Below are 72,089 nucleotides of genomic sequence, written 5' to 3' on the forward strand. Positions count from 1 at the left end.
AAATGCATTTATTTTATGTTTTTCAATTGTGGATTATACTTATTGTGCTTCCATACCACTAAGTGCCCCTTGATGTCATGGTTACTAAATTTAGAATAGTATAATAGAGGAATTATACATGAGACTAGACTGCCATTATTGTTCACTGTTAATTTTGCTATGTTTGCTCAATACAACCGTCTCTCTAAACTCCCACCAAAAATACAGCTAAACAAACCACACACACAAAATGCATCATACTCAATGACAATATCTTTTATCAAGTAAAACAGTAAGTGCCATCGTCGATTTAACAGTGATATGCCAGTGAAAAATAGAAGTATATCGTTTATCAATGCAAATTATTACACATTCTAACTATAGTTTAAAACCACATATAGAAAAAACCTTGAATGTTAAACTGGCATTACGGTACCTAGTGTAGGAATTATTTTAACAGATAAACATGACAAATTCTCATGCTCAGTCACATTTAAAAGCTTTACTAACTGAACTAGTGCGACGCCTGAGCGTCCCGACACAACTTGTTGAAGTTTGGTTTTGTGGTATTGCTTTCAGTTGTTTTGTTGCATTTTCCCCAAGTATAATTCTGACCATGTCAATTGTAGCAGGCAAGACCAACATTTCTCCAACAGTATGAGGTTTTCTTCACTTAGCAATTTGATAACTCACCTCAAACGAGGCCCTCTGTGACAGCATCGACACAGACAGCGTTTTTGAATTTTAACTTCTGGCAAGTCAATTCTTTTTTATAACGCTAGAAAAACGACCTTGACTTTCCTTCATTTTCCTTGTGTTGTGAAGTCAGGTGATGTTTAAGTTTATTAGGTTTCATGCTGTCCACAGACAACACAGCCTGGCACAAAACACACTGTGGCCTTTCTTCCCCGTTCACTTCAGTACTTGTAAATCCAAACTGAAGGAAGGATTCATCACATTTCTGCTTTCGTGTCTTGCACTACTCATTTCTCGTTCTTATCCTGGTCATTTGCTTCACTGATAGAGGTCGAAGCAGAAAGTTTTCATAGTAAAGCATCCATGTTAGGTTTCTCTCTCTGTCATGTAACGTATTTCAACCAGCCTTTATACACACTGGTTTAACGTCAGCTTCGTGGAACATTGAAGCGTGTGTCACAGTTGCAACTGTCCAGCGTGAAAGTACTGCAATACAAGTTGAAATATGCAGATTAATCATACGCAGTCTTATACGTGGTACTGTACCCTAATAAAAATAAACCGATTAATTAAAAACGTTTGTTGAATAGACTGATGACGCAATCACCCTGCCAGGTGCAAAAAAAAGAAAAGAACTAAAATCACACTGCTGAGTGGCTGTGCGCGACCCCATTTTTTATCGCGGCGACTCCAAGGTTGGGAACCACCATCCTAGACCAAATAGCTGAATTTCACCTTTTCATCACCTGGCTGACTGTCCTCCTGGTAATGCCGACAGCATTGATTACTGATCTCTGTATTCCTAACACCTCTCACTGCATCATTCATGATTGCTGCTCATTATTTCTGCATGTTGAATAATTTGTATTACTCTTAAGCTTACATAGGCTGCAGTGCAAAATAATTGCTTGGCCACTTTTGCAGCTGCAATTGTTTGCACTGTGCCTACCTTACATCATCCCCTTAATGTTCCATAAAATATGTGCAATGTTTTTTTCTTGATAACAGTAATAACCATTATATATATTTGATGTTAGTAAATATATTTTGTTTTAATACCTTATCTGTAACTTTTAACATTAGTAACAGGTATTACTAAGAAACAGTGTTTAGCATACCCATGATAATTACTTGTTGTGTTTTTAAGATACTGTTAAGGTATATTATAGTGCATGCATTGATTTTATATCCATAAAACCTGTCCTTCTCCAAGTGTATTTAGTATTTGCACAAAGCAGACTAAGAACAGAAATGTCACTTTTGAATGCATTTCAAATGACAAAGTAACATTTCGTCTACTTAAGCAGAAACCATTACGTTTGCAAGGCTATGTAAGTTCTAAGTCTTCATTATTTTAGATTTTGATTTCAGCATACAGTATCTTAATGTTTTAGTTTAGTATGCAATTCATTTGCAAAAGTACCTAGTATATATGATATTTGTAATTTTTTTTCTGCTTTGATTATTTCAGTGTCTTTTCTGCTATATTTTGTTTGTAGTTTAAATATAATTTAATTTAGAACAATAAAATATATTAAATACACAGCGTTTTAACGATGCCAGTATCACAGGCAAAATAGTTGACTTATCTTTTTAAGTAGGAATCCATGCACGCTTTTTTATGTAGCTATGTATTAAGCTCCTCAGAAATACATATTTCATTATTAGCAATCTTAAAAAAATAAACTATTATAATATGGATGCTTAACATTTCAATAGATTTAATACAAGTTGACTATTTTGTTCATATTTGTATATAATTGGTTAAATGCATTGACAGAGGATCACCCAATCTTGACCCCTTATTTTTGTGAGAAAAAATAGATGTTTACTGACATTTGTTGTATCCTAATTAACTATAGGGATAGGGCAGTTTTAAATTTTAGAGGCGGTTTAACCTTAACTCAACAATGCATGTTCCTATACTGGACAAATGTAATATTTTGGATTTACGCAGAGATACAATACAATCTCTAAAAATCAGCATAATTAAAGACAACGATAACATACTGAGGCTGTAGCTTTATAAGGCTGAGTTGGAAACAATGGGCAAAGACAATCTTCTGTCTATATCTCATTATAACAGTATTTGTGGTGTATGGTTCTCAGTCTATGATTTAGACATCAAGCTGCATCTTTTATTACTGATCACCATAACAACCTTCTCTGTGTTTTAAAATCCTGTTGAATTTTCATCATCCTCTTGTTTTATTTTTTCTGTGTAGGAGTGTGTGTGTGTGTGTGCATACATACCCCACATAAATCTTTCTGAAACATCACAAAAAATAAATCCACTCTTAAATAAAATGTAAATAAAAAAGCCTAGAACATTTTTAGACAGCAGGTGAAGTTTTGTTCTGAAGACATACAATGTGTAACAAATGTAATATTCTAAATACTCTGTATGGCCAGTGCTTTTAATTAAATAATATGCCTGTTCAGTTTATTGAATGTATCATATACATACATCACTTTGCAGGGCTATGCTTATTCCTCTATTCTTAAAATTGAAATGCTTTCTGGACTGGACCCTTTGCGTGAAATGGAATCAGCATCTGGTTAAGGAATGGGGCAAATGATAGACTTTGGTTATGGTTATTTTGTAAAACTGATGAGATAGCAAATTATATTCTGTCCCATTAAAAACACTGAGCACAGGTTTTATTCTTCCCCTTTCTTACATTCTTTGCATCAGTATTGTGTGATGAGGTTCCCACAATTCAGTGCGAGTAGAAATTACCGAACATCTGCAGTGAAATTGGTTTTCTGTGGAAAACTGATGGATCACTTACTGCCAATGACTGGAAGGAAAAGTACTTGTTTATGCCTTTATATAATGAATTTTTATGAGGTGCAGATTGCTGTTTATAGGAAAATAGACTTTAAGCTACTGTAGATGTAATCTAGAATTCAGCATTCAGGACAATGAATTATTGGACTGAACTAAGAGCTGTAATATCAATCAACTTAAAAAAACTGTATTATTAAAATTACTTTAGTAATGAATATATATATATATATATATATATATATATATATATATATATATATATATATATATATATAGAGAGAGAGAGAGAGAGAGAGAGAGAGAGAGAGAGAGAGAGAGAGAGAGAGAGAGAGCATATAAAATATAGAGCTATATATAAAATACAACAAGGATTATTTTTATTTTTTAGTTGTATCAAACTAACAGAAATGAATCACAGATAACCTTGGGCAGATTGAATCTAACTTCTATGCACCACAGGATGCATGGTGGTATTAAAACTAAAATTCACAATTCAGCTGAATTGCTTGGTATTAAAACTGTAGGGGGTGTGTCATTTTAATATGGTTTAAAAACACATTCATTCAAGCATTGTAGAACCTGCATTAGGTAAGTATTATTATTATTTCTTTATTTAGCAGACACTTTTATCCAAGGCAACTTACAGAGGCTAGAGTGTGTGAACCATGCATCAGCTGCACAGTCACTTACAACAACATCTCACCTGAAACATAGAGCGCAAGGAGGGAAGTGACTTACTTAGGGTCACATAGTGAGTCCAAGAATGAGTTGGGATTTGAAGAGGCAACCTCCTGGGTATAAGCCCTTTTCTTTAACCACTGGACCACACACCCTTCTGATGCAGTCCCTTTTTAAAGGCAGCTTCAAAGCAACATACAGCATGCTTGAACATTCACATTCAAAAAATAATAACAAAACATATAAATTAAATATATCATACCAAAATGCATTAAACATTTTGGTATGATATATTTAATTTACAAACAAAAATCTATAGACTATCATTGTAAAGAAAAAGGTTTATGAAAATAGTAACTTCAGTTCCCTCCCAAAAGGTCAAATATCCCTGCGCTATATCTCTCCTCCCATTTCGCACAGTTTTCACAACTTCTCACAACACATCTCTGCTATATTATTAGATTTAATCTATGCTCTTGTATATCTATCTGATATACGTAGTATTAATGAGTTAAGAAACAAAAACGTGTAGGCAATATTTAGTATAGCCAGTATTTACTGTGTGAAATCTCACAAGAAGATGAAATGCAGTTGCACATTCATGGGTTTGGCTTGTCTTTCCAGTCTCTGTAACCTTTTTTTAAGGATTTTTGTTTAACATTTTAGCTCTTTTTAATTTTAAATGTCAAAGCAAATGTTAGGAAGTGCTTTAAATTACCAGTCACCAGGTCTTGACATAGATCAGTGGTTTTCAACCCAGGGTACTTCTAAGGATATTAGGGGGCATTGGCCTACGCAAGACGACTCAGAAATGCAAAAATGAAATTGAAAGTAAAAGAAAATAATGATTTGGAATGTATTTTTTTTAACAGTATAAATATTTGAACTATTTCAATTTTGTTTAGCGGCTCAAAGTTTACAGTCTGATCATAGTTTCAAAATTATTATCCACCTGTACACATGATTTTGATTGAGTGTGTTTATTACTGTATTTTAGTAACGACGAAAGCTGCTCATTTAACTGTTTTTGATGTTTGAGTACATCCAGATTATCCTGTGTATTGTTTCTCAAGTCAAAAATTGATGAAGTTTATCATTGTTAGTTATAATAGTTTTATCTTGAGGTTAACGTTTGTGATGTTGTAAACATTTTAAAATGGCACACATATGCTAAGATGGGACGCAAATACTACTGTCTTTTGATTCTGCATCCAATGACTTGCAATTAGAAGTTTTAGGAATTACTGCTTGGTATTCTATCTTAAACCAGCAGTTTGTCAGTCCAAAACTGTTGTGACATAGATTATGTATTAAATAAACAGGGATAACTTGTTATTTGTTAATCTGCCTTTTATTGCAACTATGGTACCATTGAGTAGAGTGAAAATTGTAAAGGGCTACTGGAGCTGAAACCTTGAGACACAAGGGGTAGTTTTAAGAAAAGGTAGAAAAGTACTGTATGACATATGTCATATGTGGTGTAATCCTCTAGCAGTATAGATACTATACATAGTTTTAGGAGTTGCATTCCATCTGATCCTATTAGACATGTACCGTAAAGATTAGCGGATATGCTCAGCAATAAGAGAGTGGATAAATACGGCACATATTGTATTGTGCTTTTCCTACTCATATTGTATTCAATGTTTTTCAGGAAGTGGTTGAGTAAACCCAAGACAGAACTATCTCAGATATGGTATCCCCACAGTAAATATTGAAACTCGTTCATTGCAAAAATCTGCTGGATGTTCACATGGGTTTCTTTTATCCAGTGTTTAATGCAGAAACAAATCTAGTGCTTGGAACATCATGAGATCTGCCAGCCAGACACCTTAGAGGATCACTAAGTTTACTTCTGTTGCAGTAGCTCAAAAATGTACTGTATAATCCTTATTTTTACTACTTTTTAAAAGGGCTTTGACAGCCAGTTTGAGGTTCATGACTGATTCTTCTAGCGCAATTAACCTGAAGGATCGTTGTTGTCCCTTTATGAATGAAGGTAATCTAAAACTCTATCTTCTGAACACTGCTCTCCATTTTGGATATTCCCCACATAGACCTGCTAACAAGTTCAAGCCAAAGAGGGATTGACAGAGGTGCACTGCACACTGCTCCACCACTGTACTTCTTTAACAGGACTGCCAGATACTAGCTACAGGGAATCCTGTAATTGTGTATTATTGTCTTCCTAAGAAGTCACTGTAAAGTAACAATATTTCTAATACATTTTATAGGTGAAATAGGCATGAAAATGCATAATGTTAAGTTATTATCATAACCCTGGTTCCCCAAAATAGAAATGTAACCATTACCATGTGGGTATTTAACTCCTGAAGACCCAGAAACCTGAGTAAGATATATCAAAGCTATCGGTAGAGTCTGTGACACAGTCATGGCCCTGCCCCTGAGGACTGCATTCACAGACACACTACCGTATGGGTGAGTTTGTGAATGTAGTCCTCAGGGCACAACTCCCTAGCCCAAGCTACTCCTTGCAGAGGCTTTAATAGGTTCCACTGCCCTGCTCAGAGAGGACGCAGGCCAGTTCCGAACATCCCCTCTGGCAGTGGGTGCAGTTGGCTGTGCCAGTCTTTGAGGCTGCTGGGGCCTAGGGCGCCAGTTTGCTGCTGGTTTACCAACTGGAGGTAGTTGCTTGGAAGCAGACGAACAGGCTCCTAAGTAGATTCCCACATGTGATGTGAGAACTGCAGCATCTCGTCCACCGTGGGACCAAACATATGCCCTGGAGTCTGGACATCCAATAGCGGTGTTTTGTGCCTGTCAAGCACACGTGCCAGGGAAAGCCAAAGCTGCGTTTGTGCAGCAACCAGTTCAGCCAGATATCTATATATAGCCTGTCCATTGAGCTTGGACATATGGAGCAGGTTCTTGTTAGCCAGGCACAGCTAATCCAGCTGTTGTGCTGAGGGCCTGTGGTTCCCAGAAAGGGACAGCAGCAAATGCGACTGGTAGGCTACCAGTATGCTGTTATAATTGCCTAGCCATGTGGCAAACACACTGGCTGAATAAGCTCTCTTGAGGATCCCCTCAGAGACCCAGCACTGTTTGTTAGAGCAGGCAGCGTCCTTATAAATGAGCACTAAATTAGGCACCTGGACCAAGGTGGCAATAAAAGCCTGAAACGGGCCAGACCTACATCAAACAGCGGGATCTGTTGCTGGATGGTCCCAAGAAGACTCTCCCTTGGCACAGAGCCCTGGGGTGAGGACGCAACCAACTCTAAGAAAGACTGAGGGGGAACAGCGCTGAGCTGGAGTAAGGGACTATAACAGGGGGATTTGTTACATGTGTGGGTCTTCACTGAATAATAATGAGGCAGATGCAGAGCGTTGGGTACTGACACGCCGCACAGGCCATCGCCATTTTCTTTGAAAACAGAGGTCACCTGGGAACACGACCATAAAAGGTAATGGTTGTGTCGTCCAATTTGAAGGTGTACCTGGCAGCAATATCAGTGTGCTATGACAAAATTGACTAGGTGTCCCCGGGGGCACATTTCCTGGCAGCGCAATTTTTAAAGGGGCTCGGAGGCTTCGTCCTCCCTTGAAAAGTATGGTCCCCAAGTGGGATTTAGAACTGGTATTGCGGGCCCTTATGGGTTCCCCATTTGAATCCATGGCGTCAGCAGAACTGTGCCCTGTTTCATTAAAAGTGGCATTTTTAATAGCCATTACGTCTGCCAGACGAGTAAGTGAGCTTCATGCACTGTCCATCGATGACACATGCATGGCTTTCACTGGAAGTGACTCGCGGGTAACATTAAGAACAAATCCATCCTTTTTGCCAAAGGTGGTATCCTCATTCCATATTAACCAACCAGTGGCTTTGGAAACTTTCAGACCTCCACGAGTCAAAGGAAGACTCTAGACAACATACGATATTCGGGCTCTGCGCTGTTATTTGGATAGGACAGCTTCCTGGAGAAGGTCCAACCAGCTGTTTGTCTGCTACGGGTCCCACTCTAGAGGTCAGGCGCTATCGAAGCAACGTCTAGAGCACTGGGTGACAGACTCCCCGTTAGCAGTGGACATTACGGCCCATTCTACCAGGGGCCAGGCAACTTCGTGGGCTTTCCTTCATGGCACCTCCTTAGATGAGTTATGCAATGCTGCTACATGGACAGTTAGTCAGACATTTGTGTGTTTTTACCGCCTTGATGTGACAAACCGAACAAGACCCTCTCTGGGCTCTAGAGTTTTGCAGGCGGCATGCCCTTAGGCATCATGTGGGCTCTGTTGCTATCGCTGTGGGGCTGTACAGTCGATAATCTGGAGCCACGACAGCTTTGGTACAGCTTTTCCATTCGGTAATGGTTGTCATTCAAATTGAAAGGGAATGTTAGGTAATTACCATAACCCTGATTCCCTGAAAAGAGAATGACAACCATTACCCTTTAAGGTTGTGTCCCCAGCTGACCTCTGTTTTCGAAAGAAAATGGCGATGTGCTACTGTGAGGACGTCCCTCTTCAGCAGGAGGTGGGCGGGACTTCCCCCTCACAGCAGGGCCCTGATAGGGCAGCTTTTGTATATTTGCTCAGAGATTGACAGTCAGAGAGGCTCTTCCCATTCAGTAATGGTTGTCATTCTCTTTTCAGGGAACCAAGGTTATGGTAATAACCTAACATTCTCCCTGTCAATTACATAAATTATATAAAATGTCTTGTATTTGTATCAAAAGCCAAAATGACAAATAAATAACTCCAGCTGGAGTTATTACAGCCTGGGGGGAGAGCACAAAGTCAGCTGGAGCCCTGGGAAGGAGTGACTTTAGCCGCTGGCTTCATGTGGGGCACAAGGCTGCAGTGAGACGTAACAAGCAACAGATTGTAGTACTCTGACAACGATTATTTTAATATCACATATAATTTGTGTAAAAGCTCAATAATGCGAAATATATAGCAGATAGAAGCAAAAAGTACTTATCCTGTCCGGTCATTCCTGAAAGCAAAAATGGCGCTGAGATCTGTGAGCGCAGTCCCTTTATACCCTCGGGGCAGGGCCGTGACTGTGTCACAGGCTCTGTGAGCAGCTATGATGTATCTTATTCAGGATTCCCGGTCTTTAGAATGTAAATACCCACAAGGTAATGGTTACATTTTGTACTTGAAAGGGAATTGATAAAGGACCTAGTTGGTGAAGCTGAAATTCACAAATGACTCTAAACATGAGGATGGTCTAAAGCTCTAGACATGGATGGGTGATATAAATCACCCATGGGTAAGGGTTTTTAATGCTGTTATGAGCTTATAACCAACATTTTCTGAAGTGCTGCTGCGTAATAGAAGATGCACCCCATTCAGAATACCAGCCTATAGCATCCTGTGGTAACACCAGGTGTATGTATTAAAATAAAACAAATAAAAAAAAACCTTTGCAGTCTGTGGCAGGGTGCTGTGCCCGTGTGCACATTTTGTGTTTTATGTTTTATGTGGGGTGTATGTATTGATGCACGGAGTGTGTGTTATGTAGCACGGGTGATTTAAAAAAATTTTATTTAGTCACGGGGTTGCACAATCACTTCACGTGCAGATTAAAAAGATATATTGGGATGTGAGTACAGGGATACGTGTGTGTGTGTGTGTGGAATAATGCGTGACAGGGAGAATGTTAAAATCCTCACTGCAAAAACACATGGGAATGTGGCAGGAGCCATAAATTGAATAAGTGATTATAAATGACTAATTAAGACTCCAGCCACAGGTCTATAAATAGGGTGATCATGGGTGATACGGGGTTGGTGTTCAGAGTGGAGATAGGGAGAGAGAAGTAGGTAGAACTTCAAAAACTAAAACAATTGCTGCTCCTGTTCAATTTCAGCCAGCGCGATGCCTGTTTGTTTGTTCATGGTTCTGAGTTTAATGTCTGTCTGTTTTGGCCAACATGCCGTTTTGTTTTGTATTAGTGCTCTGTTTGTTCAAACCTTTTATTTTGTTTATGTGTTATTAAAAATGCGCAAGCAGCGCTTTAATTTACCTCAGTGCTGTCTGTACTTCCTGCCTGGTCTGACGTCACCCGCAAGCCAACCTGCCACACAGCCCTAAAGCACTAAAAGAAATGTTGTATTGTTATCTATGTATAGCTTATTTTATAGTGATACTTAAAACTACATACCCTGTATCCCTTTTCTGGCTTTTATTTTTTACACCTGCAGGCAGTGCTAGTCTCAGCCACTTTATGACATCAACTAGGAACCACGGAATGAGCAATGGCAAAAAAGTGAGATGTAAACTTAATTGCAATGTCATTTTAATGGATATTAGCTTATAGTGGTTATTTCTTATTAAATTTAAACATTAATAGAATCTTCATTAAATCAAATTGTGTAATTTGGTCAGTTAACCTATCAAATTCACACCACATGCAACAAGAAATTAAAACTTCTGTGAAAATTAACATGGACAATGTCCTTAGCTTTTATATAACTAAAACTGTGCCTGCAAAGAGGGCATTAATGTTACAGTCTTTGAAAACACCATCACAGTTGAAATCAAGATGGGATCAACAGCATTAGCATCCAGGCTCTGTTATCACAGGTTCCAATGTGGATGTGAATTTAAACCAATGCTGATATTCACAAACCTGTTACCATAGGATTGCTCACTGGTAAAGGCATGACTCCATCCTGGCTCTGGAGCCCAGTGGGTTAAGGAGCCGATAGATTTGGTCTCAAAGCAGACACCTGCAGGAATGGTCTTTTTTTTTATAATCACATGGTCACTGACATTCACCGTAGAGTTTCTTGGTGTAAAGAGGTAATTGATCTGGTCATGGGATTAGAGGATGTTCATTGACCTTCACTCGCCTAATGGTTTTGGAACAAGCTCTTCAGGACGAATGGTCAGAGATACCAATTGTGGTAATTGTACTAAACGTATGTCCATGTTGTACATTGTCAGCAGAGAAATAGACCAATCCCTGGTTGTGTGTTCACATCTTTGTTTACTGAAGTATTGCATTGTTTTTATATACCGAGCATCAAAAGAAGCTTATCACTATGATAACACATTTATTTTCGAAAACAAATAAGATATATAAATAATGGACATTGACAAAATGTTTTAGTTTTCTTTTAAATCACTCGATCATTCATCCTTGACCATGACACGCTCGAGTGACTATGACTGAAGCATATTCACTTTATCACCTAATTAGTGAGACAGTTGATTGGATGCTGGATATGGAGTGATTTCAGCTGTTGAATTGCAAGCTTGAATAAAAGCAATAAAGAAAATCACAGAAAAAAACAGTATGCCACTTCTGTCAAGAGAGCAGTACCTTCGTGCAATCGGCACGTTGGAGGCTGGACTAGGGCAGCATACTGTGGCTTGCCGTCTTGAGTGCTCACAGCCAGCAATTTCAAACCTGACGTGACAGTATAACCAGACACACTCTGTCAATGAGAGGCCACAAACTGGGAGACCAAGAGTTACAACATCTGTCGAAGATCGACAGATCATTTTGCAGTATCTTCGTGATGTCAATTGTTAATCAGCACAATAAAAAGTCACTGCACCTGCTCGAAAACAGAGTTTGTCATTTTTTAAAATCACATCTAGTGAATTTTATCCAAATTTAAGTGATAAGTTTCTTTTGATGCTCAAATGAAAGTGTTACGTTTCGTTTGATGCTCAAATATAAGTGATAAGTTTCTTTTGATGCTCAGTATATATAGCTCAGCGTAACCATTACTTTGAAGATTTCAAAGCTTGTATAAGGAGATAAAGCCCTCCAACTGTTTACCAGCATTGCTCTTATAATGTATTAACTCCTCAATAATTCGTTAGATTGTAGAATTGCAAAAAAAATCAGGGCTCTCAGGATCACATCACAATTAGTCAAATATAGAAAAGCATTTAGCTGAGAGCCATTCAAAAAGTTAATGACTTCGGAGGCTGTATGGTCCAGTGGTTAAAGATACAGACTTGTAATTAGGAGGTACCTGATTCAAATCCCAGCTCAGTCACTGACTCATTGTGTGACCCCAAGCAAATCACAACCTACTTGTTCTCTGTCTTTCAGGTGAGACATTCTTCTAAGTGACTCTGCAGCTGATGCTTAGTTTACACACCCTAGTCTTGTATCTTGTAAAACACTTTGTGATGCTGATCCACTATGAAAGGTGCTATATAAAGATTATTATTACCTTAACTTGCCTGTCTTGTTTAGTGATACTGTTTTTGTGAAACAAAAAATAGCTTTCATTTTTTTAAGTGGGACACTGGAACTTAATGAAATTCAAAAAAAAAAATGTGTCACAGTTCAGTGGGCAAAAACATGTTGTCATTCTTGCATCATTTAAAATAAAAAATTTGTTTAAAAAAAAAAAACATAGTAACTGACATTTTAAATGATTCTAATTTTAAACCATAGCATATAATTAAGTATGCTTGGATATATATATACCTAATATATATATATATATATAATATATATATATAGTATATATATATATATATATATATATATATATATATATATTTGTGAAAACACTTTGAAATTATTGATCTTATTAGTCAGAAATCTAGAAGAATAAATTGATATACAGTACATAGCTTGGCTGGTCATTGTATGCTATGTGTCAGAAAAACATTATTTTGAATATATGCTATTTTTTATGCAGTAGCATGTGTTATAATAAAATCTTGAATTTAGATATTTACCTTTTTGTATACTAACATTAACAGTCAATACGAGTTTCTGAATGACCATATGTATGTGCGGGATATGATACATATTTTGTGGTTTTGTGTTCAAATACTTTGAACAATCTGGCTTAAGCTTCAAAAGCAAAAAGTGTGCCTCCTTTCCTTTGCATCATGACTTTAGATATATATTTTTAAAGGCAAAAGCAAAAAAAAAAATGCATAGCCTTGATTACTGTTATTTGAAACCTTAAAGTAAACTGTATAACTATAGCCAGGATATGAATACTTCATGGAATTTAGCAAACATCTGATAATAGTTATTAGGCAATACTTTCTGATAGGACATCAAAATGCAAAATATATATTTTCATACGGGTATGTCCCATCAGCATATAATATATATATATATATATTATATATAATATATATATATATATATCGTATATATATCAGAGCAGCTTCAAACATATATTCCTGGGACTCCAATCGGACGCATTTCTAGCTTCTCAGTGCCCACAGCACAGTCGCGAGGCAGGCAGGAAGCTTACAGTAAATTAGTCCAGGGATAGACAAAGCCAGCTGAGAGGTGGAGAAAGGGGAGGTGGTGGGACAAAACAGACAACAAAAAGGGAAGAATCGGTTAATAATAACTAGCATGTGTTTTGCTCTGATTGACCAGAAGATTATTACAGTTTGGTTCCAGGAATACCTATATAAACATTTGTAAACATTTGTATTTAATTTTACTTCAGATGTCCAAGTTGTACAGAACGATATATGGCATATCTTTCAATATATTGAGTTTATATTGTGTATTCGTTTTCAGTCAAGAGTAAGTGGATAGCTGTTGGGTTACGATGTTTAATTAAATTATTTTGCAAATTACTAAGAAATGTAGAAATCAAGTGGTCCCAACGTTTGGATGGGGTAAGCAAGCTAGATACATACAATATATGTAAAGATTGAAGTTATGTCAAACCCAATGCAGAAAACGACCCGTGCATATTTGTTATGTTAGACTGCTGAGCCCCAGGATTATATTCACATCATGAGGGAATTTTACGCAAACATGTGAAATGATCAGATCAACTGTGTATGTAATGCCTAGACCAGTTAGCTGTTATTTTAGTAATGTAAAAATGGTAAAAAAAAAAAATATTTATCAGTGTTTGAATGTGGCATTAAAGTGGATGCCTGACAACTTAGATGATCTGTAACAGGCACTGCTTTCGTTGATTCAGTCTGCTGTCGGTGAAATTCAATTAAATCAGAAAGGTGTCAGTAACTAACACCGAACCCCAGCACTGAATGCAGGTGGTGAATGGTGGCTGGATTTAAGTTTGTACTGTTATTCAGACCTTAATAACACTGCTTCTGACAACATCAAAATCAATCAGAAGTTGGCAATTGGGAGTTTTGTTGTTTCTTAAGACAGATGATACAGCATACATGCCAACAGTCCCTATATGGTCTGGACATCCCAATTTCCTAGCAAATGTATCGCATCCTGATGCATAGGAAGAAAGTCCCAATATATACCCATAGAAAAAAATTATTTATTCTGCACAGTAGAGTTAGTGAAAACCACAAGCTGTGCTCTTCATGTGGCTGACACATCTGCTGATCACTAACTGGGGGGATACATCTATTATATGATAATTCGTTTTTTTTGAGTATGAGTCCTCCCATGTGTATGATGCCCAAAACAATGGCTAAAGTGTATAATAACTATAGCAAAAACAAAGAACCCCACACAACTGATGAGACAGAAAGACAGGGATAGAAAGAGAAACAGACCTGAAAAGACAGACTGGATATATCTGGCATAAGTGATTATAAAAAATAGCTAAAAAATAATGACAAAAGTGTATAATAATACTTTTATTATTTCTAATAATATTCTATAAATGTTTATAGATTGTTTATAATCACTTATATTGGATCCCTAAACTAAAGTGTTACCTGCTTTTCTGCGTATACCCATTTTGCATCCAACAGTTATCTGATTTTAGAATTATAAACTCATTTTTAGTTAAAAGGCTTGCATAAAACTGTTCCTAGATGTCCCACTTTCTTTCTGGGATATTTATTGCATTGTACATCACAAAGTTTTGTAATGTTTATGAAAAAAGGTAATTCATGTATACTGTATATATATAAAAAAATTAATAAACAAATTTGCAGTGACAATTTAAAAAATAAAATGCACTATGTTCCATACAATTTAAATGCTACTCTGTAACTCTGTACATGTATGTCAGTGGATCCATTTTCAGTTGGTTAGCTGTTCTGATCAGACTTTGTATGTGCCTGTGTATATATTTGTGAATTATACCATTTCTGTTATGCAGGTTAATCTTTGCAGACATGTGTATGGTTCACTGCTTTCCAAGAGGAGTTCAGATTTTGGCATCTTTGCAATACGGTCTCCATGGTAACAGAGAAAAAGTTTTTCTCAGACAGAAAAATATGCACAAATATACGCAAGCTATTGTCATCATATTTTATAAATAACACTATTGTTTCATCGTTCCTTGCCTGTTTATTTTGAACATTTGACCCACCTGTGTACACATATGTAATGCAATTAATCAGTGGTCTGTATCTATCATGCACTATGTGTGCAAACAACCAGTCCACTTGTTTTTAAATAAAAAAAGGCTTAATGAGCTTCTAACATACAGTACACTATATAATCCTCAATATATAAAATACATGAAAGTTATTTATATGTCAGTTAATTACTAGGAAACAAAAAAGAAATGGAACTCAATTCCCCCGAACGATTCCGTTCAATATATTAAATTACAGGGAGCTGTGTTTTTGGAGGACTTAACAAGGAAATCGACTATTATGGTATTCTCAGTTGGTTCTTTGATGTATTCCTTTCAATTGTTGAAAACGGAATAATTAATGTATACCTTATCCATATCTAATTCTATTGTTGATAAACATGCTCAACAACTATGCAATAATATAGGTATGGGAGTGGAAGTCAAAACAAGAAGAATCGTAGTACACACAATATGGACAGCCATACAACACAAGGCCAGTGCCCTGGATCACAGCCAAAGAGCCATAGACATGTTCAAAAACAACAACATTGTAAAATAATTACTGCAATGAAGAGGGCGAAATATGCCTAATTTTTTATTTATTTTTTTCGTTCTATTGATACAATTTTTTCACAATAACAGGAATATGCTTCCCTTTTAATTTTATCACATATTCCTTATCTGATGTAAAAAAAACAAACAAACAAAAAAAAGCCTTTTTCCTTTAATACATATACAGTAAAACTCATGTTGTGCAATGGCATAATTTTCTTGGTATTCTACTTAAATATTGATGATACGTAGCCTGGCTTTCCCTGGCTTATCACCCCGCAGAGCACGTTCCATAGGTGGCTCGGGGAGAAGGTTGTCCAGCATGTCCCCAGGTAAACCATTGTTGATAGCTATGTTGTGCAAATGCAGCATGTTACCAATTTGATTGTAATAACACCTACTCAATAGTCATCCTTGCACATATTTTCCGCTGTCAAAATCTTCAAAAAGCCCATTGTGTCGCAATGTGGGCACTACCGGGATAGCCTGCAAACACATTCAGGATTTTCATATGAGAGTCAAACACCATTTGAACATTCAGGGAATGAAAATACTTCCTAAACCGGAAAATATGCTCCCTTTCACTTTGTGGTGACAGTGCTATATTAGTACAATCAGTAGCACCCATCAACTTGGTAGAAGCCCCTTTCACTTCCTGTACTACTCTGTGTGGGAAATTTAATAATTCCCTGTGAGCTTCAGCAGGGCATGCAGTACCTATTGGAAAAATGTTGAAAAGGTAGATTGGGAAACCCCAGCAACTGCACCCATGGTAGACTGAAAAGAGCCAGAGGCTAAAATGTAATGAACACAGCAGTTTCACTAGACCAGGCACAGCATTACTCCTGCCAGTTGTTGACTTGAGATCAGCTTGTAACTGATCATACAAAGCCAATATAATACCTGTGCTCAAGCGATACTTTCCCACCACCTCCTCCTCAGGGAGCCCAAGAAGAGTTTGCTTTGCTCTGAGCTCTTCGGATCCTACCGATACACCCTCCATATGCAAGTAATGTCTCACTGTTTTAAGCCTAGTTTCCAAACAAACTAATTTTCACTCATTTTAAGGTGCACACTTAAAGATTATCACCCTTTAGTAAATACGGTGTGGATAAAGCTCATCTCATTATTTAGAGTGGGCAGCCTCACTTAAATACATTTTCGGGCATTACCATTCAAATCACACATTCATTCATATTACCATAGAGTGGCACAATAAATAAGTGTGCACCATAATATGTTGACTATTTCAGGCGATAATGAATAAAATTGCAATAGTAAATACAGAAATTATGAGCAAGCACACTAATTGCAGTTATGGTGCACCATAATGTTTAGTACCCTTTTGTACAGTGGCTCTCAAAAGTATTCACCCCCCTTGGACTTTTCCACATTTTATTGTGTTACAGCATGGAATCAAAATGGATTTAATTAGGAGTTTTTGCCACTGATCAGCACAAAAAAAGTCCATAATGTCAAAGTGAAAAATAAAATATACTAACTGTTCTAAATTAATTACAAATACAAAACAGAAAATAATTGATTGCATAAGTATTCACCCCCTTGAGTCAATATTTGGTAGAGGCACCTTTGGCACAATTACTATTTGGATAAGTCTCTACCAGCTTTGCACATATGGCCACTACAATTTTTGTCCATTCATACAAAATTGCTCAAGCTCTGACAAGTTGGATGGGGACCTTTGGTGAATAGCAATTTTCAACTCTTTCCACATATTCTCCATTGGATTGAGGTCCGGGCTTTGACTGGGCCACCCCAGGATATTGACCTTTTTGTTTTTAAACCACTCCAGTGTGGTTTTGGCTGTATGTTTGGGGTCATTGTCCTGCTGAAAGATGAATCTTCGTCCCAGTTCTCTTGCAGACTTCAGCATCCATTTTGCCCTCTATCTTCACAAGCTCGCCATGCCCTGATGCAGAGAAGCATCCCCATAAGCATGATGCTGCCACCACCATGCTTCGCGGTAGGGATGGTGTTCTCAGGATGATGTGTTAGGCTTGCGCAAAGCATAGCACAGCGTTGAGGCCAAAAAGCTCTATTTTGATCTCATCAGACCATAGAATCATCTTCCACTTGGTCTCAGAGTCTCCCACATGCCTTCTGGAAAACTCTAGCTGAGATTGGATGTGAGTTTTTTTCAACAATGGCTTTCTTTTTGCCACTCTCCCATAAGAGCCACTGTAAATGAGGCCCAATGTGAGTAAAATATAATTTGGGTGAGTATAATGTAACATTACCTTGAAATAATGAGTACTTTCAATAAATACTCTACATACTTTAATGTTAACTTATAGGGTATTGTGGCAGAGCAAAGTGCTGCCCTTTTTAAATTGGTAGGGATGGGGTTACTTTCCCCTACCTGCCTGGGTTTATTATGTTCAGGTGGCTGGGGTTGATTAGTTGATTAGGTTAATTAACGATCAATCAGCGCCCAGCCACCTGACATAAAAGGAGTCCTCTGCTTCTCATTTGGTAGGAGGGAGTTGAGGAAGCAGGTTGGTAGTTTTTGGTTTGTTTGTATTTTTGAGGATATGTAAATCCAGTGAAGGCATTGCCCAGCCTGGAAACCTTTATTTTGTACATTTTGCTTTTTGTCTTTCTTTTTGTGTTTAAATACCTTTATTTTGCCCTTGTGCACTTTTATTTTGTGTTATTTATAATAAAATTAGTATTTTTGAACTGCAGTGTGTCTCTGAGCCTCTATCCACTCGTCAGCCTGCCACAGGTATGCATTAACTAAAGCCTTACATTTTAACTGCAATGTTACTTTGAACTACTGTACAAAAACTTGGTCTTACAATAAAAAAACAAAACAAAAAAAAAATTATTCATATTTGCTTTATAATAACAATATGGCTGTGAAGCAAATAATGAAACACAACATATATAGTAAATATGGACTGGAGAGGAGGCATATAGTGGAAAACTATGGCTCCTTAGGGAAGAACTATACCAACAAGGGACTATAATGCCCAAAGCCGTTGGCTGAGGACATTGTCCCCTGGAGCTAACTAAAGTTCTCCCTGAGGGGCCTTTAGTTTCTTACTATGAGCTGAGGTCTGCAGCCCATATTTGTTTTATGAGTTAGTCAAGGAAGTAACGTTTCTGAAGTCCATAACATGTAGTTTTTTGGCATAGAACTATGACTTTATCACTGCAAGTTTGTTGAGTTTGTGAAGGTCATATTTATTTAAATTATTAAGTTAGATTTGTTTGAATTTTAGGAAGTCAGAAAACATTGAAAGCTAAGTTTGTATGCCAATTTTAGTGTTTGCAACATCTTTGTTTTGTAGTATTTTGTAATTCATTTTCTGTTGTCTGTCATTTTGCTTTGTTGTGTAAAAAAAAAACATTGAAAAACATTAAATATTGACCATAAACAGTGTCACAGGAGCAATAGTTCAATCTAATTTTGGTCATGTGGTGAGGTTTTAATCAAACACATGCCAGAATTTAAGGACTGATTTTATACATACATAAATAACCATTTTGCGATTTGAGCATTTACAAATTATCAAAGAACAAACTGAAAGGTTATTTCAGTCTTTAAGCACATTATTTTGCTCAAATTACAAATGGAAAATATAAAATAAGCAAAGAACGAAACACAAAAGAGACAGCTTCTTCGGTCTTTGAATAAAGCAATATAATCGAATTGTGAAATGTAAAATACCAAACAAGCAAAGAACGAAGCACAAAATAATAGACTGCTTCTTCGGTCTGCTGGAGGATCTCTGGAGCACCTTTTACAGTTGGAATGAATTTCAATTGTCCGATAGTTAATCCCTAATTTGGACAAAGTACTCAAAGAAAACAAACTCCCTCTTTGTAAATGTAAATTGTGATTTTTTTTTTTTTTTCTCTCATTATGTTTTCTTTATACGCATCTAATTTGATTGAACTACTTTAACTGTACCTGACTTATTAGGTAAACAATCAAAACAGTGTTGTATGTTTATCCCTTTGTCTATAGAGAGCAGTGAATGTGGTTTGCCCAGAGAGCACAGAGGAAGGAAGGAAGCTGTGTGCCAGGTTCTCTTTTCCTGGAGTAGCCAGAATGTACCTCTGATCTGTATTCAGCTTCAGTCCCACTGAGCCAAGAAGCCTGAAGTGAACTCAGGAAGACTAGTAAACTATTACTTGGATACCCAAGAACCTACATAATCCAAGTGTGTGTGTGTGTGTGTGTGTGTGTATATATATATATGTATGTATGTATGTGTGTGTGTGTGTGTGTGTGTGTATATATATATAGATAGATAGATATATGTATAGTGTGTGTGTGTGTGTGTATATATAGATAGATAGATATATAGATATATAGATAGATAGATAGATAGATATACATATATATATATATATATATATATATATATATATATATATATGTGTGTGTGTGTGTGTGTATATATGTGTGTGTGTGTGTGTGTGTATATATATATATATATATATATATATATATATATATATATATATTATTATATATATAGATATTATATATATATAAAAATATTTTATAAACTTTATGAGTGGTTAAAAGGTGAAAAGAGCAATGTTATCAGTAGGCTTTATTCATGGATGCTGTTTTGGTTACACTGAGTAAACTGGGAACTTTCATATTTATTAAAGAGGACTTAAATTAATAAATGAACTACACAACTTCACAGAACATTTCAGGTAACAAAATAAACAAACCCATTATATAATGAGATATACTGAAGTTTGTACTGTAGTATTAAAATGATTGTGTTGCTGGGTCAAATTCCAAATATGTATGAACTTGGTAGGAAAAAAAAAAACATGTCACTTATTAAGATTATAAATGCACTTGCACACAAGATTTTAAATGATTTAGGAATAGGGAATTGAGAAGGAAATCAATATTTACACAATGGGGTTCTCCACATTGATTCTCCACAAAGACTAGTGTTGTCTAGGCTGATTTTCAAACCCTTTTCAAAGGGTATATTTTTCAACACATGGCACCTTAAACCCCCAGATATGTTCTTTAATTTCCTGAAGCTCAAATTAAATGGACTCTCTGAATGTTTAAGCAGTAGGACGTATGTTTGTAACACACATCCCTTGCTACTGCTGTAAATACAAAATTACATATTTATTAAAATCATGACTTAAATCCAGTACACAAATACAAATGCCATTAGTATGGACTGTAGAACAGATTCCACCCCCAGATTTCAGTACACTTGATGTTGTAACCAAATACACTATTACTAGTTAATAAAATACTTGATTAACATTCAATGATAAAATGGGTATTTTTAAATATTCTATCCTGATTGGTCAAAATAGGTCACATGGGTGTGTTGATATTACAGCATATCACCATGGGTCGACACTTCTATTCAAAAAGGGACAAAGCACTGGTAAATATCCATACACCATTAGAATTTTGAAAAAGAAAAAAAAACGGCAGACATATTGGAATTTATCGCAAATAAACATGACTGACAAGCTTTATGTAAATTCTGACTTTTTGGGAAACCGAACTGTACATGAATGTGTCAAATCGGACACAAATGATTAATTAAAGTAGTGAAAAAAAATCAAAAGTATTCAAATCAACATTATGATCTCTCTCTGATCCTTCCCCCCAAACTAGAGCGTTCTCCTATCTCATTCTGAAAAGGAAAAGTTTAAAAAATATATCTTCAACTTTCAGCTTTTTACAAAAGATTTGGGTCGCTATTAAAAGAAACCTTGTTGGTTAAATGGATGTTTTGTTGACATTGGTCATGGTCTGTCCATTTCTTCTCCTCTGGTTTGTTGGCCTGCCTGCCTGCTGCCACTGGTCCCACCCCCTCCGCAGCTGTGTGGTCTGACGCAGAATATTTATAAATGCGTATCGACAATTCCTGCAGTACCTTTCTCACTACGTATCCAGGAACGATGGTATCCACTCTTCTGCTGTGCCTGGCAGTGATTAAAATTGTTTCTTGTCACTTCAGGTGTGTGATATACGCTAATATCACCACACCCTTCTCTTTGTGTTTAATTCAAGTAAGCTATATCTTTCAACATTTACTACATGAACAAGTTCTTCCACAGTTTGCATATAACTTTGTAAAACAGTTTTGCCACAAGCATACTTTGATTTTGTTCACAAAAATCCAAAGTTAATAAATACAAATGATGGACTTTAAATGATGCAGGTGTTAAACTTTGAGAACTCACTTTACAGTCTTTGCCCTGTTTATTGTTACCTTGGGCTGACAAATGTGCTAACTTATTTATGTTTTTTTTTTTTTGTTTGTTTTTTTTGTTTATTTTTTGCAAAGAACCGAGACACAATGACTGTGATTTTAACCAGATTTTAACCTTTCGAATGATGTATGATATGATATAGTAATTCAATTTTTGACACTGTATTCAGTCTATTAGTTTATGTGACATATTTCACAGCATTATCCCTGTGTGCTTTAGACACTGCTATGAAGGTCAGTTGGCAGCCCAGTTTAATGGGCAGCATAATGTGTCACAATAAAGTTACATATAGTGCTATGGGTAGAAAGTTTGTCTGCTGCTTCTAATACATCACTGTTGTTGTTTTTTAAGAGCATTACAAAAAGTTAACCATAAAGCAAATAGGGTCAATATTTTAAAAAACAATGACATATTTGTGTTTATGTTATTAATGCTAAAAGTCATTATATTTTATCCCATTTAAAAAGCCTACACATAAGTTCTTTCACTTAAGGACAATACATATTTTTGGTATTTTTTTATACAAGCTTAAAATACTCTTAAGGTGTTGGTAGAACAATATATGGTTAATATTAAAAACACAGTTTCACAAAACTTAAAAAGAATAGATTTGATTTAAGCTGCAGGAAATTCTAGAAGGGCATCTGAAGGGATGTCTGAAGATTATATGCAGTTTTATATTTATTATACATCAATGGAATGAAAACTCAAACCTGGGTCCAACCTGTTTTACCTCAGGCTCATTACCAAATGGATAGTTGATCCCTCTGTGGTGGGGCTCATTGATTAGTTATACTACACATTCAAAAGTAGGTCAAAACTTTAAAAAGCCACTGACTGTGTATGTACTGCACCGTGTGAACAAGTACATCCATTTCGTTAATCTTGACTTTAAAAGTAAATAATTCCAGTAAATGTTAACTAGTATGTATTGCCATAATTCTGTCAGTCTCATATTTTCTTATATGAAAAATGCATACATTATGGTGAAGTTGAATTTGATGGCAATTAATTGTAAGCTATTTGTGAAGAAAATGCATCAATCGCTCCTTGCAGATGCTTGAATGTTACATTCTGGTCACCTTCGAGAGGTTGCATGAAGGAAGTAAGTCTCAGCTAGTTGAATTAAAATTGTATGTCCATCTTACTCAGTGAATGAGAAAGCACAGCTAATCGTCAGTCATAGTAAAAGCTAAACTGAATTGTTTTTCTAAATTAATTCAATTTCCCAGAAGCAGCTCATGAGTGACCTATCACAGGACGTGCAGTATAGAAAAAGAGTGAAAAATACATTTGTCCTTTTTTTTTCTTTTTTTAATAAATGCTACAAAAAAATACATTTAAAAATAAAATAGTGATGGCAATACATATTAGATAAGATTTAATGGATTTAAAAAAAAAAATAATAAAAAATTAGTTCTCGGTATGCTACGTTATGCTATTTTATAGCAATTTTTCTTAAAATCATCAGTTTTATGAGATTAACCTTTTTAGCATACTCTATGCAGTGTGGTCTGCAACAAGGCTTAAGGCTCATTCCCAGAGAACTGCTATAAGACAGCCATAAGTGTGGTTGATGTACCTTACCCATGTCAAACATAAAACAACCCACTAACCTCCCCTGGCATATGGCACACCAATTCTTGCTTCCAGCGTGTAAGATCTGACATCACAGACTTGTGCCAAGGAGGACACGCCTGGGTGGGTAGAAGGAGCACTCTTAAACACCTCCCGGCCAGAATTAAAAGGAGGAAAAAATATTATCTGCATGTCATTCCTTGGTAGTACTGGACTCACCAGTACTACACCTTCAAATTGAAGAGATTTTCCCCTCCCTGTCAGGACACAGAGCTAAACTCCCTTTCTTGACCAGTGGCAAGCATCCTGGATTACCTCTTGTCCTTCCCCGTCAGGTCTATGGATGATGTCCCTCAAAGTGTGCTTGGCAGCCATCTCTTCATACCAGAAATATAGTTCTATTTTTGTAAAGTTGATACGGTTCTGCAGCCTGAAGTGGGTGTGTATGTGTTGAAGTGTACATGTATATCCATTGTTACAGCACTGGTGGACCATGGTGATGGATGTCTCTTGTGTCATCTGGAAAGAGTTGCATGATGGCAGTCTGTGGTTGCTTGTGTTGGCTGGTTCCTTTGGCTGCTTGTGTGGGGGTGGGAATGATTTTATGGCAATGAGTTCAACCCTAACACCTGCATTACCGTAGTTTTTTGCAATGTATGTATGTATGTATATATACAAAATCAGCAAAATCCTAATATTTATATATTAGGGATGGGACGAATACAGCGGTTCCGAATAATTTTCCTTTAAGGTCTCACTGAACTGACACATTTCCAATTGAAATCCGGTTAAACTTTTAAATCACATAAATGAGGTTGTGCTATGTGTATAATCTTCACAGTGCTTTCAATTAAAACCAAACGTCGCCTTTTAATCTGTAGATAGATGAGTTTCATAAGGCCGATGCAGACCCACATTATAAACACATAAGCATAACAATAGTATGGAACGTCTTCATGTAGGGTTTAAAAAAAAAAAAAAAAAAAAGAAAACGAACTGAGATTTAATTTGAACATTCTTAAATGATGTCATTAGGTTCTGCAGAGTGCTTTCGATTCAAAGGGAATTGTCGGCTTTTAACTGGTCAATTATCTTCATGTATGTTTTGCCTCATCTCAATTTAAAACTTTTAAACATCAGCATCAATAAATCAAAGAATTGTAACAAGAGTGATTTTTTAAAAAACCTACCAAAGACGTCACACACTATTGTTAAACTCATGTGTTTATAATGTGGATCTGCACCGGCCACACGAAACTCACCTGTCTACAGATTAAAAGGTAACAATTTGTTTTTAATTGAAAACACTTTGGACATTATTCACACAGCACAACCGAATTGAAATGTGTCAGTTCATCATGACCTTAAAATGAAAACAATTTGGAACCGCTGTATTTGTCCCATCCTTAATATATATATTACATATATTTAATATTATATTATGAGATATATCTATTGATATATATATATATATATATATATATATATATAATATATTATATAATATCTATATATACTTATATTAATTTATTCAGTCTGAAATAAAAGGATATATAATAAAAGCACCAGATATACCGTTTCGGGTCATTGGGGCAGAGCCAGTCCACCGTCGTAAATGGGTGCACAGGTGGTTGTTCCCGTTGTTCATTGTACGTTTTGGTGGTTGTTGGCAGGGATGGGGATAACGCCTGTCCCTGCTAAATATATGTGAGAATGTGGCTGTTCCTAAATGAGAAAATTGGTGTTAATTGGGAACAGTCACATAGTATAAAAAGAGAGCTGACAGGTCTATTAGAGAGAGGACTGCCATGGGGCTGGTAACAGAGGAAGTGCAGTGTGTAGAGCAATGAGGGTATGGTGTATTTATAAGTGACCGGTAACCAGCTTAGCTGTCCCGTTTAAAAGAAAACCAGTGAAGGCTTTGCCTAGCCTAATCGAGCTTCAATCTCTCTTCTGATACTTTGTGGCTGTTCCCAATTAATACCAGTTACCCTATTTGGGAACAGCCCATCCCTACCAACTACCACCAAAACACATAATACCCACACTATTTACAGGCAGGGGATTTGCTTTGCCACACTGCCTTGACCTTACTGTTGGCAAGCAGCGTTACTTATGTGGAATTTGCCTTTAAGCAGGTAAAGCTGTCTGCAGCTTTTAACAGATGCTGTTTATAATATACGTGATTATTTAACCTGTGAGAGAAGATCATGCTAAATGTAATTAGCTATCTAGTTTAAAATGTTTATTACACGTTGTTAGTATAAAATAAAAAGGACAAAAGCTTATGATCAACACTGAGTCATCAACTGTCTCTGAAGTGAAGGGATTGTGAAGCACAAATACACATTTGACCTGTCAACTACCTTTTCTTGACCAATGTAAAATTCTATTTAGAGCTGTATCTTTCTGAAAACAGATACTACAATGTGTCGTTATGACAGAGTTTGCAAATACTGTATTTAGCACAAATCCCACATAAACCACACATTTCTAAAGTGATGTATCACATTGTAATCCTTGACTATTATTCAATATCATTACCTAAATCTAGGATAGTTGTTAGATGAAGGATGGCACTGACAAATTGTAACTGTCACCATGTCTTTAGTAAAGCCCACGGGCATTATGCTTTTTCACAGTTTATTATGTTTTGACATGAACCAACTATATTTTAGTGTTACAATGACCTTAGTTATTTATTCTGTGCATATATTTTTGGTGTTTTAAAGTGGCTTACATTAAGAAGGGATAAATAAAGTCTTAAAAGTCGATTAATACTTTATTCTGCATCCTTAACGTTTTTCCAGAATTAGAAAAATGTACATCCAGTCCATGGATTATCTGAAACAACCTAAAATGCAGACTTCTTAATTGTTGTGAACTGGAAGAATTAAACTAGCGCCATCAGCAAAACCAACAGCCTACATCAAAGTAGCCAGAATGTAAGACATAAAGGGAACATTTCCTCTAATAATTCATCTGTATGGAATCATCTGTTATTATGCCAAACTAAAACCAGGTTGAAACAATATTAATAAAAGTATTTGGTCAGGATTTCTGTGTTTAATAATAATAAAAACACATTACATAAAAAAATGTAATGAAAGACATTATTTACCAATGAATACAATTGTTGGCGGCCAAAATAAAGAACAAAATGGTTTTACAAATCAGTAATAGCTGCTTACATTGACAAATAAATATATCACTATTTTCAAAAGAAGTAAAACCATGGTCTGGAGGAAGGTATTTGGGTAAACCTCCATCGGGTTACTGTAATAGAAGTAGAACCAAGGATCTTAGTTAACTAGCTTTCTTTAGTTTTAATAGACATATCACACTAAAACTACGTTTCCTTTGTTGAAAAGCAGTATAAATCTATTATCCGAGGAATGTGGCATGAATACAGGCAATAGCTAAGAGACTTCTCAAGTGGTATTGCAGAGTATTAATAGCGTGTGTACAATGACCTATAGAGCTAGCTGGAATGAGATGCTCTTGTGTACTGCAATAAGGAAGCGGACGACCTCTTTCCATAATTTTTTTTCTTCATTTTTACCTAAAAAGAACACAAATTCAAAATCCATCTTGGTTAAAAAGCCCAAACAGACAACTTTTCTTGTTAGACTATTTACCTCCATGGCTCAATGTATAGCAACATAAAAAAAAACAAATTGCTATGTGGAGACAGATTGGCAATTTCAAGTCATTTGTTGTACATGATGAAATCATCCTGACTATGACCTAGCCCCCAGCATTAGATGTTCTACTTTAATTGATAAACAGCTGAAAGGAGAACTGCAAGTTAAGGTCTCAGCGCAGGTTGAAGCAACAATCATCACCTACACATTCCAGTGGAGCTGATGCACATTGCACTTACCTCATAACCATACATGACTCAGAATATTATTGTGATCAGGGTTGTTTTGTCCTTTTCTGTTAATTTATAACACATCAAAAACGATGAAACATATACCTTTGGGTACTGCCATTATCAAACAGATAACAAAATTCAAGATTACCAATGTAACGGGCAGAGTTGTGTCATATGCTGCCCTTAGAGATTCTGTCCCCTATTGGTGAGATTAGATTAATTTAAAAGCTCGAAGACCAGCTCTTCTGCATAGTAGCAAGATGCCCGCTTGCCATGTGTGTGCACACCGGTGCGTGCATAACCTCCTGCTTTGTCACATTAGGTGCCATTACTCAGATCTTACAGACTGGGTGCAGCCGATAGCCAAGGTTAAAAGGAAAAGGTGTAATGGGCAATGTTGTGTAGTATACTGCAATTACAGATTATGTCCCCAGTCAGTTTAAAAGCTCTGAAACTGCAAATGCTGACGAGCCTGGCAATTCTGCATTGTGGTTAAGACACTTGCTTACGGTGCACATGGTCGCCAGTTTGTGCCCATTTGTTTGGCAATAATATTACCACCTCTATATCAAAATGAGATAATACTTCCAAACCCATGCATGGACAACAAGAACAACCAAGCATCAAGTGTCAAGACTGGTTCTTCCATAAAAGGACTAGAGCAGGTAGATGTTAGTTGGTCATAAAACAGGTAGAAGCAAAGATCTGTCATGGTCTGAAAGAGACATGTTGAAACATGTTTTTCAGACTGGACAGGACATCAAAGACGACTGCATCTTGTGTCTTTCTTGACAAATATCCCAGAAGACAACTTCCAATGGGATGAAAGGTGTCAACACACACACACGGAAAACCAAGAATATGATATTGCCTATAAAAGAGAATTGAATATTAATATAGGTTTTTGTATTCAGTGAATGAGAAAGTACAGTATATGGAGGGGAAAGAAGTCTCAGCTCATTGAAAATATTAAATGTACTGTTTCTTTCATAAGAAATAATAATATTGCATTTTGAAGAATTAAAAGATGGACGCATTTAGCAAATCTTTAGAGATACTTTAAAATATGCTTTTGACTTTTCTGACAATTGGCTACATTATTATTTACATGTATCATACCATTTTGCTTAGCTAATTGGAGTATTGTTAGAATAGCCATTTTGATTCACTTGTGACACATCTACAATATATATGAGTAACTAGTACTGGGAAATATAAATCAGATGTTACTCATATATCCCAGAAGCTTTGATAAACTGAAATATGTAACACTTTTTGATATTTCCAAAAACCATGTATCCCATTTATATTACAACTGGAAACATATTGGAGCTGGAATTAAAAATAGTGGTAAATCACCCACTGTTTTGGAGACTGTGGTGCAATCTATTATTGCAAAATGTTCTTCTTAAGGTCTTACATTTTAAATCCTGAATGTTTTTCAACCCATTTTTCCTCACAACCGCTATCATATGTCAAATATTAGATGTAATCTCTTCCATTAAAATACATAATCGTGGGACAGCTGGTAAAAAGAAAAAAAAAAACAGATTTAATCCTGATATATATATAAAATGCATTTTTCCTACTTCTAGCAGAAGACGTTATGATTGTGTTTGTGTTGCTTTTTTAAACTGAAATAAATATTTTTTAAATACTCAATTAAAAGAATTATTGATTTAATTTGTATTATATTTCCAAGTTTAGTTGACAGACACACTAGTTAAATAACAAAACAAAATAAATCTAAAAACAGGTTAGCTGCTCATAATTCCTTTCAGTTGTGTTCTTTTATTTAACAAAGTCACATATTGCCATTTCTCAAAAACACTGCAATCAGTTGTGTCTTTCCTTACTAAGATGAGAGAAAAGTAACATTCCCTTTACTCAAAGTATTTAACTAAGCAAGAATGATCAAAAAGGTGGATCTTTATAGTCAGTTCTAGCCCATTTGGTGTAAGTTTTACCTCATGCAAAGCTCATTTAAAAGTGGGTTAAAGACCATCTTTGAAATCATTATTGGAATTAGTTCATAATTTGCCTCAAAGTTCTTCAGTTCTATACAAGATTGTTACAATTCACAACTGCCTCGAGAAGCTGCGTGGAGATAAGCACAGAGATGCCCGCCAATAAGATCCGCGCCCTGCTGTCACTGGGTGTGTTTGATCTAAATAAACCCACTGGCATGAATTATGAAATTGTACAATGCGAAAAATGTATTTTGTATACAATATAGATAAAATCAATTGATAAATCTGCAAATGATAATAAATACCTGTCTACTACTCAAATAAGAGAAGCAAAGATAATGGCTTTTTATTGTGAACTAAAACTGATCTATTTTAAAAGGCAACAGTGAGTGTGTTAGATAACTGTTGTGCTCAGTTCTGCTCTGCCTGAGCAGTTTTCATCTGAGTGAGCAGACAAAAATGTTTGATAAGAATTACACTGAGCAACTTAACATGCCAAGTTGTTATTCATATGTTAATGAACAACTTTAATTAATGGATAATGGCCTTGCTGTTGCCTGTTTCAAGGACTCAAGTGTCAATAAAGCCAGACTGGCAGTCGAGGGCATTATTTGAACGAGGGAGTTCCACTATTACAGAACAAGGAACATTACATAAGTGCAATTATCAGGATTACACTACAACTTTTTTTTTTTTTAAATGCAATTACCTTTGTCTGTAATAATCATTATTGTCCACTGAAAGAGTGATGTCCCAATATAGTTTAAATTCAAGTCCTTAGAAGAATCTACAGTATGGTATATACAATTTTTCATGACACCTCATACATTCACTGTGTCTGCTCCATTAGCTTTTGTTGAAGTCTGTCATTTCAATCTGTAGTTTCACAGGTTCAACTTTCTGAACCTCCAAAGCACACTTAGGACATGCAAAGTATACGTCAGATATGGAACAGCTTTTAATACAGTAATAACAAAAAACATGATCACAGCCGATGGTGTGTGGCAAGGTTGGCCATTCACCACACAGAGCACACTCTCTGCATTGCCTGGCTAGTGTGGCATCACTGATCTTGAAACCGTCAAGGGGGGAAAACCAAGCGCATAATCTTGACTTCAGCTTTCTTGTGTTGATAAGCGGGAAAAGAAAAATCAGAAATTCAGCAAAACCATGCCATAACAATTCTCTATTCATATATTCAAATCCAACTTGACGGATGCCCTGAGGTCTACTAAAAACTGCTCGGATTCCAAGAAATCGTTCTGCCAATGTGGGAAATCTTCCTTTTTGAAGAAAGATAAGAAAATTCAACAGACTTGCAACTTTTGTAAGGCCAGATATTATACCTATTAAATATTTTGCTTTGTGAAATGCAGACTCTGTTGGTCGGTTTGTGAATAAGTCATGAGACCTCTCTTGCAGCCACTTTTCTCCAATTGTGCACAGAGCATACCACAATTTCTGTTGTCGGCTCATTGGTTGGTACTTTTGAGCTTGAGATAGGTCATTCTTGTATCTGATGCTCAGAAGAGATTGTCCAACGGTGGCACTCTGGGAATAAATGGTAAATCTCCACAAAAGAAGCTGTAGAAATGCTTTTAGCTCTGGTTCAAAGTGGGTTAACTGTCCAGGTTTAAAATGCTGAAAACACTGGGTGAACTGTGACCAAACAAGCTGTTCTAAAGCTGTATCCAACTCAAAAGCATCAAGCTGACTTATTCTTAGAACTGGAGTAATAGCACTTGAACTGCCTTCCGTGAAATGCATGTCTCCTCCAGTGTCATCTACAAGCATAAAAGAAAAATTGTTATGCATTTTTACATAGAAGTTTAAAATCACTTTTCATGTGTAAAACCTGTAAGAAATTCCCTTTAGCTCTGCTGTGCACTAGCACAGGAGTGCTTTTTTTCCATTTGGAGGTTCAGTGTGGACAAATCACATCACAGAAGATTATCCAAACAGCACAGGCTTAGTAATACAGTAAACATCCGCCATGTGGAACTACTTTCCTTTGACATCCTTTGTATGGGTTCTGAGCACCCTGTGTCCTATTATGAAACTTGCTAGTTCCCTTCTGTAATTATGACAGGACATTTTTCTGTCAACAATATACTAAAAATTTCATTCAAGGATTTATTTATTACATAAAGGTGGTCAATTATAGCAAATAGCAAAACAGTAAATTATATTGCCAGACTGTTTTGACCATACTAAAATAAACTCAATTGGCTTACTACTATTAGTTACTGTAAATAACCCAAACATGCTTTTTTAAACCTCACTATACTGGCACTCGATGACAAATACAGGGTCAGCATGTTAAATTATTTACTTCTGTTTAAAATGGCTTTGTTCTACAGTCCCAACAGACTACAGTATGTAGTGGAAGGATGCAGCCATCTGTAGTCTGGACTAGGGTACAGTAGGTAACACAGACAAATTATTGCTTCAGTCCACTCTCTAGATACAAAGTCTTATTCTTTTCAGTGCTTTTATTGAGTAGTTTACAAGTTGTGAATTAATATATTTTATTTGAGAACATATTATTGACAGAAAACTATCAATAGTAATGTTGCAATTGTCAAGGGCTTGTCAATATTAATGTAATTATGATTTAGAGGACCACATAGATGTTAGCTAGGCCAAGTAACATCTCCTAAAGGCCTGCTATCAATACCAGGATTATTACTGACACGTTTCCTGAGACTTGCTGTACTGCTAGATACATTACCACTGGGCACGTTTATCAATGCATACTGCCTATACAAATTAAGCATTTAAATTGTGTTTACTTTAACACCAGCAACTGGAAACCTATGATTCTGAAGTAATCTTCAAAACATGGAGTAAATAGCTGTATTTACTGCATTGTAAACAAAAGGCTTGTCTTCATAGTGTTCATGCAAGGCACATCAAATAATTGCTCAGGAGATACTGAAGAAGTGGCATAGAACTAACAAAAGCCAGTTCTTTCAAACAACAATAGCCAGGACTTAACAGAAGACAGTATATATTTGAGCTAATTTTACTTAGTTTTCTGGGTATACACGTGAATGTTTCACAGCCAGTACCCCTTATTTAGCCTATATTTGAATCATAGTATTGTCTTTAAATTACTTTATCTTGTATTTTCCAATTTACCGTAGCTGGTCAAACAATTTTACAAATAAAAGGGTCCTCATAATCACGTAAAAAGAACACAGTCAGTGAAAGATTATAGTCAAATGCAATCCAAACATCAAAGAGTGTATACAAAAAGTATGGTAGTTAAATAAAATGTCAATTTTGGTTATAGTAAACATAAGTCACGAGATATTGGATTTTATAGAACACTGATGCTATAAATGTAACAAATGCTCCAGATAAGGATTTGGGTCTGGGAGTAACACCCTCTAATTTTAACCAACACAGTAAAGTGTATTTTCAGGGGATAAAATGGCACATTACCTTGAAGTCAGGAGTATTCTCAATAATAATGGTAATGAGGTAGGCATTAAAAAAGAGCCTTCCATTTTAACTGTAATGTTGCTTTGAACTACTGTACAACCACGCGTGTGTTCTACAAGGTTCTTTATTGGATCAGCACATTCCTTTCGAGGTATCACACTGATTCTGCAAATTAAGTTACTTTTAACATTGAATTCTTAAACTCAGTGAACATATACAGCCAAACAGATAAACACAATAAGGAAATGCATTAATACATTACAAAACAGTTTATTTAATATTATAGACACCTTTTTTTAGCGGTTGCCTCCGACGATGGCTCCAGTTGGATTTGTAGCTGGACCGGGACGTTTATGCTTCAACCTGTGTAGCTTCAAATTTTTCTAATTTTTACTGTGATTGGCTGCAAACACAACGGGGCTGTGTTCTGGGAGATGTAGTTGTTAGTGGAAGTTTTAGAGGAGGCAGACAAGCTGAGCAGCAAAATTGCTACGCGTATTTCTATGCATTAAATTTAAATACAGTGAATATTTCAGATTTTTTTTTTTATTTATAAAAATGGCAGGTACGTACGTAGCTTATCTGGACTACTGGATTATATTGTTATTTTATTATTATATACCCCCCCCCCCCCCCCCCCCCCCCCTGTACATACAAATAACTTCGGTAGAATCTGAACTGCCAAGTTGGGGTTGAACAGTGGAAATTATCATTCCAAATTAATTTTGGCTTTTTTTTTATTTTTTTATTTTTTTTTATTAAATTTGGAAGAGACAGATTTTTTATCTCCACCTTCAATATAGTAAGTTTACAACAAGGGACAAAGGGAGTGTTGAGGCTGAGGTTCAGCCCCACGGCCCATACAGACATTCAAATAATGGGACTGCTTTTAAAACATTCTCTGTGCCGCTGCACCACTGCAGGCCATTGATAAAACTGTATTTTTTCACAGTTATTACAATTTCCGTGAAATTTACCCAGTGCAGGGTTATATGTAGGTCCTCATGAAAATTACCCATTTCTGAAATAAGTGTAACTGACAGTAACTGAAAAATAAAGAAATGTGTTCACGTCCATGGAATTGTTATATACCGGTAGTTATCATCCCTAGCATTTTTTTAATGTTTACAGTTCTCTGGCATTGTATGCACAGTATATAATACCCAGAAATATTATGTTGTTAGTTCTCTGGTGCATCGATTGCATATAAGTCCCCTCCCACAATTTAAAGTTAACAAAAATGCATGAAAATAAAGCACACAAAAGGAATGTGTGTGAAAAATATGCATGTCTCCTCATATTTTTGAACAATTTTGCCACCCATAACAGTTGACTTGGCCACCAGGTTTTGAAAGATAGTGGCCAAATGGCCACCAGCTAAAAAATTTATTTGTACCACCCTGATTGTACGATCACAGTAAACTGCATCATATATTACTACACTACAACTGAGAAATTTACCATAAAAAACCTTCCATAAACCTGGGTCTCATATACTACTATTAATAACAAACACTACTTGTCTCGAAATATTTTAACGGTCAGGTAATTCTCGGCTGATAAACACTGAATAAATAACCTCTTTTTAATCCTGAAAGGTTAGGGGTGTGCAATTTTTGTTTAAAATAACTTCTGGTCCAAGGGACAAAAATGCTAGAAAAATCTTCTTGCCCACAATACACAAAAGGATCAGTACGACCCCACCTCACCTCAACAAATTTATAACATACTTTAAGGATATGTGCCTTTCAGTGCAGTTTGGAACACATTTGCTAGTAACTTTAAGTAACATACTAAAAGTACAACTACAATAAGGAATACTTGGGAGTTACTGAAATATAAAAATAGCTACTGCCTGTTTTTTTCCACAATTTCTCTATAAGCTGAAATCAACCCCCGATGTACAGGTGTTTTAGTTTGTTGCATCACAGATATGAAATCATTGCCAACTATTACTGCTGCTTTGTGGAATTCAGATTTTTATTGGTTTTTATCAACTGCTGAACCCCAGATTTTTAAAGGATAAGTATCCTGTCAAGTTTCTCTACATTTTTTACTGTTTTTCTATCAAAATGCACACAATATTTACTGTAGGCTACATTAAATTCTGCGAACACAAAATATGTTTTCTCGTTTGTTTTAATGGAGGTCTAATATGAACAATTCTTCTAAGACACACAATATCCATTGACGTTCTTAATTAATAGCCACTTTGCGATACGTTAGAATTTTATTCATCCAAACACTGTATATTCTTAAGTATACATTTATTATGCAAATTCTGTTTTAAAAATATACTTGTTCAAAAGGTCATTAAAAAATTCAGCCACCTCAGGTTATAAAATGCCTACAGTACTTAAGCGTAATAATGTAATGTACATTTAAAGGCGCTGTGGAAGGCATGACTTACGTTGCCCTTGAGAGCAAAGAACGGTATCAGATGTCATATATGACACACACACACACACACACACACATATATATATATATATATATATATATATATATATATATATATATATATATATATATATATATACTCACTATCAGTCGCCAAGTCGCAGGATATCTGGCATTGTACACGCCCTGAAGACTGCGACTAGTCTGCTGTAACAATAGTAGGACTGCATAAGAAATGTACTGTGTCTGGGACAGTGAGATATAGTGTGCATTGCATTGTTTTAGTTTTACTTAATTGTGCAATGAAAAATGTACACAGACAGAAAAAAAATGGTTCCACAGTTGTTTACTTTCCACCAGTGTAAAGCCACTGAAAATGCTTCTGCCTGGGCTCTTTTGCTTCCGACTGGACAACTATGGGGATGACGTGTCATAGCACAATTTAATACAGTCACAGTTTACTACTTTTACACTATATGCAATTACATATTTCAATAAACTGTTTATATTTACCCATATTATCTCGACGTGGTATACTGACTTCCTTATTCTTGCTGCAGCGATCAACTCACTATGCAAGACAGGACTTCCGTGGACTGCTGCCTGCTCTCCGCCCCTTAGCAACCCTACAGCCAATAGTAAAGTGTTTGTCATGGGAACGAAGTCTGCTGAGAGCCAACCGCACAGCTGAGTCGCCTGTACTCGATTTGAGGTGGCAAAGTCGAAAATCTCAGCGCGAGATACTGAGGGGAGGAGACATTGAATAGTTTATCAACTCTCAACCAAACCACCGACTGCTCTGAGATCCAGCAATCATAGACAGTACATGCGACAGTTTGGCTGTATTGTGTAAGAGTTAGCCAATCTGATCTCTAATATGGGTGGGATTCACTAGCTGCTTGTTTGCCTGTTGGTCGTTTAGTGAATTCAGCCGCTGGTGGATGCAATTAGTTAAATACATGTGTTTTCTGTAAAATGTGTGAGTTTTTGGAAACCGCATGTGTTTGCCATATCTGCATACACTTTTAACTATTTTAAGCATATACAGTTGGATTGTTGAAAGTGTAGATATATGATTTTTATTGGTCAAAATAGTAATTTTTTTCTTGCAACTTTGATTTAAAAATAAAGATATATATATATATATATATATATATATATATATATATATATATATATATATATATATATATATATAGATAGATAGATAGATAGATATATAATGTATGTACATACATAATTACAACATTTTGTAAAAACGGCGTATACTTGCTTGTAATTCACATTTTGCATCTTGGTATAGTAGAAAGTTATGTAAGTAATTTTATCATATTAATATCATATTATTATTATGATTAAAAAAAAAAAAAAAAAAAACTTGTACATGCATATCCCATTATGGCTAGTAAAGGACTGACGCACGGAGAGTTCAGTGGCTAGAGTAGACAGTACTCGAGACGGCGAAAGTTGTGGAATATCTAGTACAGGAGCCAGTGCGTATCGTTGGCAGATAGACAAGGCAACAAGTACACATAATATGAAACTTCTGTTGAATGAGTGCAAGTGAGTACGAGGATAAGCTAAGGCGCCTTGAACCTGAATCAAGAGATGGCAATAATGAAGAAGTGCTACGGGTAAGTATTTAGGGGTGTTTGATTTGTTTGTATCGCAATTAGTACTATTTTTTTCGTGGTGATATGTCAAGGATCAGGATGGAGGTGAGTGACCTGTTGCACCCCCCCCCCCCCCCCCCCCCCCCCCCCCCCCCCCCCCCCCCCCCCCCCCCCCCCCCAAAAAAAAAAAAAAAAACACCTTCCTAGCGCTTAGATCAGTTCAGAGATCACGTGACTTTGCCACAATGTGTTAACCCAGGTTGTTGTTTAGGTCAGATGTTCTATGTACTCTGTATGGGACTATTGCCCTCAGAAAGCTCAAGCTATGTGTGCCACTGTTTGAATGTTTTAAATGTTTGTGTTGAGTAAACATTTGCCCTTGGCCTCAAAGTACCATACTGTATTGGATTTTTTTTTTTTTTACATTTCTGCTGAACATCAACAAACTTCTACAGTGATGAACAAATACCAATATTGCTCTTAGAATAAAATAATTTGAACTGCACCCGATGAAGTGACTGCTTTAAGATTTTCAATATTCTTACTTTTAAAACCACAATTTAAACAATGTTTTGCAACAAGTGGGCCACTATTTATTTATTATTTGTTTTAATGTCGGTTGGACTTCCTCTTTCCAACATGGTCTTGATGTCTCTGCACTTTGGTGTTGTTTGAAATAGGTAACCTACACCATCATTCTTCTGGAAGGAATCATTAGTATCGCAACGTATTATCCTTGATCACATTCAGTCGGTTCACTTTTTTTTCTTTTTTTTTTTTTAATTGCTCTTCGTGTCATTTTGGAAAGAGCTTTTAAACAGATTTTTAAGTTATAAGTATAAAAAGCTGTCATGATGTTGATAACGAAAAGAAAAATTACAGGTACGTTATTTAAACAGTTGTAGCAACATGTGGGGATGTATGAAGCTATCTTTTTCAGAACCCCGCAGTGCTACTTAATCTTTTAAGGACCATAAGCTAAGGGTTTATTACTTGATCTAAACAGAGAGCTCAGCCTGTTGTTGAGATTTCAGTGATTTATTTAGCCTCAGTCTGGAGGGTTGTATATCAACTTGTATATTGTGTTTATAATTTATATGTATAAAACATGAACAGAATAAACAGATTATTAACCTGTCCTGTTGTGACATTATTCAGAGATTTTGAAATTCCTGAGAATGTGCTTTTGACATTCGTGGGGAAGCAGTTATGTAGCTCTGCCTTGTTGCTGGTTGTCTTTTTTTTCAGTTTTTTTTTTTTTTTTTTTTTTTTTTTTTTCAGTTTCATTGGCCCTTGCGTTATTTGTTTTGTTGTAATGCAAACCAAACTGGCACTGGCCTTCCCCCTCCAGGAATTTCCAAAATCCAGAAAACTACAGTACGATGACGGTATGATGACATAAAAATTCTAGAAAAGGAACGCTCCATTCTGGGTGCCAGAAGTCGTTGCAGAAATAGCCATTCAGCATTGGCGGGCACTGGAAACATTTGAGGTGCCACTGGACTTGTGGGGACTGAAAAAAACGTAAGTGAGATTTCAGGTCTCAAATTCATAATACAGAAAACTAATTTGAAGTAAATAGTAATTTTTTTTATAATACATAACTATAATCAGTAATGCTTACAATATTCGAGAGAAACCAACAATCAGTTTCCAAATCAGACAAATTGAATTGCACACAATTTTTATTTCAGTAATACTTTTGTCTGTTTTTGAGTGGGTAAAGTTATCTTGAGGGATACCAAGATATTTAACATACAAAGGTACAGAGTAGGAATTGGCAATACATCTTGTCATTCATAGAAACAACATAATGGGGTAGCTATAATTGTAGCTAACAAAATAATTCCAAAAATCTAAACTGGTTTGCTCTTCCGTTAGCTACATGGGTTTCAAATGTGCAGTTTTGAATATATTGCAAACATTATATGTTCTATGAACAACTATGTTCTCAGATTCCAAGTCTTCTCAGAATATCTATTACACTTCCTGGGTCATTCCACCTCAGCAGTGAATTATACTGGTCAAAGTATGTTATTGGTTGAAAGCATGTCCGTTGACAGGGGAAGCAGCTGGTTTGTTAATGATCAGAGAGAGGGGATTGAAGGAGTTGGGATATTTTCACCGTCCATTTTAAATGGCAATGCAAGTAGAAGAATTCTTTTTGGTTAACAAAATGGAATGTCATCTATCATGTGAAAGTAAAATATATGTTTACGAAAACATTATTTTGTTAGCTTCAATCACTTAAAAAATATGTTTGCAAATATTTGTAGAGTCTAAAATATTCCACTGAGAAAACACCACAAACCAGCAACAAAATGGCACTGTGCTACAGGTTTCATAAAGGGCTTCCATTGTGAATGTGCATGTGTGAGCAGAAGGATACTGAAACACTAGTTAATATGCAAATTAGGCAACAACAACAACAAGCCTAATTTAACCTTTCTGAATCGCTCATGCAAGTATACATTTGCTGTTTAAATTTCCTGACTGAATAGATGAACAAAAAACGATGATTTAAGCTGTCAGTGCTGAGCCAATGTATGCAGATGTCTAGGTTTTTTTTTTTTTTTTTTTTAAATAATGAAGAATTAATTCCTCCAGTTGTAGAGAGTTTGCAAACCCACTGCTGCCGCACCAACTACTGCAGATTTCCTTGACCATTTTATAATTGTTATGGAAATTCGTGGGCAAAACTTTGACCTGTGACCTAATATGGCTGCCTTATTGGGATCATGTGACTTTGTAAAGGCCTAACGCTTCTAGATATTGGCTTTAAATTGGTAGTCCTGTGTATTATGTGACTCCTTAGGTCAACTCCACTCATGGGTGTCGTACCATAAATAAATGATCTATTTTGTAGCAGATTTTTTGCAAAGTTGACCTCTTGCCCCAGTGTCAAAACTGCATATCTCAGAAACAATTTGAGGCAGTGACTTAATTTATTAAGGGTTGTAAACCTACATGATTAAAGTGTTGGTGAGCTTGACATTGACCTCTGACTTCATACGACTCCAATACTGAAGTCATGTGACATTAAATTACAGTACATAGAGATGCACTTTGAGATACTTTCTTAGTGTTTGATTCACAAGTATTCCTCAATATTTCTTACTGAAGTTCATTGACTAATGTTGTCCAGTAAACGTTAACCTTTTCACTGCTGCATTGCTTTAACATCTGGCCATGTCAGTTATACAGACCACATGCTTTGACATAGGATCTTTATGATTGGTTGACAGTTGTAGTCTATGATTCTCTCAATAAAGTTCCATTACAGGTACAGTTCTTTTTACATTTCCATATTGCTTCATTTTCACAAACTGTTCAATCTCATATGACATTCTCCGTAGCTTATGCTTCCACAGATACTTTGGTTTTGTTTCTCAATGGTCTTTGGAAGAGTCTTCACAAACAGTTATTGAACCATGAAATCTGTAAAACTGTTTGGGGTTTTACAGACCACCAATGGAATTCATATGTTTTATTAGACAAACAATTGCATATGTAAATGCTACACCATGACTTTGCTTTGAATGTGTTGGTTGGCATTTTCAATAATTGATAATTGCCAAATTATTCAGCACTTGCAGGCTATTGATGTTCAAGAATTCATCAAAGATGGTATAATAATGGCAGGGTTAATACAGTTGTATCAGCTACTAATGGCAGGGTTAATACAGTTGTATCAGCTACTTTACTGTACTGTACATCTGTAATCAGCATAAGTAAAAAAGATATAGAAATAACTTTTTTTTTGCATTTTAATGAATATTAAAGTCCAAGTAGTGTAATTTAAAAAAAAAAAAAGCATAATGTAAAATATTAAGAATTCCAGAACAAAATATAATGTTAAAAAGAAAAAAACTGGCATATTTAATTAAACTACATTTCAAATGCTTATCTTGGTGAGCATTTGTTGTGGATATCCCATGAATCTGTAAAATGAGCATCATGTTTGTGCTATAAAAAATGTCTGTTAAACATCTAATCATTATAATTGTACTATGTTTATACATATACAATTAGTTTGTGTTCTCTCTAGAATTTTATAAAGCCATTATTTCTGAAAAAGAGATGACAATGGGGCTAGCAAAAACTAAGGAGGCTTTACAACATGAGAAGTGTGAGTATTTTGTTAGCTTTCAATGCATTGCTTAGTGGGCTCAATTTTATTTCCTAAAACACTGATGTCATTTCGTATCTTATGTTCGTGGGTTGGGTATTACTGGAATTAAAATTGAATCTGAAATTGCCTTTGACCACTAAGGCATACTAAATTTCCCTAGACTACCGTAAACATTGCTTAGATAATTATACTGTAATTATGTATTCTAAAAAAAGATCCACCAAAAGAACACTCTTTTCTAGAATTCTTTCTATATATATATATATATATATATATATATATATATATATATATATATATATATATATATATATATATATATAATTTCACATTTTGTATTTTTATAGCTGTAGTATATAAACCCTGCATACTAAATGTGTTTGTGACTATGTCTTTACAAGCTCTATTCTATGATTCTTTCAATAAAGCGAACATACAAATACATCTTTTCAAATTTACACTTGACCATTCAGTCTGAAACAATATCCCCTCTGTTTATACTAGCAGGGGGTGCTTTGTTTTTCTTTACTAAAAACAGCCTTTTCTAGTTTAGAAATAATATTGTAGTTTACATCTTCATGATTATTATTTGGTTTTTAGTTTCACTTTTGACTCACTGGTACAGCAAGGGTCTACATGTATTGCTTGTTGAAATGGAGAAAATATTACAGTAAAAAAGAGAGGTCCATAAAAGGGAATCTTGTGGGTTTTTACATTACTAAAACAGACAGCAAATACGACTAGTAAGATCAGCAACCATGTCATATAATCTGGAAGCAGCTAGTGGGTTAGAACTATGACTGAGGCATATCAAACTGCATATTGAACAGTGTTAAAAAAGCACTACTCTTTGAATATCACATTCTGATGTAATGCAGTCATATCCCCCTGCTTCTCATTACTGATTTTGAAAATGAATTGCTGTTGTTAAATGCATCGAGAGTTAAATAGCATTGTTGTGCTGAATAAAAAAATAAATACAAATAGGTTGTCAATAAAAATAAGTCGAGTGTCTGGCACTAACTCAGTTAGTCAGTAACCAATAAGGGTAGAAACCAAAACTATCCCATAAGAAAAAGAAAAAAAAATAAGATGTATGTTGAAATATTGCAGAGACAGAAATGTTTCTCTGATATGTTTAGTGTTGCAGTGACTGGTCAGTCTTCCAAGTGATCATCCAAGGCATGTTCCTTCAGTCCCCTAGACAAAGATCCTGCACAACTGGGTAAATGCGGATGCAAGACTTGCGTTGTAGGCCCTAATAAATATCTGGAACTGCTACATTTCAGAATTTCCAAGTAAGCAATCAGAAGTATATCCCTGAACTGTGGAAGGTATTTCTTTTGAAGGTTTTTTTCATACATTTATTTATTTATTTATTTATTTTTAAGGATGATTGGGTATTTTATAATGCTAATAAAGGTGTATGGCATCAAAATCAACTGAAATGTAACTTATTTGAATGTGAGAATGCACAAAAAAGCTGCTGAGTGCCTATACGTGAGAATTTGGACATGAAGATTGACATTGCCACTCTTTTTGGAGCCATGCAGCAAGGGGACATAATGCAGAAACTTGATGTAAGTGGTGTGTTGTTCAATATAAGGATATTTTTTATATAAATTGGAAAGCAGTGCTAAGTAAAAAATAACTGAACTTCAACTTTGCTCTGTCAAAGCTTTTATAAGATTACTTCCTAGTTATCACAAGTTGAAATCTTATATTTCAGGTGGTGCCATTCTTATCCCTCTTATTTATCAAATTAAAAGTGACAGCATGTTTAACACATAGCAAAAGCAAAATGAATAACTTCTGCTAATGATGCAAACTTTGCTTTTAATTTTTTTAGGCAAAGCTGTGGTTAATTACTTCCTTTTTGGTGATAATTGATCTCCTTCATTATCATATTAAGTTCCTAATCGCTTGCTGCTGTGGTAGAGACATATAATAAATGGGTTGTTTGATTTTTTTTTTAAATAATGAAATAATTAGACTAATTAAAATCAATATATGTGCCAATATAAGGTTAAGATTAGTATACGGTCTCTATCTGTGTTAAGTAAAAGTCACCAACTCAGTGAAAAAGGGATCTAATGCTGATTCATGAGCACTTGACAGTCGTTGATTAGAATAAATTGTAGTAGCAGAGACAGCATTATTCAAGTACAAGATACTAAGTGCATTGTAAGGTCAGCAGTAAGGGCAAACGTACATATGTAGTTGTGTGCCCCCTTAAACCTGTGTTAATATATCAGGTCAATTCAGGAAGAATCTTGTATAGTAACCAGAGCAAACATTAATATAACATTGAGCTTTCTTGCACAATAAGTAAGACAAAATACCAACTATCGACTTAAATAGAAATAATTCTAGATTATCAGCAACTATGTTTGGAGATATGGAGTAATAAAATGCACATTCCAACTTATAATTTTAAGGTACTGTTGTGTAGGCAGAACATGTATCACATAGTTATGTTCTAATGTAAAATTACTGTACATGTACTGTACATAATTGATAAGTAAAGAACTATATAACATGTGCCTTTTCAACTAACACACCTCCCTCATGGCATATTCCTTCTAGGCATAGGAATATACAGAAGTAGAATAGAGGGATCAAAGCTATGTTGTTCTCAGTGGGACTAATTAATATTATCCTCTGCTTATCCAGTTGGTATTCTGATAATATAGTGTTCAATAACTTGTTGTACTGGTTGTCTGCATTTTGAATCGAAAATATATGTATGCCTGTGTGGCAATGTGCCCTGCCCCTGTGTATTTGTGTGTTATATGTTGCTTGTGGTGTGTTAATGTTGGTGTATAGGTACTGGTGCATGGGATATAAATGGGTCTATGTAACACAAGGGATTTAAAATGTATATTTGTATTTAGGCACAAGGATTACACATCACTCCACATGCAGATTAAAAAGTATATAGTGAGTGGACATGGGAGTTCACTAATTTAATTCACGTGCAGTTATACCGAGATTCCATTTCAATGATTGATTAGCAATCGAGTCTCGGTACAGCTGCATAAAAGCAGTATGTTTCACTCACTCGGGGTTGTGTGTTTGTGAGTGGAGAACAGGTGTGGAGAGGAGAGAATTAAAAACAAAGAAAGAAAAGTAAATATAACGAGTGCTGGAAGCACCAGCACTGTACCTGTTTTGTATTCAGCGTTTGTCCACCCTGTTAGTGTGTATTCATTTTGTTTGTCTGTTTAATTTGGCCTCAAGTGCCGTGTGCTGTTTTTTTGTTACAACCTTTTATTTTCTGTTTGTTCATTTATTAAATGTTGAGCACAAGCAAGCGCTCAGCTTCACCAAACTCCACATCTGTCTATTCTGTGTTGGTCCCTGTTTCTGGTCTGACGTCACCCACTACAGCCATCTCTGTGACAGTCTGTCACATAAAAATTTTTTTGTGAACGTGTAAATCTGCACCGCACAGTTTAAGGGATGGGTGGGGCCTTATCAAGAAAGAAAAAAATACAAATATTAAATTCTCCCTGATAATTGGTATGACTCTTTTAACAAATATATGTATTTGTTACATATATTTAAGGCTGACAAAGTCCCATGGTCAAGGCAGAGGCTGTCCAAGTGGATAGCAGACACATGCAGGGCTGCCTATGAGCTGACCAACTTTGCCCCTTCCAGAAAAGCTCACTGCCCATTCCACCAGGGGCATGGCAACTTCGTGGGCTTTTTTCTAGGGTGCATCTGTCAATGACATTTGAAATGCAGCAGAGTGGGCCACTCCCATACTTTTTACTAGGTTCTACAGAGTTAGGTCGTGGATCCACAAAAAAAGTAACCTGGCTTGAAACAAAAGTATTAAGGGCGACTTCCTGGTCAACCCTTACAAATATACATAGATGTGAGTTTCTCCATCAGTTGTTAGCCCTAGCTATTAGTATTGGTGGCCTTAGCCGAGAATTGTGGCATGCCAGTTGTCTGCAATAATTGCCGTGCGACATCTTTGGTATTTCTACCCATGAGGTAATGGTTACATTGCATATTTGATAGGGAACGATAACCCTGTTTCCCTGAAATAGAAATGTAACCATTACACCTTCAAGGTCGCTGCGTCTATGATTGCAGCAGTCTTGAAGGAAAAATGATATTGAGATCTGTGTGTGTAATCTATATATGCCCTCACATCACAGGGCGTGATGAACAGTCTTTGTTATATCTATTTAGGTTACAGGGTCTTTAAGGGTAAATACTTATGAGGTAATGGTTATATTTCTATTTCAGGGAACCAGGGTTATGATAATAGCCTAACATTTTCTATAATTCTACAGGTTGCTTCTCAGTATGCTGTTGTTGTACATAATTTAGTCCCATTCTATAATATTTTCTACTCCTAAATTTAGTTTCTTTGATGTAGTATGCTGCAATTCACCAATTCACATGTTGTTACCGTATTTTTTTTTATCTTCATATGCTTGTAAAAAGGCAATTAGTAGCATTGACTGAATTTCAACAGATTTTTTTTTTTTTTTTTTTTTTTTTTTTTGCGGTGTACCATTCTAGCAACAAATTAGTCTACTGTGGTCATAACCTTCAAAAAGCTCATAATTATTAATTCGAAAGAAATTCATAAACCATGAAGATGGCAATGACAGTAGCTTATTTAATACATTCAAAAGTCTAGTGGTAAATTATATGTGCTGGACCTTAGACTGTGTTAATCAGCTAATGTATTTTTTTTTCCTTTCATCTGATTTATAATGCTTGCTGATTTTATGTCTCATTTTTTTCAAGTTGTTCTGTCTTTCTTGTCTTGTGAAGCGATTGACCTTTTGTACGTATCCTATCATTGCCTCAATTAATTGGCTACTCGTTTAGAGTCACCTTATGCAGCTATAAATCATGCTGCTAGGACATCACTAAGAGGTCAAAAAAAATGTGTTGCATAGATTTTAATCCTACATTATGTTTAATTTAAAAGACAAAGAGCTTCCCCTTTGTATTATTTACAAAAACTAAAACATACACAAATAAAAAAATGTAATTAAAAATAAGGTTTTACATACAATATTTAAGACCTATTCACACCGGATGCAATTTGCCCTGCGATTTAAAATTATACTTTTGTGGCGGCATGCTTGCAATGCGATAGGCGACTCTCCTCTGATTGGTAATTTTTGCAAAAATATACACCAATCCTGTTTTATTACGCATCACTTCAGTGTCGCCCCGTTGAGTCGCAGGCAGTATGAATGGTTCGTATAAAAACTAAATTCTTTATTTTTTTGTTGTGGCGCGCATGTTGTACTACACATTCATTGCTTGTCACATCACGTCCCTTTTGAATAGGCCTTTACTCTGCTACCCTAGTTATTTATAATTAAGTCTTAAAGAATGTGTTAAAGTGATAGTAGAAAACAATATCCTCTGCACTAAAACAAGACGTTGGACCTAATTTAAGTATTCAAACATAGTTGCTGATAGTTGCTGGAACTTAGAAAGAAGAGGGCACTTGGGTCTGAATTTTGACCTAAATAGATTTTCTCGGTTATATGGTGCATTTATACTCAAACCAAAAAAGTATTATGGGAAACTATTCTTTATCAGCGAGGAGATCTGATCCGTTGTAAGGTCTGAATCTGAATGAACCCTGAGAGTTTTTTTGTTTGTCACTGGCAAACTATAGTATTGGCTGATATGTATCTGAGTGATACTGCATCCAAATCATCTAAGGCTTGTATGTAACATGTGTGACAAAGATGGCTGTAGTGGGGACATCAGACCAGAAGAAACACACAGTACTGCGAGATGAAATGATAAATGGATGCGCTGCTGCACAGTTTAATATTATAAAATAAAACAGTACAAAAACTAGGACACGGCACTCGACGCCAAAATAAATAGACAAACAAAACGGACGAACACTTAAACCAACAGTGCACTAACAGACAAACATGGTGAGTCAAAACAACTTTTATATATTTATGTTTAGTTATCATTTTACTTTCTCCTTCTCCACACCCGTTCTCCACTCACCAAACACACAACCCCGAGTGAGTGAAAACATGCTGCTTTTATGGAGCTGTACTGAGACTCGATTGCTATTCAATTATTCAAATGGAGTCGCGGTACAACTGCACGTCAATTAATAAAATACAATTCCCCGTGCTCACATATTATTACATTTTACTTGCACGTGAAGTGCTGTGCAATCCTCGTGCCTAAATACAAATATACACTTTAAACACTCGTGTTACACAGATCCGTTTATATCCCGTGTACCAATGACTATACACCAACATTAACACACAACATACAACACAAAATACACACAGGGGCGGGGCACTTTGCTACACATGCCATGACTGGATTTTGGCTTCAGCCCCTCGATATGTGTAAAAAGATTGGCTGAAGTCTGTAAATATATTATTACTGGACATATATGTATGTATGTGTATACATTATATATATATATATAATCTCTTGAAGGCATTCATGCACAGCAAAGCTTCTTTCAAAAAGGTGCCAACCATAAGGCACTTAATATACTAATGTCTCTGTAGAGTTAAAAAAAAATAAGAGTTAACAGCGATGAAATAAAAACCATGTGTACCCTGCTCAATGACGCTCGTAGAGATCCACTCAAAAATCTCTTCTTCTTTAAGACTTGACCACTAATAATAATATTCATCAGATTCCTCTTACATTTTGTTTTAAAAAAAGTTTTATTATTTTATTGAAACAAAACAAGAAACAAACACAATATGTTTCAACACATAGTGTGTCTACATCAGGAGTTGCAGCGATAGTCAATTACAAAAATAAACACAGCTTTATCATATATAAAGGACACCAATCAATCCAATAAGTAATCGTTAATTGGATAATTGCCATATACATTAAAGTTATAGATGGCAATTTTTACCTATCATAGCATTCATTAATTGAACATGGTTTTAGAATCAATTGTTAATCAATACAGAGTGTAATTATACAATAATTAAACTCAAACACTAATACGTTAAATCCCTTTAAATAACAGCCATATATTCTGCTATACGTTACAGATCATATTACATAGTTAACTTAAACACTGTTATTCAATACTAAAGATTGGAAAACACTGAAATGTGATTCTCAACCCTGGCCACCTAAAGATCAAGTTGGTATACAAAGATGAATGATCTAATTTTTGAAACATTTAACATTTTTAGAGATACGGATTGAGATCATTAACATTAAGTCCCTGTGGTTCTATAGATTTTAAAGTAGAAATCCAGAATGACTCTCTTCATTAGCTGATTAACTGTATTACCACCTCTCTCAGAGACTGAGACTTTTTTGAGTCCTAGAAATGTGAGCCTTGAGGCAGAACGTGGTTTATGGCTTTATAGTGTCTTGCTATCACATTAGCCATATTGTTTTTGTTTTTTTTTGTATGTTCTGCTATACATATTTTTCCATTTATTTTTGTTTTGTTGGTGAGTTCTTTGTTCCGTTTGTAGGGATTTTTGTGATTTTGTTTGTACTTTCGTTAACAGTCATGGTGGCATACTTGGCTCTGTATTCATCTGTTTTTATAAGAGTCAGCTTTTAGTTGTCTGTTTCTGCCTCAGTTTTTATAATTGTACCCACAAACACAGCATGACGGGCCAGGCTTTCTGTTTCTTCAGTTTTTGGTAGAGTTGCTTTAATTAATTCATGCAGTGCCATTTTTTAACAATTCTTCAATTTTCATGGGTGCGAACAGTTCAAAAGTGACGTCTTCACTGGCTTTCACGACAGCAGGTATTTTGACAGGTGTTTTCTTTGATTTTGCCGTGGCGCAGTGATACGTGGTTCGCACAGATGCAGAAATTTGCCTTTGTTCCTAAGTAGTTCCTAATCATGACATTTATTCTCTGCATATTGTAATGGCTTGGAACACTGATGGACCAATCAGCATGCAGCATTCTAACACTCAGTTTTATAACAGAAGTTACATTTTAAAGAGATACAGTGTATAATTCACTGTTTTTAAATGTGGTGTAATTTATTAGACTTATACTAAAGTAGTAGCAGTATATTGTATAGTAGGAAATTGTAAGGAAAAAAACAAGAGATTCAAAATTAATGTAAAGCAACTGCCATATTTCCTATTATAAAATAAATTGTGGAGAAACTTTAATTCCTTCATTCTTATGTGCTTCTGAAAAAAAAAAAAAGTTTCTCATTGATTCTATGTTTTTCTGATTTGTGTCCCTAGTTCTGTTCACTTACCCCCAAGGACCGTTCCATTCGAGTATGTTGCGGGACCAACTGTTTGCAGCTGTGGGTTTGCAGTGGGTTTGTGAGCCCACAAGCATGACTTCTGTTTTATCCAAATTCAGCATTATGAAGTTATATGACATCCAACACCTGTGAGCAAAGCAAGCCGATAATATCACCTCAGTAGAAGGATTGCCCAAATTTATGGATAAATATAACTGGGTGTCATCTGTGTAACAATGGAAATTAAATCTTTGCCTGCAGACAACCTCGCCCAAGGGCAGCATATATGGAGAGAATAACAGGGAACCTAGAGAAGAGCCCTGCGGAACACCACAGGTAACTTCTGATAAATCTGATTTTGTCTCCCTGATAGAAACATACTGGCACCTAAAGATAAGACCTAAAGCAGGATAGAACACCTCCAGACAACCCCACTAAACTTTCAAGCAGATTTAGTAGAATGGAATGATCTACTGTGTCAAAATCAGCACTAAGATCTTGGAGAATTAAAATTGAAGGGAAGCCGAAGCCCCCATTGTAATTCTATCAGGTCTAGTTAGTTCAGGTAAAGAAGAATGGTCCACACTAGAAGGATTCTGAGAAATCTAATGATCTCTAATGTCAATTATTTTATTATTAAAATAATTGAAGTAGTGGGCATAATAACCAAGCTCATTAAAATTGTTTTAAACTCCTGGCACAGGAGAGAGGGGATTGCTGGGCCAGTGGCTGGAAAGAATGTGTCATTGCCCAGGCTTGAATTATGAGAAACAGCTTCACCCAGTGCCAGACATGCTGGAAATGTTCACTTTCTGATAAAGCTTGCATGAAGGCAGATACCACAAGTTTTTTCCTTTATTGACTTTTTCATCTGTTTGTTTTCAATGAGCCATTTTCTTATTTAGTGTAGAAACTAAGTCAATATATTGAGTAGTGGCTAGAGAGCCAACATCACGATCTACAGCCACAGTAATTTTAAGGAACCATTAAAGTAGCATATCACCGCCTATAAAGATATAATCTTTTAGCTTGAATATAATTAGTTTTGGTGCAATGTTTGCAACTGTATAATATTTTTTGCTTTTAATATAAAAATAAGAATACTTTAGTGGTGTTGTAGTGTTACTTCCTTAGAATTTAAAAGTGTACCAATAAAGACCTGTGTTAAGTGTTATTCAATAGCGCATTTTAGCCTATTATTTTAATTGCGGAATAACACAGATTTTAATATTTATCAGAGAATTGTGTTATTTTTGTTGTGGGAAAACTAGGATCCCTGCTCATCAGTAAGGATAAGATTTTGTCATGGTAAAGATATGTAAAAATTACAGTACAGTTGCTGCTAAAAATAGACAATTTCATGGAATGATCACGGCTGTAAGGATTTTAACTGAAAGATGCTTATTAATGTTATACAGTCCCAGACAAAAGTATTGGCACCCTACACTTAATATAAGATAATTCAAGAAAGCATGAAAGATAAAAGCATTTAGTGAACATTACCCACTAATTAATATGGCAAAGACCAAAATACACAATTGCTGGTAGGTAAATAAACAATCTTTATAATTTTTTTTTTTTTTTTTTTTTTTTTTTTAAAAACCACACACAAGCACTTAACTAATTTTAAATATGTGTTCATGACAAAAGTATTGGTACCTTTACATTAAAAGTCTGTAAAAATGTAATAGAACTAATGACAATTAATTGATTGAAACCATTATATAGTAACTGAGCTGCATTGTAAAGTCAATAGCCAGAAAAAGAGGTAATTATTTTCAACATCTGTTGAAGAAGAACATTTTGGCAATACAGCAGGTGATGGTTAAGTCTAAGGAGTTGAATTCACATTTTGAGAAAAGCACTTGTAACAACTACAACAAAGAAACATGTATACCACAATTTACAATCAGAGCAATAATCAAGAAGTACCACAGAACAAATGTATAAGTTCTGGAAAGGCCTTTGCAATTATACAATAGAAATGCTTTGGACTGATCCGAAGAAATGCTGTAGGCAAGCATTGTACGGTATATTCAGTCTGTCCGAGTTGAAGGAAATATGCAAGACAGAATGGGTCTAGATTTCACCAACAAGATGTGACATACTGGTTAAGAATTATCGTCAGCATCTGAAAGCTGAAATAAAAGCAAAAGGAAGAAGCAATAAACACTAAAGCAGGGGTGCCAATACTTTTGTCAGGAATGAATACTTTAGATTAGTTAAGATTATTTGTTAAATACTGGAAATTGTATACTTTACTTTTTGTTTTACTAAAAATAGTTAAAGTTTACTAAATGCTTGTCCTTTAATCTGTTACCTTGAATTATGCAACTGTATATTGCAATATTTTAATATTTGTACTAAATAAACATATTTACGTATTTAATGCTTTTTTTCTTTTAGCACACTTGTTTTTTTTAATATGTATATAACAGTACCTTTTCAAACAACTGTACGGGAATATGCTTACCTTTTAATTTTAACAGGTATACCTTGTCCGATTGTAAAAATATTCTGAACACTAAATTTAAATTCTTTAAATAAATGTTCTGGTTGTAAATTGAGAATTTTACAATAATATCCCTTTCGTTAATGTCTATTTGAACACAGCTGTAGGTTTGGTATTAAAAGGTGTATATTAGAAGTTCACTTTTGAAGCGGCTTCTGTCATCCCTGAGTACGTTGTTAAAAGATTAGAGGGATCTTTCTGCATCTACACTGTTGACAGGCACTGTTAAGCACCGCAGAGCAACTACTGCAAGAGCTGCAAATCTCCAAAACTATAAACTATTTATTTTGCGTAAAAGGCGTCAGTTAATTTAAAAAGTGTGTTTCTTCTTTAAAATGGCTCCCTCCACTTTCATGAAATTGTTTGGGATATTGCTCTGCTAGTTTCTTAGAAGTTCATTTTGTAGTTCTGTGTGTTTTATTTAGCATTTACCAATCGCTTTAACTTTGCATTGTGCCAATTCAAAAGACATGTACTGCTCACTAACTATTTTCACGCTGCGTGGAAGCAAATGTCAAAATTCCTGTGAAAGTTGCGACCTCCATGAAATAATCATATCCTTACTCATCAGTAGTTGATTCATGTAGAATACAGATGCTCTGACTGTGATCCCTTTCAAACTTTTTTGCTTCCCATTTTACTGTCAACTGACTTGCATGTAGCTGCTCTAGGCCTTATACAGCACTAATATTACTTCATGGTGTGCCTACTTTATTGCTGTTTCTAATAGAGTGGCCACACCCTGTAGCAAACACCAAAATACAAATGCCTGTTGGTGTCTATAATCAGGTAATAGAGCTTAGAAGCAGTAGTTTCTCTAGATACTTTTTAGAGCAGGTGGGAGATCTCTGACCTCAAAGACTTTATCAAGGGAAAGGGTGAGAGGTCATAATGTTAAGTTTGTTGGATCACATAGAAGACTGCATCTCGAGGTTTAAAACCAAACTGGACTTAATGATTTCCATATGTAGGAAACAGAGTTAAAAATACATTGGGTGTAATATTTTCCTGTAGGGATTATGGTTGAAGCAGCATGGAAGTCTCCGGCATTTAATCAGAAACATGCTTCATCTTGTTTCTTGGGGCTTGGTCGTTTTCCTTTGCATATGTATCACATTAGATCAAAAGTTATCATCCTGCTGTGTGTGTTTGTTTTCAAGTAAAATTAATATTTATGCTTCTACAGTATTTTTGTAGTCTAATCATAAAATAGCCATTTTTATCCCCGATACAATTCTCATTTACTCTGTTTAATTTTGTCTGTAATGGAAAAATACAAAATGTACCTGTATTACTATTTTGTCAATGTGTCAACCCATTGCTCAAAAAAACAGCAAGCATTTGAAACAGTAATTGAAGAAGCTACGCATTAGGTATACATTACAATAAAACCATATAGAGTGCAGCCCAGGTGTGCACGGAAACTTAAATGTATGTATACGCAGTCATATAAAAGTAATTCTGTAATCAATTCTCTTTTTAAAAAGATTCACTTGTATAATTCTGTCACATGTGTGCCTTACTGTAACTGTTTCTCTGTTATATTTGCTGCTTGCAGATCCATGACTTGGTGACTCTTCATAGCCAAAGGCAATAGATACACTGTGTAGCTATAAACTAAGCACCATCACAAGGAGGACTTTAAACCCCCCTCATTTGCTTATAAAGTCTTCCTCAGCTGGAAAGTTTTGACATCTGCTGGTTTGGGACACGGCTGAGCAGCTGTCAGCAGCAGGGTAGCTGCTTTCAGCAGGAGTTGGCGGGATGGCTTGGTGCCAGTTTATACCATCTGCATGCCTGACATTTCCTTCTAATTAACAGAGGGGTTAATTGTTCTGGCAGACTCAAATGTAGTGTCTAACATTACCCAAGGGAGACGTGTACAAGTGCAAGAGTGGCAGGGAGCTGGGACAGAATTGCTAATACAGCTATTGTCAAACAATGGTTAACAACCACTGATGGTTATACTAGCTGGGCACATGCAATAAGGCGGAGGTGTTTTTTTTTTTTTTTTTTTTTTTTTTTTAGTCTGATGAATTATGCCAAGCTGCTGTAATGATGTAGAAAGATGTGGGCTTAGAAAGAGACCACCGCCTCAGGGCAATTGTGAGGGAACAATTTACATGTTATTACTGCATATTCATACCTAATTGTGTTAGGCTTTGCTAATAGAGCAGAATGACAGTATGAAAAATTGAGCAGTAGCTTATAGCCAACAAAGCAAGCAGGTTTTCTTTTTCAACCATATGAGTGCTGAATGATCATTTAGACACTTAGTTGCTAAATATAACATGCTTACTATTTGTCGGCCTGACATTAATATAATTTATAAAGTATTGCTAATACAAAAATTAGAATTTACATATTTTACTGACTACTTAAAATCTGATTTATTTTAGGAAGCTGAAGAGGTCAGGCTCACAAGTAAAAAAATGGAATCGAATATTTTTAGTTTGGCTGTAACATTAGATTTATACAACAGTATTGAGTTTTTTGTTTGTTAATTATCTTCTGAGTTTAAGTTGTTGTGTCCTTCCACAGTCTGCAATAATCTACTATAATTGTTATGTGTACTGTCTGCTTTCGGAGCTGTACGATTTGCCAGTTCTTGTTCCTCGCTCATTGGTTTGGTGTCATTCTCATATTTACTCAGTCACTCTCTGTTTTCTTTTTGATGGTTTCTATTTGTAAGAGTCTTGATCGGCTTAAAATGTTTAAAGTTAATGGTACATATTTAAACATTTCACTTTTCACATGGTGTTTAAATAATAATAAAAATAAATAAATAAAAACTACAAAACTTCCTAAACTGAAAAATCATTTTAATATAGATCGATTCTTCGTTTTAAGAACATAAAATGTATGTAAAATGTTAATATATAAATATTATATATATATATATATATATATATATATATAATTTATATCATCTCGGAGAAGTAGAAAAAGTTTCTTTTTTACTTCTTTTTTTACATACATATGTATATATATATATATATATATATATATATATATATATATATATATATATATATATATATATATATTTTTTTCTCTCATTTATCTACACATCCTGCCCCATAACTTCCAAGTGAAAAAAATATTCTAGAAATTTGTACAAATTAATTAAAACTAAAAAGTAAAATAGATTGGTTGGATAAGTGTCCACCCCTCTTCTAATAGCAATCCCAGATTAGCTCAGGTGTAACCAATCGTCTTCAAAATCACACACCATGTGGCCTCCACCTGTGTTAAATTGTAGTGATTCACATTAGTTCAGGATAAATTCAGCAGTTCCTGTAGGTTCTTTCTGCTAGGTAGTGCATTTCAAAGTAAAGACTCAACCATGAGCACCAAGGTGCTTTCAAAAGAACTCCGGGACAAAGTTGTTGAAAGGCACAAATCAAGGGATGGGTATAAAAAAAATATCAAAGGCCTTGTATCCCTTGGAGCACGGTCAAGACGATTATTAAGAAGTGGAAGGTGTATGGCACCACAAAGACCCTGCCTAGATCAGAGCGTTCCTCCAAACTGAATGATCGAGCAAGAAGAAGACTGATCAGAGAGGCTACCAAGAGGCCAGTGGCAACTTTGCAATAGCTACAGGCTTTTATCACCAAGACTGGTCAAAGTGTGCATGTGACAACAATATCCCAAGCACTCCACAAATCTGGCCTGTATGGTAGGGTGACAAGAAGGAAGGTATTACTCAGGAAAGCCCAAGTTGAATCCCGTTTGAAGTATGCAAAAAACATTCAGGAGATTCTGTAACCATGTGGCAAAAAGTTTTGTGGTCTGACGAAACTAAAATGGAACTTTATTAAGTGTTATTTTGTACAAACACAGCACATCACCCAAAGAACACCATCCCTACTGTGAAGCATGGTGGTGGCACAGCATCATGTTATGGGGATGTTTCTCATCCAGGGACCGGGGCACTTGTCAGGATAGAATGGAAAATGAATAGAGCAAAGTACAGAGAAGTCCTTGAGGAAAATCTGCTTCCCTCTGTAAGAAAGCTTAAACTGGGACAGAAGTTTGCCACGCTAGATTACACTGAAAAACTACAATCTGAAGGGAGGATAAAACCAAAAATTTAAATTGCTAATAAGAACATGTAATTTCATAGTGGTTGGTATGGAGTGGATTGGCTGACTGGAGGTGTAGCAAATAACCATCTTTACTGCTGGCCTTGTTTACTTTTCAATACCTCTGTGTTCGCTTGGTCAAAGTATCGCTTTATTGATTTAAAACATCATAAGCAAGTCGAGAAACCATGTAAGTTGTGAAGTTAAACTTCAACTCCTGGGGCAGGTTAGTGTTCTTTTTTTTTAACTGAAAAATGCTATTTATCCACCAAAGAAAGGAAGAAGATGGGAATTCTCTGTTTGTTTCTCCTCTCTGTCACCTCTGTCAGTCACACAGACAGCACTGTGGGAGCAGAGGGAAGTTATTATTTTTTTTTTTATTTTTTGTATCTTTAGATCGACTCGGAAGGTATGCAAAATGACAATGTTTTTAATTCTAATCAAAATTACTGTTTTTTTTTTTTTTTTTGTTTTTGTTTTTTTTTTACTTTTGATTTTCCATCAGCCACCTTTGCTTCAAGATACAATTGAGTAATTTACCTTACTCCAGAACTAAAGTTTGTCTGATTTGCTTCTTTTATATTCAATAGATACGTTTTGTATGTACAGAACAGTATCTGGTTATTTTGAGGGCTGTTTATTAAGTTTAACAAATTTAAGTCCATAGGCTGTCCTTGATTTTTCTCTGAGTTTCACCTGCTTTAACAACTTTGTTTAGAAAATATTTTCTGCAAAGTCTGTTAGTGACATGGTCTTGAAATCTAAAAGCTATATAAATGTTGTATTTTAAACATATGTTGGCAAGACCGCTGCTTCTGCCTCACTACTTTTTTTGACCACTAGCAGCCACTTTTTGATTATATATAGATATATATATATATATAACCTATATTATATCATTCAGCTATTCTTAACATCTAATATATATATATATATATATATATATACAGTGCCGAGAAAAAGTTTGTGAACCCCTTAGGATTTTGACATATTTCAAACCTAAAATGTTATTAAATCTTAATCTAAGTCCTAATAAGATAACCTGATTAAACAAATTACACAAAAATATGATACTTTTTCAACATTTATTTATCCACAAATGATTCAACATTCAATATTCATGTGTGAAAAAGTATGTGAACCTTTAGATTCAGTAACTGGTGGCACCCCCTTGAGCAGCAATGACTTCAACTAAGCATTTCCTGTAACTGTTGGTCAGTCTCTCGCATCGGTTTTGAGGAATTTTGGCCCATTCCTCCTTACTGAACTGCTTCAACTCGTGACATTTGGGGCTTCCTTTCATGGACAACTCGCTTCAGGTCCTGCCCCAACATTTCAATGGGGTTTAGTTCCGGGCTTTGACTAGGCCATTCTAAAACACAGAATTTCTTCTTCTGCAGCCATTCTTTTGTAGATCTGCTTCTATGATTAGGATCATTGTCTTGCTGCATGACCTAATTTTGGTTCAGCTTCAGCTCACAGATGGATGGCCTGACATTCCCCTCTAGAATCTTCTGGTACAATGCAGAATTCATGGTTGTGTCAATGATGGCAAGCCATCCAGGTCCTGAGGCAGCAAAGCAGCCCCAAACCATCATACTCTCACCACCATACTAGACAGTTGGGATGAAGTTCTTCAGTTCGAAAGCAGTGTTTGTTTTTCGCCAAACATAACGTTTCTCATTGAAGCCAAAAATTTCTACCTTTGACTCGTCTGTCCAGAGAGCATTGTTCCAGAAGTCTTGTGGATGATCTATGTGCTCTTTGGCGAACTTCAGACAAGCAGCAATGTTCTTTTTAGAGAGCAGTGATTACCTTCTGGCTATCCTTCCATTAACACCATTCTTGTTCAGTCTTTTTCTGATAGTTGAGTCATGAGCACTCACATTAGCCAAGACAAGAGTGGCCTGCAGATACTTGGATGCTACTCTGGGGTTCTTTGTGACTTCCTTGATGATTTTCCGGTTTGTTCTTGGACAGATTATGTTAGAACGACCGCTCCTGGGTAGAGTGACTGTGGTCTTGAACTTTCTCCATTTGTAGACTGTCTGTATATACAGCTCTGGAAAAAATTAAGAGACCACTGCAAAATTATCAGTTTCTCTGGTTTTACTATTTATAGGTATGTGTTTGGGTAAAATGAACATTTTTGTTTTATTCTATAAACTACTGACAACATTTCTCCCAAATTCCAAATAAAAATATTGCCATTTAGAGCATTTATTTGCAGAAAATGACAACTGGTCAAAATAACAAAAAAGATGCAGTGTTGTCAGACCTCGAATAATGCAAAGAAAATAAGTTCAGATTCATTTTTAAACAACACAATACTAATGTTTCAACTTAGGAAGAGTTCAGAAATCAATATTTGGTGGAATAACCCTGATTTTCAAGCACAGCTTTAATGCGTCTTGGCATGCTCTCCACCAGTCTTTCGCATTGATGTTGGGTGACTTTATGCCACTCTTGGCGCAAAAATTCAATCAGCTCGGCTTTGTTTGATGGCTTGTGACCATCCTTCTTCCTCTAGATCACATTCCAGAGGTTTTCAATGGGGTTCAGGTCTGGAGATTGGGCTGGCCATGACAGGGTCTTGATCTGGTGGTCCTCCATCCACACCTTGATTGACCAGGCTGTGTGGCATGGAGCATTTTCCTGCTGGAAAAACCAATCCTCAGAGTTGGGGAACATTGTCAGGGCAGAAGGAAGCAAGTTTTCTTCCAGGACAACCTTGTACTTGGCTTGATTCATGCGTCCTTCACAAAGACAAATCTGCCCGATTCCAGCCTTGCTGAAGCACCCCCAGATCATCACCGATCCTCCACCACATTTCACAGTGGGTGCGAGACACTGTGGCTTGTAGGCCTCTCCAGGTCTCCGTCTAACCATGTGTTGGGCAAAGCTGAAAATTGGACTCATCAGAGAAGATGACCTTACTCCAGTCCTCTACGATCCAATCCTTATGGTCTTTTGCAAACCTCAGCCTGGCTCTTCTTTGCTTCTCATTGATGAAGGGCTTTTTTCTAGCTTTGCACGACTTCAGCCCTGCCCCTAGGAGCCTGTTTCGAACCGTCCTCGCCGTGCACTTCACCCCAGCTGCCGTTTGCCATTCTTTTTGTAGGTCACTTGATGTCATCCTACGGTTGGTGAGTGACTTTCGAATGAGTTGGCGGTCATCCCGGTCAGTGGAGAGTCATTTTCGCCCTCTGCCAGTCTGTAGCTTTGTAGTCCCCAATGTGTGCTGCTTGACCTTGTTGTTATGAACCACTGTCTTTGAAATTTTAAGGATGGAAGCAACCCGACGCTCACTGTATCCCTCTGCCAGTAAAGCCAGAATTGAACCCTTCTTTTCCTCACTCAAAACTTTCCTTTTCAACTCTTTGGGCATGGTCAATAGTTATTTTTTTATTCCAATTACTTTTGAGGTACTACTAGCACCATTTTGCGTTCCAGCTGGTCCTATTGCAAGAGGATAGTGATGACCACAGGAGTGTTTTTTACACTTTTCCTCGTTAAATAAGATTTGGTTCAGGTGATCCCCTAATCAGTACCTCATTCAGTAGAATGAGGTGTGGCTGTGTTGGAATTCAACAGACACTGGAATGGAATGGCTGCCATACATGTAGAGATGCTGATTTAAGAAAAATTTGCAGTTGTCTCTTAATTTTTTCCAGAGCTGTGTGTATATATATATATATATATATATATATATATATATATATATAAGGAATGGGATAAGAGCGCAAATAAAAGTATGCAGTTATCATAAGAGTGAAAAGTGGGCTGGACATGTAGCAAGAAAAAAACATACCATCGCTGGACCAAGGAGATACTGGACTGGATCCCAAGAGATATAAAGTGATTAAGAAGACGACCTCCAGGAAGATGGCAAGATGAAATTAGGAAACACGCCAGAGCAACATGGATGAGGGATGCAGCAGGCAGGCTTTTGTGGAAGAATCTTGGGGAGGCCTTCATCCAGCAGTGGCTTGAAAAAGACTGAAGATGATTTATATATATATATATATATATATATATAATATATATATATATATATATATATATATATATATATATATACACACACACACACACACACACACACACACACACTGTATATAAGATGTTGTGTGTAAAGTTTTCACTTTTAAATAATTTACAAGTTATGTGAAATAAATAAATAAATAAAAACCTGATTGCAGTTACTGTATCATGCTTTATTCTACATTTTAACAGCTCAATACAAAGCAAAACTTGTGTGTGAAGGTAAAATCATAAATGTTTAAAATAGCACAGTTTACAGGTTTTTAATTTGCAAGGAAACTTTGCATTACCACAATAGTGGACTTTCCATAGAGTTGCTTAAGTAGCCTACTCTTTTTCATGTATACTTCATATCAGAGTTCTTTAATGTGATAAATTAGTCTTAGTAAGGATTTAATGTACCATGTGCTAGACTTTCTTACTACTTGCAGTGCAGTGTATAAAATATGTCAAGGGCCTGCTTGTGTGTACAGGATATATTTTACATTTGTTAGGGTTATAACCTCTGTTTACTTTTACAGAGCGAGAGGATTAAAGTGGTTGCTTCTCACAGTTAAAATTAATTAGCTGTTTCATCTATGATAAAAAGTGGATTGTTCTATCTGGGGAGATAAAGACAGTGGACTAAGCTGCTGCTCCATAAAAAAATGCTTTGTCCCAGACTCCCAATCACCGAATAATGCCATACATTTCAATCTGAATAAGCATATTGACAACCTAAAATCCGAACTGGATTCCTGGGACAGGGCTATGCAAATTCTAAAAGATGAACTAGAGAAAACTTTGTATGAGGGAGATACGAGTATGGAGGAGGTCGGTTACCTTCCTTCACGTTAAACAGTATTTTACTGCGCTAGATATTTAACCGAATTGCCTAGTTTGTTCAGTCATCAGCTAAACATATGGTATACATTAAAGAATGTTGTTTCCATATGCCATAATGGAAATATTTAAGCCCTCAAGGTTCTAAGTACTGAACCGATTGAAATGTAGTTTTACAACTACCCACACCTCACTATGAACTGTTTGAAAATTAGCAACTTTGTCTTTTTTATTTGTGGGTCGTGTTAATACAAATTTAACAGATGTAAGTGGTTGGACTATGTAATCGTTAAGGTTTTGGCTATAATTCAATTTATAGTTTTAAGACTATCAAAATAACTTAATTGTTGCAATATAATTATATAAAAAAAGCTTTACAGCAAGTGTCTGCTTTGAGGGCAGTAATATTAACTCTAACCTAGGTTGTTATTCTACATGAAAATTACACAACAGCTGATTCACCATAGGTAAACCTCTGAAGGTAAATTGCTGTTGGTTGTTTCCAGGCTTCAGAAAGAAATTATGCACTCTATGTTGCAAAGCAAGCTGCAAGCTTTTCAGAAGTCTGACTTAATGCAGATAAAGATATCATAATTACAAAACTACATGCAGAGCTGCATTTGCCCAGCAGGATGGAAATGCTATTCAGAACAAGGCAATCACTGAAACAAGAGGAGTAATTAATGTAATACAACTGTTGAAGATAAAACTGCATTTTGCTAATTTTTATGACTGAATAATCCTTTAATATCTAGTGTTTAGCATTTTGAGCATTAGAAACAAAACGTATACATTAACTGTATTAATGCTTCCACCTCCACTACTACTGCTGGTACTTACAACAAACCACAAGAACTGACCAGCCTGATCAGAATACTTGAAAGAGAAAATGATGCTAACTACACACACAAGGCCAGTTGATATTAATATTAATAGTGTTTGTTGTGTGAAGTTGTTTGGCTCGATTCAGTTATTTGTGATGAATTTTGTTCTGGGGGCAGATCTGCCCCGCAGGCAGAATAACACATTTCTTATCTGATTGGTTTACTATGGAAAGAAAGCAGGGTTTTGTTTCAATGACTTTTCTCTAACTGATTGGTTTGCATTTGGAGGCAGAGTTATTTTTGATTTTTGACTGTTGAAAGAAGTCACTGATTTGGAGGGAGTTGTTCATTTATATTGTATTAACTTGCAAACGTTTCGATTTAGAAAAGTGTTCCTTTGAAAAGAAAAGAAAAAAAAAACATCAAGATACAATGACAGATTTAGAGTGCCAATAGGAAGTAACCCCCACCCCCCTTGGACATTTTCATAGTTTGTTGTGTTACACACCTGAAATCCTGATACATTTAAATGGGATTTTTTTTTTCCCTTTCATTTACACAACCTACTCAACACCTTCAATGTGTGAAAAATTGGGGGGGGGGGGGTGAAAAAACAAATCAATTAAAAATAAAAACCCAAAGTGTCTTCATTAGGTAAGTATTCACCCCATCTACTATCAAACTCCTAAACAAGCTCAGGTGCAACCAATTGCCTTCAGAATTCACACGATAAATTAATTGGAGTCCATCTGTGTGCAATAAAAGTGGCTCACATGATTTCAGATTAAATACACCTGTACCTGTAAGGTCCCACAGTTGGGTAGTGCATTCAAAGCAAAGATACTACCATGAAAACCAAGGAGCTTTCAAAACAACTCTGGGGTAAAGATGTGGAAAGGCACAGATCAGGGGAGGGGTATAAAAAGATTTCAAAGGCATTGAATATCCCTTGGAGCACATTCAAGTCGATTATTGAAGTGGAAGGTATACGGCACCACCTAGAATCTGCTTAGAGCAGGCCGTCCTCCCAAACTGAGCAGCCGGGTAAGAAGGGCATTGGTCAGAAAAGCCATCAAGAGTCCAATGGCAACTCTGCAAAACAGCGTTCCATGACTGAGATGGGAGAAATTGTCCATGTGTCAACAATAGCTGGGGTACTCCACAAATCTGGCCTGTATGGAAGAGTGGCAAGAAGAAAGCCATTTCTGAAAAAAGCCCATGTAAAATCCTTCTTGGAATTTGCAAAACGGCATGTGAGAGACTCTGAAAAAATGTGGCAAAAGATTCTGTGGTCCAATGAAACAAAAATTGAACTATTTGGCAATAAAAAATCTCTTGCCTCTTTAAAGCATTGAGTAGATTTGTGTAAATCAAAGGGAAAAAAATCCCATTTAAATGCATCAAGATTTCAGGTTGTAACACAACAAACTGAAAACGTCCAAAGAAGGGGTGAATACTTACTATAGGCACTGTACATCAGACTTTGGGGTATTCTGTGCTCATGTGTTTCAACTTGCAAAGTTTTACTTGCTATTTTAACAAAAAATGCATGCATACTTTTACTGTATTAATTATTTTGAGTATTGCTCAGAGAGGTGTGTTTCAAAATGTGGTCCTACATTTTCACAATGTCATACTGTTTTGCTGTTGTTTACTGCATGACCAAAAATATAGGTGTTTGTAAGAATGAAGTTCACAGAAGCGGTCATTCATAGTCATTCATTTTAACAATAATATTATATAGGCCATATATGATTATGTACAGGCAAGGAATAATTAATATTTATATTTAAAGATTTGTTGTTGCCATTGTTCCCCTCTGCCTTGGGAGAATATATGTTATTGTCAGTGTGAGAATCTGCCTTAGGGGAAGATGTGTGTGTGTGTGTGTGTGTGTGTGTGTGTGTGTCAGTGTGAGAATCTGCCTTGGGGGAAGATGCTTCACTGTCAGTGAGAGAATGGGGGAAGATGTGGGTGAAATACATTTTCTATTTATTATATTTTACTATTGGTAGATATTGTTAAGTATTTGTGCATTATTTTCACTTACAGATATGTTCACAAGAAGTTCGGAGGTTATTAAACAATGTCTTTAAAACATTGCCTTCCTCATTAATACAGTTGTGACTACTTGTTGGAAAATGTTGCTTAATTAATATGAGGGAAGCTTAAATAAATGCTTTGTTAAATAAAGGAAAAGCTCTAAAAACCAAGATGTTAAAACATAAAGCTTAAAAATAAGATTGCTTAATACTGTAAAAGTATGCATGCATGTTTTGTTAAAATAGCAAGTAAAACTTTGCAAGTTTAAGAAAATGAGCACAGAATACCCCAAAGTTTCTGATATAAATCTGTCATTTTCTCTTGAGTTTTTTTTTTTATTTATTTTTATTTTTAAGGAACGGCTCTTATAAACAAGGGATGGGGGGGTCGTTGACTTAGGCAGGGGTGAAATTACAGGCATTATTGCAGAGGGAATATATTTAACATTAGGTAGATAGATTACGTTTACAATTAGGCATGCTTAAAATTCAAAGGTAGACCACAGCACACACTCACGATAAAGAATCAAGAAGCGCAGCTAACATGACCTGTGAAATACAATTCAAAGCTGCTGCAGTATGTCCACTCTTTTGTCATTTCAAATATTTTCACAAAACAAATATTAAACTTTAAAGCTGCAGTGCAAAACCACATCACAAAAAACACATCTGTAGGTGAAAAACACTAAAATAAAATGCCATGTTTTTATATAGCGCCTTTCATAGTCGACCACTTTACAAGATATGAGACTAGGATGTGTGAGCTATGCATTAGCTCCAGAATCACTGACAACAATGTCTCACCCGAAAGACGGAGCACAAGGAGGTTAAGTGACTTGCTCAGGGTTACACAATGAGTCAGTGGCTCAGCTGGGATTTAAATCAGGGACCTCCTGGTTAGAAGCCTGTTAAACAAAAAACAATAAATTAACATCCAAAATACCACTATAGCATTAAAATGTTCAATACAAAAAAATGTTGCCCGTTCTGTTACTAGCTCAGAAAATTCAAAAGTATGGATTGTAGAGTAACAACAGGAAAGCGTAGTCAATCAGACTGTAGAGTGTATTATCTGATCCGAAACCATCTTCATCATCTGAACCAAAGAAAACCCTAACCCTAACCCTAACCCTGAATCATTCAATGCACAGAACTACTTCTAGGCAGCTTTTTTTTTCTATTCATGTAAAAAACGGAAATGTACGCTTAAATTTAATGTGACTTTCAGCTAAAAGTTTGGGTGGGATGATCGTTCAAATCGGGGTGTTGACTCATCAGAATCTGGTTATATATACAGTGCCTTGCAAAAGTATTCAGACCGCTGACCAATTCTCTCATATTACCGAATTACAAATGGTACATTGAAATTTCATTCTGTTTGATATTTCATTTTTAAACACTGAAACTCAGAATCAATTACTGTAAGGTGACATTGGTTTTATGTTGGGAAATATTTTTAAGAAAAATAAAAAACTGAAATATCTTGCTTGCATAAGTATTCAACCCCTGTGCTGTGGAAGCTCCCAGTTTGCACTGATGAAAGAAATTGCCCTAACGAGGACACAATTACCTTACCATTGGCCCCACCTGTAAACCATTAAAGTTGCTGTCACATTTTCTGGCTAAAAACCCCACTGTTGAAGGCTCATTGGTAAGGCTGTGAATCTGAAGGAAAATGAAGACCAAAGAGCATTCTGCAGAAGTTAGAGATAAAGTAATACAAATGCATAGATTAGGGAAAGGGTACAAAATAATATCCAAGTGTTTGAATGTCCCAGTGAGCACAGTTAGATCAATAATCAGGAAGTGGAAGCTGCATCACACCACCCAGGCACTGCCAAGAAAAGGCTGTCCCTCAAAACTCAGCGCTCAAACAAGAAGGAGACTTGTGAGAGAAGCCACAGAGAGGCCAACAATCACTTTGAAGGAGCTACAGAGTTCAGTGGCTGGGAGTGGAGTAATGGTGCATCAGTCAACCATATCAAGAGTTCTGCATAACACTGGCCTGTATGGGAGGGTGGCAAGAAAGAAGCCGTTACTCAAAAGGTACCATCTGAATGCGCGTCTGGAGTTTGCCAGAAAGCATGAGAGTGACCCAGCTGTGATGTGGGAAAAGGTTTTGTGGTGAGATGAGACCAAGATAGAGCTTTTTGGCCAAAATTCAAAGCGCTGTGTGTGGCGCAAACTTAACACTGCCCATGCCTCAAGACATGCTGTGGGGATGCTTCTCATCAGCAGGGACTGGGCATCTTGATACAATTGAAGGAAGAATGGATGGAGAAAAATACAGGAAAATACTGCAAGAGAATCTGCTTCAGTCCGCTAAAAAACTGAAGCTTGGGAGGAAATTCACCTTTCAGCAGGACAGTGATCCCAAGCACAAGGCCAAAGCAACATTGGATTGGCTCAAGAACAAAAAGGTGAATGTCCTACAGTGGCCCAGTCAAAGTCCTGATCTCAATCCCATTGAGAATCCGTGGCACTATTTGAAAATTGCGGTCCAACCAACCTGAACAACCTGGAGCAAATCTGCCAAGAAGAATGGGCCAAAATCACTCCAACACTGTGTGCAAAGTTGGTACATACTTTCCCCAAAAGACTTAAAGCTGTTGTTGCAGCAAAAGGTGGCTCTACCAAACATTAATGGGTGGGGGTTGAATACTTATGCAAGCAAGATATTTCAGTTTTTTATTTTTCTTAAAAATATTTCCCATCATAAAACCAATGTCACCTTACAATAATTGATTTTGAGTTTAAGTTTTTTAAAATAAAATATCGAACAGAATGAAATTTCAATGTACCATTTGTAATTCAGTAAAATGAGAGAATTGGTCAGGGGTCTGAATACTTTTGCAAGGCACTGTATATGTATTTTTTTTCTTCAGAATTTACAGAGTTAATGTCATGTACATTAGATAATGGTCTAGCTAAATGCACTATTTAGTCTCTGAAACCACATGGTGCCAGTATGTAGAGCACCACTATTTCAGAAAGCAGTTAAGATACAAACTTCCCATTTTCAGGTGAAACACTGGATAAAAGGGTGCCATGCATTTTACTTTTTGGTTTCCATATTACATATATTTTCAAGTTTGATACACAGCTTTATTCTTTGATTAACTATGGATATTACATAAAGTCATTCCACATACTATAAATGCACAACGTATTCCACAATATCCAATATAACTTACTTGTGTCATTACAAACCAAGCAAACTGTTGGTAGATATACAATGTAATGGGTTAATGCACTACTCTCTACCACAGAGAATTGTTCACAAATCATAAATGTCTAGTTGTTCATAAAGTATTTATTTAGATTTAAAAGTGAAGGGATGATCATTTTAATGATGTTGTAGGCACATTAAAAGTCCTAATGGTAATGCTAATGGAAACTGACGATAGAAGGGCTAATAACACCATAAATACTTGATGCAATGCGGTTTCATTAATTCAACAACAAATACTGTTTTTAAAACTAAGGCCTTGACCTAAAAATGATTAGCCCATCCATTTAACAAAAATGTTGTAAGCTTGTAATTAGGTTTTATTTTTAGTTTGTTGCAAGTATTAACATAATGGGGTCTATTAAATTGATCTAAGCGATGGCAAATCAGAAAAAATCGGACTTGATAAAGAAAACAACACCTCTAAGAACGCGTGTCTCTTAGGGCCGTTTCACACTAAGCAATAATTACCAGCAATTATTCCCAGCAGTATTTTTTTTTTTTTTGTTATTCTACACTTGCCAACTTTTAATAGCAATATTGTTGGACACATTACCAGCAATTTCATGCAAATACAGCATGTCGCTGTTGAAGGATGCTGCTGCTTTATGACTCGATAGCGGCAATAAAACTGAAAAGACAAGAAAAAAGAGAAGAAAAATGTGGACAAATAGATACAGCTACCCGTCTGTGAAACAAAGACAGGATCAGGTGGTATAAGAACATATCATGAAAGAACTAGCCTCGGAAGACAGACAGACATTCTAACGATGTTTAATGTTTTGAGGAGCTTGTAAAAGAACAAATTTTGAAGCAAACATCTTTATAAAATGGTGGTGGTGGTGGGGGGGTGTACCCTTATTTTGTTTAGGTTAACAGATGGTTCCCTTTTAAGTATGAAATGTAACAATTACCGAATGAGTATTTACCTCTTGAAGACCCAAAACCTGAATAAGGTACATCAAAGCTGCTCAGCTGAGCCTGTGACGCAGTCATACCCACCCCGGAGGGTATAAAGGACTGCTTGCACAGATCTCGTTGCCATTTCTCCTTTCAAGAACAGGAGAGCCTATACAGATAAGCACTTTTTACTTTTTCGGCTATAGATTTTCTTATTTATTTTGTGTTTACATAAATTATATGTGTTATTAAACATAATCACTGTATTAGTTTTACTAATTATGCGCATTTGTGCACTACAGCCTGCTGTTTGTTACGTCTCGCTGCAGCCTTGTGCCCCATGCGAAGCCATGGCTTGAGTCGCTCCTTCCCAGGGTCAAGCAACATAAGTCAACTGATTTTGTCCTCTTCCCCCAGGCTGAAATAGCTTCGACTGGATTTATTTTATTATCATATTGGCTTCGGCCAAAATTACAAGACAGTTTGTATAATTAAAGTAATTGTTATTGCTCTATTTTATTGAGAAATATTTTTCTTTTCTCATTCTCTTTTCCTGTTTTAATAAGAGGCTGCTTCGGTTGTGGTTGCTTGCAATCTCTACAACAGCATCTTGATGCAGTTTTGGTGACAGCTTTTGCGTCACCATTACGAGGGCTGTTAGTTCTTTGTAACAAGCACGCTTCTCTCAGCCTTGTGTGAGTTCTGACAATGGTTTTGCCAGTAGCTTGCACAGGTGGGCATCCCTGTACTGTGCTACCCACAATAACTGCGAACCGGTCGGCTCGTACCGTCACGACCCACTCTGTTCCCGACCCGGTACCACACCGTACAACACAGTGCTAAAGTCACTGAACCAACCCTGTACCGTCCTGGTTCTGACCCGATACCGTACTGACCCGGTGCTAAAGTCCCCAAACAGGTACCAAGCTGACCCTGTACCATACTAACCCGGTTCTAAAGTCACCGGACCTGTACCAAACCGACCCAGTAAAGTACCAGCCCGGTAATCACAGAACCGGTACCGGACCAACCCGCTACCGACCAGTGCTTACATCTCGGTCAGGTACCAAGCCAGTCTTGTTCGGATCTTGAACATCCCTGTTTCTATCTTTAAACCTTTGCTGCCTAAGAAGAATGACCATATATGGGCATGAATATGACCACTTTGTGTTTTAGCGCTGTCGAAATCAGAAATTAAATATCTTGTATAGTAGCAGAGCTACACAAGATTTTACGATGCATGGTATTTTACGAAAAACAACCTTCAAAATGGCAAATGCAGACCAGCTTTCCAAAAACTGAGACTGGAAACATTATTACCCTGTTTATTAGTATAGACCTCACAAAAGTAAAGACATATCACACAAGATGTTGAGTAGATCCATTTTCTTTTTTATTAAAAAAAAAAAAAAAACAACTTACAGGTATTGGTAAAACAAAAACTAGTTTTGACAAGTGCCTATATGAATCTGCATTGAACTGTCCCATGGCAGTTATACGGCAGTTTTGCAGGACTTGTTTGACAAGGGGAAATCCCCCTCTACATTAAAGGTTTATCTGGCAGCTATTTCAGCTTGCCATGTCAAAATTGACTCGGTCTCCCCAGGAGCTCACTTCCTTGTGGGGCAATTTTTGAAAGGAGCTTGGCAGCTTCGGACGCCTATGAAGGATATTGTTCCTCACTGTAGGCTTAACATGGTGCTTGATGCACTCATGAAGCCTCCACTTGAGCCATTGCATTCAGCTGAGCTGAAATTTGTATCACTCAAAGTGGATTTCTTGCAATTACCTCTGCAAAGCATTCTCAATTTGTGAAAGCCTGCTTCATTTTTGCAGAAGCCAGGACAAAGGTTAATTTGGAATTATATTATAAATAAAGAAGCCTAATTTGCTTTCCGAATTCATATTATAGATATGCTTATTATTTGCTATTTTAATGAACCAAAGAAACAAAGTAATTTTACAAGTGTGTTTCTCAGTGTTTACTTTAAAGAAAACCTTTTTTTATATAGTATTTCAAATGTTATGATTTCTGTAAGTTTGAAGTTATACATGCATGTTATTAACTTTCCTCTAGTTACAGCCCAAACAGCAGAAAAATATAATTTGAGCAAATACTCACTCTTGAGAACGTACATGTGGAAAACATGAAATATATATATATATAGTTATATCATATATATATATATATATATATATATATATATATATATATATATATAACAAATACATTTATATTTTGATTACATCTGTAAGTATCAGTAATACTAATATAATTATACATGAACTGATGTATTTTCTATGGAATTAATATGAAGTAAACATTCATTCAAGATACATTAAATACTAATATTGGTGATATTTTAACATGTGCTTATTCATGATTTTATACACGTTTTTTTACATGTTTAAAAATGCACGTTAAATAAAATGCTGAATGGCGACGTTATGATTTTCAATTTATTTAGCATCTTATTGTGCTCTTTTTTTATGGAGCTGGTCCTTGGATGCTGCCATCTTTGAATGACAATAAAAAGTGCACCATAGCCAGAAAACTTGCCAGCAATGTTTCTGCGGAGAGGAGTCAGAACCTCTTCAGCTCTAGGCAAGATTGCAGTATTTGCGTACTAGCAATAATTAAATATATCTTTGTCTTTTAAAAGTAAAATGACAGGTTTGTTCTTATGTGGTGATATTTAGACCCTTAACTGATCGGTTGATAGACCCCAGTGCCTTCTTTAGTTAACCCTATGTCTAAAGGATTTGCCAGCTTTACTGAACTATTCCAGTAATGTCCACATAATTTTGATAAAGGTGTTTGAAAAAAAAAATAAGAAAATCATGTTGTGGCAGAGCAAAGCTCTGCCCTTTAAATTGGCAGAGATGGGGTTAACTTCCCCTACCTGCCTGGGTTTATTATGTTCAGGTGGCTGGGGTTGATTAGTTGATTAGGTTGATTAACGATCAATCAGCGCCCAGCCACCTGATATAAAAGGAGGCCTCTGCTTCTCATTTGGAGAGAGGGAGCTGAGGAAGCAGGTTGGGTTTTTTTGGTTGCTTGGAAAGTTTGAATCCAGTGAAGGCATTGCCCAGCCTGGAAATTGTTATTTTTGTAAGTTTTGCTTTTTGTCTTTCTTTGTGTTGAAATTGCTTTGTTTTGGCCCTTGTGCCCTTTCATTTTTGTGTTTATTTATAATAAAATAGTTATTTTTTTGAACTGCAGTCTGTCTCTGGGCCTCTATCCACTCGCCAGCCTGCCACACATGTATTCCCTCAGTAAAAAAAGTAATTTTCAGTAGTCTTCTTACTGCTGGCAAATCTTCTGAATAGGTATTCTATTAAACCATATACTTTTGTATATTGATATTGCTTTTGCTTAGATGTTCAGATCTGAAATTTAGAAGTGTCACCATTAAGTAAATAATATCGAAGTCCCAATACCTTCCTCAGCATAGTTTGCATATTAAAGGGGAATTAATGTCTCTTGTTCCATGCTTAATTTCATTATATCTTTATAATTGATTAATGTTCCTTTGTAAAGTAGGTATGAATAATGTATTACTTATATAGCCCTTGGCGTAAAAATTGTTTAATTTTAGTGAATGTAACAGTGTATCAGAAAAATTCAAGTGGTTTTCTTGGTGGTTGTGACAGGGAGAGCCCTGTCTCTAGTTCCTGCACAAATGTGTGCAGCTGGTATGTGGAGTAGGAGATGCATTGCTGGGCAACCAATTGAGCAGTTAGGCTCGCCCGGCGCTGAGTTGATCAAGAGGTCCGGATTGGCTGGGGGTTCTTGCCCAGGGAGGCTGGGTGGAGCTCAAAAAGCATCTGCTACACAGATGGGCACTGAGTGAAAGCTTGTGTTTGTTTACATTGAGAAGGAGAGCGTCCACTCTGCAGGAACTACTAAATGAAACAAGGCCATTTGAAGAGGCAGGAGTCAATACAAGAATGCCGGGACTCAGGGAGACCAAAAGTAGATCAGTTTTGGACATGTTGATTCCAAAGTGTAGAGAGGGTTTGTGTAGAGTAGTAGGTTCCTGGAGCAGGACATTCCTTTTAGTGGGACTAGTGTTCACCATTTGTGTGGCAAACTTTTATTTTTAGCTTTGTTTTGTTTTATTTATTAAAGGTGACACTAGGACTACCATTGCTGGTACCCTAGTGTCAGCACTTGTGTTATTAAATATGCGTGCCTGTGCATCGTGTCAACACCCAC

The 72,089-nt window shown here is 36.0% G+C and overlaps 1 protein-coding gene across 1 annotated transcript; it reads right to left on the reverse strand.

The window, feature by feature from the left end:
- Positions 1-29,332: 29,332 nt before the first annotated feature.
- On the reverse strand, positions 29,333-36,037 carry pex2 (peroxisomal biogenesis factor 2). Its single transcript, XM_041247526.1, has 2 exons — positions 35,949-36,037; positions 29,333-31,372 (listed from the first exon to the last, which is right to left on the reverse strand). Exons 1-2 carry the CDS (start codon positions 35,950-35,952, stop codon positions 30,435-30,437), a joined length of 942 nt encoding a protein of 313 aa, XP_041103460.1. The 5' UTR covers positions 35,953-36,037; the 3' UTR covers positions 29,333-30,434.
- Positions 36,038-72,089: the final 36,052 nt, after the last annotated feature.

Source organism: Polyodon spathula, chromosome 4 (assembly GCF_017654505.1).
Source record: "Polyodon spathula isolate WHYD16114869_AA chromosome 4, ASM1765450v1, whole genome shotgun sequence".
NCBI lineage: Eukaryota > Metazoa > Chordata > Actinopteri > Acipenseriformes > Polyodontidae > Polyodon > Polyodon spathula.